The 72,089-nt window shown below is 38.6% G+C and overlaps 2 protein-coding genes across 3 annotated transcripts; one reads left to right on the top strand and one right to left on the bottom strand.

Annotated features, from left to right (window-relative positions):
• Positions 1 to 6,933: 6,933 nt before the first annotated feature.
• Positions 6,934 to 7,389, bottom strand: LOC113294423 (convicilin-like). Its single transcript, XM_026542820.1, has one exon. The coding sequence runs from the start codon at positions 7,387 to 7,389 to the stop codon at positions 6,934 to 6,936; it is 456 nt and encodes a 151-aa protein (XP_026398605.1).
• A 16,716-nt stretch (positions 7,390 to 24,105) lies between these two features.
• Positions 24,106 to 27,064, top strand: LOC113296785 (scarecrow-like protein 14). 2 transcript variants are annotated; one of them, XM_026545124.1, is made up of 2 exons: positions 24,106 to 24,251; positions 24,514 to 27,064. In XM_026545124.1, the coding sequence occupies exon 2, from the start codon at positions 24,544 to 24,546 to the stop codon at positions 26,587 to 26,589; it is 2,046 nt and encodes a 681-aa protein (XP_026400909.1). In that variant the 5' UTR covers positions 24,106 to 24,251; positions 24,514 to 24,543; the 3' UTR covers positions 26,590 to 27,064. The 2 variants fall into 2 exon arrangements, with proteins under 2 accessions (XP_026400909.1, XP_026400908.1); XM_026545123.1 differs by having other exon boundaries at positions 24,106 to 24,316.
• The last annotated feature ends 45,025 nt before the right edge of the window (positions 27,065 to 72,089 follow it).

Below are 72,089 nucleotides of genomic sequence, written 5' to 3'. Positions count from 1 at the left end.
AATAATGAAAGTGGAGCAGTAAAGGAAATACAAGGCTGGTCATGCATTGATAATGCCATAAGTTTTCAATGGAGAAGTATTCTCTATTTTATCAGTGGCTTTATCCTTTGCAGGATGTTAGCGCATAATTTTGGCTTTTATAATTTTAGCCCTGAACTAAAATCCACCATCAACATTAAGTCCCCTGCCTAGCGCATAATGGTTGCATTATTGTGGGGTAGGCATGACATGGTGACAGTTAAAGATAAAACTTATGAGACAAAGTTACATGTTACCAGGAGAGACGGGTCGTCTTGTCCTTGGAGCATGTCACGTTCAAGAGGCGTCCAGGCGAGCGTTCCCCTAGCATGATGTCGGTCTCGCCTGCTTCGATCGATCTTGCTATGCCTGCTTCGGTCGAGGGGCTATTGCGCCTGCTATTTGGAACGTGGGCATGATGTGCCTAATACACGGACTACTGCGCCTGCTTCGTTCGTGGGAGTACGCCAGGCGTGACGACGACCTTGGTGGGACCAGTTTCCTCCTTCAGGTATTTGAGCCAAGAGGGGAATAAAACTTGTATGCTCCTCTTCCCATAGACAACAGTGCATGTAACCCTGAACGGATGTGGACCCCACCATGTATATGCTTCGACCAAACGTTACCCTGTTGCACCTGTTTGATAGGCATGTGGGCCCGCCTACTTCTCTCAACCCTGGGACTCATCATGCGCCTGCTTGATCGAACGTGGGCTTGTTGTGCCTTCTTTGGTCGAACGTGGGACCGATGTAAGCATGCTTTGGTCGAACGTGGGACCTGACGTAAGCATGCTTGCTTCGAACATGGGCATATGTGCATGCTTCAATTAAACACGGGTCCACTGTGTACATGCTTCAAACGTCGGCCCTGTGCTTTGACTGAAAACCGTCCCTGCTGTGTGCGCCTATTTCATTCGAATACCATCCTTATGACCTTGATCAACTCCGGCTTCGTGGATTCAACCAACACCGGCCTTGTTTGCTGACGTGGCCCAATACCAGCCTTACTTGCTGACGTGGCTCAATACCAGCCTTGCTTGCTTTGCCCGAACGTGGGACCCGCCGCGTGCCTGTTTTGCTTGGGGACGGTTGTGCCTGCTTTGACCAATCTGGGGCTAGTTGTGCCTGATCAAGTGGGACCCGTCGCGTGCCTGCTATGACCAGACACCAAACATGTAGCCTCACCCAACACCATACTTTCCCCTTGACCAACATCGGCCTTGCCTTGACGAACACCGACCTTGCTGATTTGACGAACCCCGACCTTGCTGACGGACATCGCTGCCTCGACCGACACCAGACTTGCTGTCTTGTTTCGTTCGAACACCGGACTTGTCCCGTATACCAGCTTTGTTACTTCTACCAACACCGACCTTGCTGTTGTGACCAACACCGGTCTTTCCGACTAACACCGGTCTTGCTAACCAACATCGGTCTTCCCTTTGCTCGAACGTGGCACCCAGGCGTGCTTGCTTTGCCCAAACGTGAACCTTGTATGTTTGAACGTGGTGTGGGTCCTGCTGAGAGCGTTGAAGCAGCTTCTGGAGCGACCAGGTCCTATAGAGCGTTGAAGCAGCTTCTGGTGGAGGGAGCGTTGAAGCAAGCTTCTTGTGGAAGAACGGTAAAGCAGCTTCCTCTTCAGTTTGATTTACAATTGCGAATTACATGCTTCTTGATTGACCGTGTTGAAGAAGTCCCTGACTGACGGTGAAGGAACTTCATGCTGAGCCTCAGTCCCCAAGCGTGATTTACATGGTTCTATCTTGTATGGTCGGTGGTTTTACCATAATAAAGATATCGCCATCTCTCCTCCGTGACTCTACTACTTCTCCCTGGGAAAATAAAATATGCAGAAGTTCGGATTACCTCTGTCCGTAGTGGTTGTTGGTACGGTGAAGCTTGAACAACGGTTCTCAACCGCAGCTGCGATCAGAAGATACTGGGAGGAAGATGGCGCGAACTTGGCGGTCTTCATATAGTGGTAGAGCTCGTCTCGTTATTAGAAGGAGAAGCTAATGATGGAACCAATGGCTTCTTGATGCTGCCTCATGGAATGAAGAAGAGGGGGACAATCCCCTGCCCACGAGTATCCATTGAGCCTTCGACTTGATAGATGTTGCCACGCTGGGTTCATGATACAGTCTTTACGTCTGCGTTGTGCTTCACAGACATCCAAGAATATCACCGGCCTTTGACAATACTTCTGCACTCTTGAGTATATATTCGTCTTTAGACATCTTGGAACGATAGCGTGCTTGCATCTCTCTAAATTCACCATCTTTGAGATGGGCAGTGCTAAGTGTCATACTCCTTTGCCATTATCATCTTCAGATAGTGTCTTTGAGTAAGGAAGTTCCTTCATTTCCTGCAGAGCAGGTGATGTCGTAATTGCACCATGCTCATACATCCTTATCTGGTTGTAGCCGCTACATCCATCCATGGAGGAGAACATGCCGTGTTCGCTGGTAACATCTACCAACATGTCGATGTTAGGTAGAGGAAATCGTCATTGGGGAAGCATTCGTTCAAGTCTCCGGAATCCATATAACACCTGATATGGCGCCTGAATTGCCTCGGAGATTGTTTGACCGGATTGGATCGGAGATTGTATGAATACTTACACAAGGTCAAGATGATGGAGATAGGCCTAGGAGATTCCTCATCGTCGAGCTCATCAGTTGTGGAGTTGGTACCATCTTGCAGATGTCGTGGAGCATCCAGCACCTCTTCCTGTGGATCGTTGTTGTTGTAGCATTCCTTTGGGCGGAGAGACTGGGTAATAGTCTCCCCTGCTGATTGCTAACAGAGGCGTCAGTATACTTTTACCTTTCTGTTCACGGATTTCCACGAAACATGGGTTGTGGCTTCACCGGATGAAGAGGAATGCCTTGTCAGCAAAGGTGTGTCGTGGGGATTAACCCTCAATGATGCAAGTTGGTCCTCCTCCTGGATTGACGCCCACGTGGAGAGTGGGATGCAATGGACTTTGTCTGATCCTTCCCGCGGAGCTTCCCTCAGTTCGAACAGTTCTACTCCGCATATTGATGCATAAGGAGACAATGATGCAGGAATACGAACGACTTCTTTATCCAGCATAGTCTTCAGGCATTGGTGATACGTTGAAGGGACGATCTTGTATGTGTTGTTCTGGTTTCCTTCAAAGTCTGTCATTGTGGTAAGATGCCATACGATATTGCCTGAGCGAACCTTGTCCATCCTGAGGGTCTTGAGAGTAATCACATTCGAAGACGCTCCCGTGTCGATGAGGGCCTTCTGGAACTCTGAATCCTTGATGCGTGCAGTAACGTGTAGGGCCCGGTTGTGACCTTCTTCTGTTTGATTGCAGCAAAATGTCTCTGCCCTTTGATTCTTCGAGAGGTGTAAAAGTTCGCATAAACTTTCCACTAGAGAAATCGCTTCCTGATCCACCGGCCTCTGGCTCATAGTGAGACTATTGACTTGAGGAGGATCGTTGTGAGGATCAGTCCCCAGGGTAGGAATCTCCATGACAGGACCGTTCATATCTGATGTCGCTTCTTTGATCAGGTCCATGTAGGTCCGCGCCGCTGAAGTACCTTCTCCGAGTGCGTTGAATGCGTTCCTTGTTGGCTTCAGGGTATGTCACGGCTCTTGTGGAAATCGATCAGTTAATGTCTTAAAAAAAGTGAGTACCTCTTTCTGAGTTGCAGCCATATCCGTTTGAGTCTTAGCAAGGACTTCCTGCCTATCCATGCGATGGTATTGGGAGATGGTCCTCCTCTTTCTCCTCCAGCTCCTCGTTCTGATGAAGGGGTGGAAGTTGTTGCTCTGGTGACCGCCGGAGGCGTTACACTTTGAGGAGATGCCGGGATTTGCGGCTGCTCTGGCTCTGGTGATGGGAGGTGTTACACTTACTGGAACATCTCCTGCTCCGCTGGTGCTGGTAGTATAGGAAGCAATTCCACGAGATACATTGATGGTATTGACTGGCTGCACGGTGACAATGAGATATCAACACCGAGAGTGTTGTCAACGTTGGTCCCGTCAGGATTGGTCGCTGATCCAGACCTAAGATCCACCATTTTCGAAATAAGTAAAATTGAATTGGTATTGAAGAAATTGACTTCACAACCGACAGATTAATCTCCCACTGTGGTCGCCAATTGTTTATGGGTGAAAACTATTTCTGCTGGTTTTGGTAATTTGGGTGTGTGGATGAGAAATGAATCTAAACCCTAAACAAATGCACTGCACGGGAGTGCTTGTGATTCGAGAAATCAATCTGTACAACTCCGGCCTAAACCAAGAAATGGTCTTTCCATACTTGCTTCGGTCACAAAGTGAAGGAGATGGGGTTGATCTTAGGGAGGGAAGCCAAGAAGGTGTTGAGATTGTGGAGGTGTTGGCTGTGTATGACTTGTATCAGAAAGCTGAACTGGCTTGCAGAATGTAAGCTATCAGTTCTGGTGTTTGGATACGGTTGTATCAACACTTGGTTTCTGTTCTCTTTGAAAATATGGAGGAGAACCTATTTATACAAGTCATTGAGCCTAACCCACGTCTCTCATGGGAAGTAGAGAAAGTGGAGTGATGGAGTAGTGGAGTTGCGTGTGTTAGTGTTACATGATCAGTCTTGCCCACTTCTCCCATCATCACTATCCGTCCATGACTTCCTGACACGTTCTTGTGATGGCGCGTTGTGCGCTACACGCTGTAAACCGCCAGACCAATACCCTAGTATGTATCCCCCAGTTTGTGACATGATTGATGTCTTGAGTGTGTGGATCGTGGGACCCACAGAAAGCAGCATGTCATGCTAGATTAAATAACTAAGTTATTTAGGAAGTTGATACTTGTGAAGTATCGTGTGTATTCAATGCAAGTAATGCATCGAATATACTCAGCATGTATGAAGCTTCGTTGTTTGAGCATCTTAAAATAGCTTCATGTCCAGCCTAGTTCATGTGATGGTTTGGAGGCTGCGCAAGCAAGTCCTCCCTTGGCCGACCACATGGTGTGGTAGAGTGGCGGATGATAATCACCACGACACCTCATTGACCAGTGAACTCCTGACCAAGGTTGTATAACCAAGCAGGTGAAGTTGAACGAACGCTATGATCTTTGAGACACTCATCTGCGACCATTAGTGGAATTAGGGTTTGTGAAGAGGTGCGCAAGCATCACTCTTTAGCTTGGTCGAAACCAAGCTCGGGACGCAATTTTGGCCAAGCCGATTGTGCATGCGTGTAAACGGCATGCCGGTGTAGGCACCTATACCTTGCTGCCCCATGAATGCATGATCTGGACCGCTCAATCTGTCCGGTAAAGAGGAGCGGCTAGGATCGATTTGTGACAGAAATTTTGTGCCGCAAAGGCCGCGCGACAAGCCTACTTCGGGCGCGCGTTTCGAGATGACCAAGCTTGGTCGGTCTTGGCCGATCACTCCGGCGTGCAGATGGTGGTCTGGTGTACACGCATATGCTTTACTATCCCATAGAAACGTTATCTAAGCCACTCAATTTGTCCGGAAAAGTTGAGTGGTTGAGATTAGTTTGCAATTAGGAGGTGTGACCACGCCTAGTTTGGGCGTGCGAATCGAGGCAACCATCCATGATAAGCTTTGGCCGATCGGGTGTGGAGATAGATGGGTCCACAGTGATCATGTTGATGCTAACCGGACTGCTTAGTATACTCCTAAACCCTTCATCCGATCAGGAGAAGATGGACGCTCGTGATCGCAACACAAGCCCTAATTAGGGTTTTTCCGTCCGTGCGTCATGCCTTGTTTGGGCGCACAAATTAGGACGACCAACCATAGCTGGTCCTGACCAATTGGTCATGTATGTAGGCGGGCCCACGGTGTTTGTGTTCACATGCTCTGGGCCCTTTGAGTCTACATCTACACCCTTCATCAATGCCTGCGAAGATGGATGGTTGAGACTGTATTGCGACACATGTAATGTGCCGCAAACCCTAATTTAAGGTTTCGTATTAGCAAGCTATGCTACCCTTTTGGGGAGACCGACCATGCGGGGCCCGCATTGGGTCTTGGTGAATACTCCAATACCTGCCTGGGGGTTATGGATCCGATCTAAGCCATCCAATCATGCTGGTGAAGTTGGATGGTCGTGATCGTTTCTGAGACTGATACGGACAGTCCATATGCTCGATCAGGATAGTATAACACTCCGAGAGTTATAGCCTGTATGGGTATTTCGTACATGCCTCATTGTTTAATGCTTGGAGATTCGTGTTGCTCTGCTGAGAGCCACACTCAGTCGTCATGCCGCACCAATAATGAAAGTGGAGCAGTACAGAAAATACAAGGCTGGTCATGCATTGATAATGCCACAAGTTTTCAATGGAGAAGTATTCTCTATTTTATCAGTGGCTTTATCCTTTGCAGGATGTTAGCGCATAATTTTGGGTTTTACAATTTTAGCCCTCAACTAAAATCCATCATCAACAGTCGTATAAATAGAAATCCCTAAGTCTTGAAGATCAATGCACAAGACACGGTGGATACTTATCTTCTGCAGATAGCCGAATCAGTTACGATTTCTGCGGCGCGAAGAGAAGTAGTCATGCTGTGGACTGATAACATATGAATACGTCAACGGTACCCTAATTAAAGACGGTCATTCGTGTGCATCACACGTTTTTCTAACTCATGCAACATCATTTGCACGTCAATATTGTCAAAAGATGAACAAACGATAGCCCACTGAGGGATTATAATTTCTACACACGAAGGGTCGTTGATTTTGTTCGATCATAGGAGTAAGAGAAATAAGCAAGATATATAGTAAAAGAATTGTTATCTAAAAATAGTTTTTAAAACAATATCTATGCCGCTAAGATTTCTCAAATGATCACAATAATATCTACTTCAACGAGAAATAAAACAATCAATTATTCAGAAGTATTGCTAGTAAGACTAATCATATGAGTCATCAGATTCTTCATCGGATTCACGATCGTCGTCCTCCATGGAATTTTCTTCAATCTCTCCTTCAGAGTCGTCACCGGAACCCTTAATGGGGACTTCTTCCAATTGGTCTTCAGGGTCACCATACATTGCGTCTAAGTAATCGTCTTCTTTGCATTCAAATCGAAAGTCAGCCTTGGTCAATCGCTCAGCCCTCATACCTGGAAGATCTGGCTTAATTTTGCGTTCAGAAGGCTTCCAGACAGATTCGACTTCCTCAGCATCTGAGTCAGAAGCTACACCATCATGGCATGGTTGAACCTCATCCTCAGCCGCCAGTCTCACTTGTTGGGCTCGCTGTCTTTTCCGCTGATAAGCTGCAAGCTTTTCATCTTCAACTTTTCTTTTTTGCTCCTCATGTTTTTGTTTCTCTTCCGCGTCCACATAAGTCAGGAAATCGTTCATTCCCTCACGAATGGCTTTCAGATGAGTAAGAGAATACCACGTATCAGATTTCTGGCATTTCTAAAAGGTTGATCAATCTCCGGACGAGCGTCTGCTGAACTCTTCATCTGTGGTTTGATGTTTCTCGAACATTTCCCAGAAGAGTCAGAAATATAATCATCACCTGGAGCTGCCATTATCTGCTGCCAAAAATGCAGAGTCAACCAGTTGGCAACAATATGCGTTAAAATGTAACTCTCAACTCTTAACTGTTTACAATTTCACTAGCTGTAGTGATTATCACGCAAAATCTCTAGAGTTTGTTCGTTTCCTCAGACCTGCAGAGGCGAATAAAAATTTATTATTTGAAATCATAACATGATTTTCATAAAGCTATGAGCAATTCACGAAACTCCTATCATGTGAACGATTCACATAATTTCCACCATGTGAACAACTCTCACCGGGTGAAAATTTGTTGGTTTTTGTGCATACACTGACAAATCACAAAATCCATACAAACAACATTTTATCAAAAATTGTTTATCTCTAACAGTTGTTGAAAATCAAAATTTGATTTTGCATAAATTTTGAGTCATGAATAAAAAAAACGTGAATAAGTCACGTAAATTTATAAAAAAAAATTATTTTCGTGAGTTAATAACTCGCGTAAAAAAAAAAATCGCTCGAAACGAGCGTTTGTTCGTCAAATGGGTCTTTTTCTATATTTTTGCAAAGTCTACATATTCCAAAATAAACTTTGTTTCCATGAAAATTCTCAAACAAAATTTTATCATTAGACACAGGTTTATTTCAAAAATCTCTCTAATTCTAGGGATCATTATTTATTACTTTCACTAGCGAACGAGCGTACGTTCCTAAAAGAAGTATTTATGTGAAAACTCATGCTTTGAAAATAAAATTTTGATTTTCATGAAAGTTCATAAACAAAATCTTATCACTGAACACATGCCTATTTCAAAATATATGCATAATTCTTTCATATTAAGGATTATCATTCGTTTCCTAAACCGATGGACTGACGAACGTCTGCTTGCTAAAATAAACTTCCATAAAACCTACGGATGCATGCACACATGTAATTTTGTTTTGAACAACTCATGAACGACTAACATCACAAATAATAATAATAATAATCGCACATGGTCGGTGTCGGCCGGAAGTTGATCGGCCGGTGATCGGAGCGCCGACGACGACTTTCTCCAGGCGAAAGTTTTCTCCTAATTCTCTGACGTGAAGAGATCAGGGGGAAGGTGGTCAGTCATCTTAGGGAGAAATAATTTATTTTAGGGTCTTCTTCCCTTTTATATCAATTTTATTTCCAAGAACCTAATTGTTAGGGCATTGCTCGGTCGAACTCGCATGCGTTGCTATTTCAAGCATGTTTGTCAATGTTAGTGATCAAAACTATAAGTCTTGATTTATAGTATATTATAGCTAAGGTCTCAGACTAGGATAGAAAGTGTAGTTGAGCTCAAGAACTGCATGGCAATCATCATACAAGACGAAGGACTACTCAAGGAACCGGTGGATCTTCATCGACTAAAAGGTATGTGGAGATTTGAACTTATCTATCAGTCAAAACTCTATTTATTTCATATCTTCAGACAAAAGTCGTTTTGCGATATAGACTTCGATTATACACATTTGCTATTTCGAGCCGAGTTTATCTCGCCTATCCATTTCTCGAAATATGTGTTGGTAAGCTTTCGCTTTAGCCAAGTTCATCTTTACCTAGTGACGAAAGTCATGACAAGTTTCAATCACTTTGAAAATTGCTTACTTTGACGAAAAATAGTTTGTGCATAACAACTATAGAATATCAACGTCCTCTAAGAATATTTCAGTGATTGAAATGAGAGTTTAGATTATATAACCATTGGAGGATATAAGCATTGTTGTGGAAACACATATATGTATAATTCCTTATTCCTTGAACCGATGTTTGCGAACTTTGTTGATCAAGAGAACCGGAATAGTGGCGTGAGCCAAGTCCGCGAACTAGTGGAAGTTCTCGACCCGAGAAATTCTGCTGGAGTTTGTGAACTCCGTCCGGGAACTTAAGTCCGCGAACCCAGTCCGCGAACTTGAGTAGGTTATATCTAAAAACGATGTTTGTGAACTTATTATTATATAAACAAAGGAATGCAAATTGCAAACCGTGGCTATGTAGTTCATGAACCGATTCGAGTGAATCAAATCGTTTTTGCTTCGATTGTGTCTTGTGTAGTTACATAAGATTTCCTTGCAATTGAACAACTATCTAACTAGTTCATTTGAGTCACTTGAACTAGTTATGGTTAAGAAGAATATGGTTGATATGAAAGTGATCATATGGCTAACCATTTGGTTGACTATTGTTGAACCAACAAATGTACAAGTTTGGGTACGGTTACGCAAGCCTAGAAACATGCATTTCATTTGTGTGTAACAAGTTAGTTTTCGATCTATCGGTTGAAAGATATTAGCTTGAATCTAATCAGGTTTTCATCTAACGGTAAATATTGAATGCTTTGTTACCAAGCTAACATTGATTGTAAACCCTGATTTGAAAGACTATATAAGGGAGAACTCTAGTAACTGGGAAACCTAATCCCCGCACCTTCTGTGTGATACTAGTTGTGCTAATCTAGAGTCGATTCTCCTTTAACCTTTGGTTTCTTCTTCTAAACCAGGTTAACGACTTAAAGACTTCATTGGGATTGTGAAGCCAGATCGATACTACTTTCTTGTAGTTGTGTGATCTGATCTTGCTGTTTCTATCGTACGAGTACAATTGTAATAATTGGATTGAGATTGATATCTACGATAGGCAAGATATAAAAGAAATCACAAACACTTCATCTCATCATTTGTGATTCCGCAATATCTTATTTCACTGCGTGAGGTGATTGATAATACTAGGCCGTTCTTCGGGAATATAAGTCCGGTTTATCAATTGGTTCCTATTCACCTTGATTTATCAAAAGATGGAACAAAACTCGTAGGTATATTCGTGGGAAATGGATTTATCTATTACTATAGACTTTTTCTGTGTGATACAGATTTGTTTATTAAAGTCTTCGACTTTGGGTCCTAACAACTCTTAGTTGTGGGTGAGATCAACTAAAGAAATCAAGTACGTAGCATCCTAATGGGATCAGAGACGTAAGAGCATAACTGTACCTTGGATCAGTGTGAGATTGATTGGGGTTCAACTACAGTCCAGACCGAAGTTAATTTGGAGTAGGCTAGTGTCTGTAGCGCCTTAATACAATGTGTGTTCAAACGGGACTAGGTCCCGGGGTTTTTCTGCATTTGTGGTTTCCTCGTTAACAAAATTCTTATGTCTGTGTTATTTCTTTTCCGCATTATATTTTGTTATATAATTGAAATATCACAGGTTGTGCGTTGTTCAATCAATTAGAATATCCGAACTTTTGGTTGTTGATTTAAATTGATTGACACTTGGATATTGGTCTTTGGTACCATCCAAGTTGTCTCTCTAGTATTTGATAAAGACTCACAGATTTCTATTTGCTTGAGTATATATCAAATCGAGAGATTGAGATATAAACTCTGTGATATACTTTTTATCTGGATTGAGTCTGTCTGTCTAGTTGATTCTCTAGAAAGTATATTGGAGTTTGTCCATATATATTGCTAAGCAAATATTGGGTGTGGTTATTGTACCCCCACTTTTTCACTAATAAAACATGGATTTTCCTTTTTGGACCTGGGCACGCAAACGCTAAACCGACCAAAACTGAACGTCTGACTGTCCAAATCAGCGGTACTTCATCTCTCCGAGCTCACGGGATGACACTCTATCATACTGTCAGGGTCCTTACCCATGGTTTGCTCGTACATGACATCGTTGGACCAAATCAAGGATTCTTAAAGTGCCCTCGTACGACTAAGTCCGACTGCTTATCTCGTTTACTGGAAAATCACCATCTAATGCTTACTGCGGAATATGACTGTCCCTCACTAAGCAGGGGACTTAATGTTGATGGTGGATTTTCGACAATGACTAAAATAGTAAAATCATGATACTACATGTTTCTGACCCAGTAACGCATGTGACGATTCGTGTTTTACGATCCATGAACTGTTTCACGATTTCTGATAGAGCGAACATTCCTCTCAGAGCCACGATGAATATGTTTCTCGAAAGTCCTCCCAGCTGAGCGTTCGATGCTGCATATTTCATCGTGCCCTCTACGTAGAATAACATAATTGGGCGATCCTCCAGACATAATTGTTTGTTAGAAGACTTAACGCCTTCAGGACGTCGATGATACTCGTTGTTCCCTGACTACGTAGGGAGACCCCCCTCTACATAGAAGAATGATTGGGCGGTTCTCTAGACATAATTGTTAGTCGGAGGGCTTAACGCCTTCAATACGTCGACGATACTCGTTGTTCCGTGACTATGTAGAGAGACCGTGTATAGATTCAGGAGGCTCTCTGGATATAATTATTTGCTGGAGGAATAAACGCCTTCAGGACGTCGACGCTGCACGTTGTTCCCTGACTATACACCTTTCAGAACGAATATGATGCTTCAACTATCTCATATCTCGATTCTACATTAGATTAATTCTACCGTGACATTCACCGACTGAATTCCTAGAAAATAATCTATTTTATCTCATTACTCCATTTCATGAATCCCCCGGCTAGATTTTATGGATTAGTAATAGATATTCAACTCATTTTATTACTCCGTTTCATGAATTATTCCCAACTGGATTTCATGAATTAGTAATAAATATTCAACAATTGGGCGTTTGACCATCATCGAGTAAGTCCTGAGAAAATGGTGCAAGTGTATTGACAATGATGCACAAATGAGCACCCAAACGCACGAACGAACGATCGAAATATGGAGAACAAGCGACTGATAGAGAAAAACAATATTAAATAAAATAAATAAGAGGCGCGGAAACCACAACACATTTGCAGAAACCACAACACATTCACTTGATCATTATTGATCTCACACACTTCTCAACTTCCCTCCTACAGATCAACCCATCTCCCTCTTTGTGACCGAATCGACTCTGGAACGACCATTGACTTGGTTTAGGCCGGAGTCCTACAGGTTGATCTCTCGAACTCAAAAGCATTCCCGTGCAGTGCATCTATTTGAGGTTAAGCAGTTTGCTCGGTTGAAGAGTCTCGTCCGCACGGTTGTCTCTTCACTTCCCTAAAAAACCATTAAATCGTATTTTCCCATAAACACCCTCGAAATAGAATGACTATTGTGTAATCTATCGAAGGTTGTTTTGTGGAGTCAGTCATACCAATTACCTCTGATTCTGCTGTGATTTTAAAAAACATGGCTAGTTCTAATCATGTTTCTCTAATGAAACTAGCTTCAGAAGCTAAACTGCAAACCCTTCCTACCGCTAAGAAGGTGCTTGGTTCCTCCACTGATGAAGGAATTACCACATCTCATGGAAGGAAGAAATCTTCTAACGATGTTACTAATGCTACACACTCTAATCACTCAGGTGATCAGAAAGTATGCATTTTTTGTGATTCAAAAGGACATGTTCAACGGAAGAGCAAACTGAAGCTGAATGACAATTACTTTGGTCGACTTCAGCACACCTTAGATTTAATACTCAAAGGTGTAACTGACATTCGGATGTCTAAACCTATCGGTTTTAGTACTCACCCTGTGAATTCTTCCAGGAAAGTCAGTTCAAGATGCTCATCGAACGTTTGAACTAATTGTAGTGTTAATACAAATAGGTCAAGGAGATTTCAGAAAAATCCTCCTCAACCTAAAATGAAGGATGATGTTCAAGATGTGAGAAAGGTACCAGTAGGTGGAAACAACAGTGGAGATATGAAGGACAACCTTAATCTGATAATTGAAGGATACAAGGATCTTATCAACAGATTTTCAAAATCCTTCATACAAACTTCTTCTGGTAAGGATTCAAACTAGGTCTCTTATTTTGATAGTTTTATGATACTTTTTCACATCAAAAAGGGTTTCCTCCAAAAATTAGAAGAAAAAAGAGGATTAACCATGAAGGATATTCATTTGATGAGCATAAAGCTCATACTTGTGCTAATTAATCACAAGGGTTCAATGCTTACTCATGAAAATTCTGTTGATTAAGATTTGCTATTAATCAAGTATACTTATTGGTAAAATGCTCTCTGATTAGTTGAGCTATTTTCTTTCAAAAGTATTATTTTGGTTGGAGTGTTTACTTTTTATTCTTGAATAATTTTTGCAGTTTGAGCTACTTTTGTGCTCTAAATTTTTCTTCTTATGAGAATATAAAATTTATTGAACCATAAAATTTGGAAAGAAAATTTTTATGTAGCAAAATTTTGCTGTGTTCTTTTTCTTTCAAAAAGAGGTATTTTACAGTTTTTTTTGGGAACCATATTGGCTTCGTACGGGTATCCATTTTGACTTGTCACGAACCAATATTTAGAAACCCTGAAGTTATTCCTTAAGAAACCATTTAAATACCTATCCTATTGAGTCACATACGTGTACTCTAGGTTATTCTTTTGTGTCAAGAATGTCATTTCCTTCTCGCACCTGTGAATTTGCAAAAGGTTTTCTTGACAAGGTATTGGTTTCGGGTCCAAAGGGAAGAGGAAAAGAACGCTAATAGATGTTGATGATATCAAATATCAAAATCCTAAGGATTATTATGATGTCCCAAGCTAATATGCTTATACTCATCAAGATGTTGAGAATGATGAGATGGTTTCGGCCGAAGTGGTTCACGATTTTCTTAAATACTTTGAGGAAGCAAAACTGCAGTTCGGTGATACTATGAAGGGTCTCGATGTGTTAAAGACTGAGTTGAAAAAGGTTAACCCTGAACTTGTTCTCATGAAGATACATGTTAAGGATCTTCTCGATAAGGATATCTTCTATGAAGAAGCAGTGGATGTTGTCAATCACAAGCTCAAAGGTCTCAAAACTCGTGAGAGTTACGGAAAAGCTCTTTGATTTCAGTTCATGATTGGTTTTGATGGTTTAGGAGTCTTTTTGTTTTTAGTTTGTTGGTTTTTATAATGTCTAGGAAACTTCTTATGAGAATTGATTCTTGTGTTTTAAGAAGGATAACTAGGGTTTGGAATAACATATATTGTGATTACACATAGCTATTGCCAACGATTTTCATCTTGCAATGTTTTTAGATTTATTTATTTAAATTCTAAAGTTTATTTGGAAGATGATTTTGCAGTATTAATCTTTATTGGTTTTATATATTGCAAATAATGTTATGGGATATGTGTGTTTACGTCCGTGAACTATGATTGTCCCATATATGTCAATAGTTAAGTCTATTTTGTCATTATGCAGATATTGATGGAAAATAGAATGAACTTTTGATGGCAAAGATTAAGTCTCTGATATCATAATGCAAATATTGATGAAAAATAGAATGAATCTTTGAATATTCCGCAGTGTTGATCTTGCCCTGATCCACTTCTATGTGAAAGTACTGTACGGCTCCGTAAGTTTTCTTATGTTGAGCATTTCCAATTAAATTAATCATTGAGGTTCCTTTGTGGTTAATTTAATTGAGTTTTCTGGATACAAATTCATGTTTCATGTGATTTGTTAATGTCCAAAGAAATCCTTCTTTTCTTGTAAAATTAAGGTCGCTCTTGTTGTTCTTTCGGGAGTGACATTTTATGGGGGAAAGTTCTTAATTGAACTTGTGCTTAATTGCCAAATATTTATGGGGGTGCGGCTGTGGAATATTGTAGGAGTTTTCTTGTATCTTTATAAACTCCTTTATGAATACACTAAGTTTCGACTATGTGAAATCATCGAAACAAAGTTGATATGTTCTCTTTTAGTCATGAAGTATCTCTATGAGAATTTCATTATGATCCCACTAGTTTTCGTACCTTTGCCAATTTATATTGACAAAAATGGGAAGAACTATTGTGTAGTTCACTATACAAATACATACGGTTTACGGATCATTATGTAAGGGGTGGGGGTGGTTTTCATTGTGAGATGAAGTATTTACTAAGGGGGAATTATACATATCGCCGTATTATTATTGTCAAAGTTGTGATACAATTGAACTTTGATGCTGTGTAATAATACTATAACACTGTATAACAATACGAAAACATCTTGTTTTTATATATTGTTATGGCTACGGATCTTCAACAACTATGATGCTGAGTTTAACACGTTCAAAATCACTGGAGTACTTGGAAGTGACGAAGATTTCGAGTAATGTTGAAGAACCAAGGAAGTCAAGCATTTGGATGAGAAGCTACAAAGTTTATTTATTTTTAAATCCGTATGTATTGATAGTTTTGTCATTAAAATTGACAAATGGGGAGATTGTTAGAGAAATGCTCGACCGAACTCGCAAGCGTTGCTATCTCAAGCTTGTTTGTCAAGTTTAGTTGTCAAAACTATAAGTCTTGATTTCTAGTCTACTTATAGCTACGTCTCAGATTAGGATAGAATGGGTAGTTGAGCTTTAGACTTCACGACGTTCATCGATTGAAGACGAATAACTACTAAGGGGAGCTTGTGGAACTTCATCAACAAAAGGTATGTGGAGACTTGAACTCATCTACCACTCAGAAGTCTATTTATATTTTATCTCCTATTGAGACAAAAGCCGTATAGCTATATAGACTTTACATTATACACATCTGATATTTCGAGCTAAGTTTAACTCGCTTACATATTCCTCGAAATATGTGTTGGTAAGCTTTCGCTTTAGCCAAGTTCATCTTCTATTCTTGACGAAAGTCAAAAGATGATCATGTGAAAATCATCTGGTAACATTTTACATGATTTGTGTGAGACAGTGATTTGGTGTAGACTCGGAATGTTTCGTATTGATCATTCGATCACTTGAAAATTGCTTTGAAGCTAATAGTTTGTATGAGACAGCTATTCTCGTCTTCCAAGAATGTTTCAATAATTGAAACGGGAGTTTAGAACAATTAACCTTTGATTGGATATAACACAGTATGCGTACTTGTATGCTAACTGTTGCATGTGTATTCCAAATCCGGAAATTTAGTATGCATACCCGTATGCGTACTAATTCAACTGAGTTCGGTCATGAACGACACTATGCGTACCCGTTTGCATACTGACGAACAAAACCAACTCCAGGAACTTAGGTATGCGTACCCGTTTGCATACCTGAGTGGGTTAAGTTCTAAAATCGCTTATGTATGTTTACATACTCATGCACAACTACATTTATATAATAAGGAATGCAATCTTTACAAAGGGTGGCTATAATTTTCATGAATCGATTCGAGTGAATCAAAACCGATTTTGCTTCAATTGTTTCTTGTATACTTCTATGAGAATATAAACAATTGAACAACTCTATAACTAGTTTCATTTGAGTCATTTGAACTATTGTGATAAAGATGAACAAGGTTGATATGAAAGTGTTCATATGGCTAACTTCGGTTAACTATTGTTGATCCAACCAAGTGTACATGTTTAAGTAGGGTTATATATATCTAAATGAAGGCACATTTCATTTATGTATAACAAGCTAAGTCAATCTAACGGTTGAAAGATATTAGCTTGACTCTAATCGGGTTTTCATCTAACGGTGAATATTGAATGTTTTGTCACCAAGGTAGCATTGACTGCAAACCCTGATTTGAAGACTATGTAAGGGAGAACTCTAGCAACTGGGAAACCTAATCCCCACACCTCCTGTGTCATACTAGTTGCGACTAGAGTTGATTTTCCTTTAACCTAGGTTTTTCCTAAAACCATTATAGGTTAACGACTTAAAGACTTCATTGGGATTCTGAAGCCAGAACTAACTATTTTCTCTGTAGTTGCGTGTTCTGATCTTACTTTGTTCTATCACATTGAGTGCTATCTTCTCTAAGATTTGCTCGAGATTTAATCTCCGATAGGTAAGATAATAAGTAATCACAAAGATCTTCGTCTCATTCTTTGTGATTCCACAATATCTTGTTCCGCTACCATACGATTAAGATTATTGTGAGGTGATTGATATTACTAGTCTGTTCTTCGGAAATATAAGTCCGGTGTATCATTTGGTTCCTGTTCACCTTAATTTATCAAAAGACGGAACAAAAACTCGTAGGTATTTCTGTGGGAGATAGATTTATCTATTCAATATACTTTTATGTGTGAGGCAAATTTGTTTATCAAGTCTTCGACTTTGGTTTATAGAAACTCTTTGTTGTGGGTGAGATCAGCTAAGGGAATCAAGTGCATAGAGTCCTTCTGGGATTTAGAGGCGTAATGAACGCGACAGTACCTTAATCAGTGTGAGATTGGTTAGAGCTCAACTAAATTCCAGTCTGAAGTTAACTTGTAGTAGGCTAGAGTTTGTAGCGTCTTAATACATTGTGGTGTTCAAATCTGGACTAGATCCCGAGGTTTTTCTGCATTTGCGGTTTCCTCGTTAACAAAACTTCTGGTGTATGTGTTATTTCTTTTCCGCATTATATTTTCTATATAATTGAAATATCACAAGTTGTGCGTAGTTCAATCAATTGGTGAGTCCAACCTTTGGTTGTTTATTGAAATTGATTGACGCTTGGATATTGGTCTTTGGTACCATCCAAGTTATTTCTCTTATTATTTGGATATATTTTCCTTGATTGAGTCTGACTGTCTAGTTGATTCTCTTTGAATTATATTAGAGTTAGTCCATGCAGATTGCCGAAACGAAATATTGGATGTGGTTGTTAGACCCCCGCTTTTTCAATCTCATTATAGTGTCTGAGTTTTTTTTTCCAGATTTATGTAAGGAAAGTGAGAACAAAAGACAAACTTTTCTTTTGGTTGGGAGTTAAAAATCATTATTTTTGTAGTGAAACAATAGTGAGAGGTTTGTACAAAAACCAAATCCTATTAATTAATGCTGGTGGTTTGGTATTTTTTTATGATCATCTCGATCGTTCGTAGATGCTTAAATCTACGGCCTTGAAATGATGTAAAAAATTGCCCGTCCAAGCCTATCCCCCGATCCGCCCTCTAATATAAATGTATTTGTAGATAACCAGCTGATTCATCCAACCTTTAAGGATAATTAGGTGTATACAGTGTATATGAACTAATAACCAACCAGATTCATTTATATCTTTAGGTTTGAATGTGTACTTGTTTTGTTTGGTAGACATGTTCAACTTACCTTGTAGATACAATATGTATCTAGTCACTTTTCTGGAAAGAATATCAACAGAGGCTAGTATTTTGTGGACTTAGAATTCAGTCCATGGCCCAACTGTCATTATTTTCGAAACTAAGTAAGATCTACTGGGATTAAGAGTTGTTAGGATCATTTCAAATGTAGAAATTACGTGGTAACACTCACATGTCGTGATTTTCCGTTTTGCACCACAAAAGTGTTTAACCGATATATGTGCCAAATAAGTGTTTCTTCATTATAAGGTCAATATGCCAGAGATAAAAAATCTTCTTCTTTTCTCACATGGCATACTCACTAACATGGTATATTATGAAATATGATAAAAAAATTGAAAATGCAGGGATACCAAATGCACTCAACTTTTTCGTTCGTCAACCTGTATAAAAAAAACTTAATACAATTGCAAGTAGACCAACTTAATGATCCTTGACAATATGTATATAAAGTTAATATCTCAACCTCAACCTCTACTCAATCAGTATGTATATAGATACAAGGTCCGTGAAACTGATTGTTAAGCAAAGTATTTGGACGATCTCAAAAATCAATATCCAAGATCAATCTAGTCGTATCAAAATAATTCAATCAGAATTTAGCCAAGCGATTAAACTTGTTATCTATCTTTCAAGATCTGAATTCTACAAGAAAGTAGTCTCCTAATCAATTACAATTAAGCGGACGTATCTACTTAGATTGAATACGTACAAACCTATGTAAATCCAATTATAAAGATAAACAATATATTGCGGAAAAGAAAAAACACAAGACACCAGAAATTTTGTTAACTAGGAAACCACAATCGCGGAGAAACCCGGGACCTCGTTTAGATATTGAACACCACACTGTATTAAGCCGCTACAGACATTATCCTACTATCAGACTTCAGACTGGAATGTAGTTGAGACCGAACCCTCCCTCCAAACGATTTAGTTACAGGCACGCTCTTTACGTCTCTTGAACCTCACAAGGTTCTACGCACTTGATTCCCTTAGCTTACGTCCTTTACAACTTAAGAAATTCTTCAGCCAAAGTGAAGACTTTTGGTACCAATCTGCCTCTAACAGATAAGCCTATTTGATTTCCGTTCAGATCAAAGATCAAGGTGCGAAAATTTGTTTGCGATAGACAAATCTAGCAAACCTCACAAATATGGAACTTACGACTCCCAAAGAGCAGCCTAGATTCTTAACCACCTTTAAGAACAATCTTCTATAGATCAGTCTTTAGATATCTATCTTGAGGAATCACAAAGTCTGAGACGAAGAGAACTTTACAATTATTATATGTCTTGCCTGAAAGATATTATGAAAACCTCGATAACAAAAAATCAAGATCATGATTCACAAACTATCAAGGTAAAGATAGTCGGACCTGGATTCACGAATCCCAAAATCAAAGTCTTTTAGTTGTGGACCTAAAAGGTCAATAGAAGACGGTTCTAGAATCAACTAGGACACAAAATGTCAGGGATTAATTTTCCCAGTTGATAGAGATGCTATATTTATAGTTTTTAAAGATCAAGGTTAGCTTAGAAATCAAGCTAAGATAACTTGAGAATCAAGCAAACATTTTAGGTCTTCAAACTACAATAGAAGACTATACACGTATGTTCAGTTAGGAACCGTGTATAATGATTGTTCGGTGTTATTGATGTTATTCGGGGTTGTTTCAAATCGATTTAATACAAGACAATATGCATACCGGTTCACATACTGGGTGAACTGTTATAAGTCCAGAGCCGCAGTACATGTACCCAGTACACATACCGGCGTAGGTATAGTTCGGCAACGACTTTTTGGTACGCATACCCGGTATCCATACCATAAAAATTCTGTTGGCTCGTGAACCAGGAAGGTACGCATACCTAATATGCAAACCGAAAAAGAACTGTTGGTTTCAAAACCGAAAAGGTACACATACCCAGTATGAAATCCATAAAATATTTGCGGATTCCGGAACTCGTTTTTGTCTTAAGGGTATACATACCCGGTACACGTACCATGACAGAAATACTCACGAACAGGGTATACAGTACACATACTTACCCTGTCGAATATTTTCAGATACATCAGAATTATTTCTATGAGATAATCGATATTTGAACAACTCTCTATTAACATTATCTAGACATGTTTGATCACATTCGTAACTCAAGATTAAAGTCTTAAAGTGTTATATGAAAATGGTTAAGCTTATTATTCGATTGAATAGTTTCAGTTAACCTTTCATGAACATGTCATTGTACACGGTTCGGTTATGGGACTGTATATTCTGCTATGTTAATCTTAAGTCAAGTTTTTCATCTAACGGTGATTATTGATTGCTTGATTCCAAAACTACCTTATCTTAAATCTAAAGCAACCTTGATCTTGAAAGTCTATATAAGGAGAACTTCAAACAACATGGATTTTTGAATCCCTAACACTATTTTTGTTTGTCCTAGTTGTAAACTAGAGTCTTCTGCTCCTTTACACCTTTTTAGGTTTAGAGACTAAAAATACTTCACCTAGGGGTTCTTGAAGCCAGGTCCGACTATCTTTATCTTGATAGTTCGTTTATCCTGATCTTGTTTCGATTGTTGAGACTTTAGCTCCAACAAACAAGATAGATAGAAATCAGAAAGTTTATTCGTCTCAGACTTTGTGATTCCAAAAGTATCTACTTGTGAGGTGAATAATAATCTAGGTTGCTCTTCGGGGGTCATAAGACCGGATTTTGAGGTTTGTAGACTTTGTCTATTGCAATCGATTTCCTACCTCACCTTGATCTTTGATCAGAACGTAAATCACATATAGGCTTATCTCTGGGAGGCAGATTGGTTTAAAGTCTTCAATTGAGTTGAAGCAACTCTTAAGATGTAAAGGACGCCAGCTAAGGGAATCAATTGCGCAGATTCCTGCTGGTATTCAAGAGGCGTAAGTAGCACGAATGTAACTGAACGGTAGATTCAGTCTCAACTACATTCCATTCAAGTATTGATAGTAGGCTAGTATCTGTAGCGGCTTAATACAGTTTGGTGTTCAAATCTGGACTAGGTCCCGGGGTTTTTCTGCATTTGCGGTTTCCTCGTTAACAAAATTTCTTGTGTCTGTGTTATTTCTTTTCCGCATTATATCGTTTATCTTTATAATTGAAATATCATAGGTTGCGCGTTAAAATCAATTCAAGTAGATAAGTCCATCGTAATTGTTAGATATGACTTGATTGATTCTTGGATATTGATCTTTGGAATCGTCCAAGAACTTTCATGGTATAATCAGGTTCACGGACTAGTCTCTATTTACATACTGATTGTGAGAGAAAGAGATATAAGCTTTACATATAATTCCTGATTGATATTCATAAAGTTGAACTCTCGGAATTGTATTTGAGTTTAGTCCATACAAGTTGCCTAAGAAAAAGTTGGTGTTGTATTTTGGTACCCCCGCATTTTCAATTCTCAAGATATGCAATAAGCACCTGGATTCGGTTTCGTCTAATTCCAACCAATATTACACTGTACAACCGGAATCTCTCGTGGACAACTCAATCTCTCCTGGCAACTCAATATTTTCTAGCACTTAACTAATATATCTTTCCAGAGATATGTTTTGCTTTCTGGTAAAACAAAACATATATATTCGAAAATCTCAAAAAGATTCTCCAACATTTCGGTTTGGGATCTCATCTTGAGTATCAAGGAATATCTTTGTGAAAACACGGGGGTACCAAAATACACCACCAACTTTTTCGTAGGCAATCTGTATGGACAAACTTAAACATTGGTATAGGGTGCCAAATATTGGTATTGCTTACTTTCTTAAAAACGATTCACCAAATTTCTTTTAGAAATTTCTCTAAGATAATAACCAGAGGTAGATTAAAATATAAGTTCAAATCTAGACCGTTAAGTAGAAATAATCTTTAACCCTAGAAATAGAAACAATCTATTTAAAAAAACTGTGAATCCATTTAAAAGAATCCTATTATTGGGGCTTCAACCCAATAGGATTTTGGGGGCTTAAAATTCTATGTGTAGCCAAAAGATGGATAGGGGGACCTCAAGGAATATATTCTTACCTAAATTTCACTATTCATCAAAAAAGAAAAAAAATCCTAAATCTATATTCTTATCTTCTCCTTCTTCTCTTCTCATTGACAAATCAAGATGAAGACGATGATCACGATTTCACCACGAAGAAGATGATATATATATATATATATATATATATATATATATATATATATATATATATTATATTTTCCTCATCCATCTCTTCTCATTCATAAATCACGATGAAGATGGTGATCATAATTTCATCATGATGAGGATGATGATCATAAAGAAAACCCAAAACTATTATCTTCTCATTATCCTTCTCATTCATAGATCACGATAAAGATGATGATCATAATTTCATCATGAAAAGTAAAAAACCCAAGAAAACTCATCATTTATTTTTCCCTTAATATGGTTAAAAAATCCGATTCGATGAATTTCAGGTAAAAAAAAATAGCTTTTGAAGATGTTACGACCGGGACTTCTTAGATTCCTAGCCGAAAGTATATGTTTCCGCTAGGTTTTTCAAACCGAAATTATTTTTCTTATTTTTTTTGGTTTCCAAAACCAATTACGACTAGGTTTTCCCATCCGTAACAACACTTACGGTTCTAGTTCCGAAAACCAGAAAAAATCAGAAAAACAATTTCGACTGGGAGTTCTTTATTTTCCCGCCGTAAATAACAAATACGGCTTGGAACACCAACAATTCCCAACCGTTTTTGCGTTCTACGGTTGGGTCGACAAATTATCCCAGCCGTAAACAACATTTTCGGCTGGAAGTTCGTCATTGCTCAGCCGAAAAAGTGTCAGTTGTAGTTGGGATCTCATGTTTTTTCCAGCTGAAATTGCAAAAAAAACAACAACAGATTTTTAATGGATATTTTCCGATTTGAATCAACAAAATCCTCCAAATATAAGGTTATCCTGAGTAATTTAGATATGGTCTATCATGTTAGGTGGTTGATTTTCAAAAAAGTTGAAAAAAATCCTCAGAGTCATCTTAATTAAAAAAAATGAGAAAAAAAGTTTTTGATTTTCGTAAAATTAGTGCAATGATTATAATCCAAATCCGTACACTAATCATAATTAGTTTACTCAATCACTCAAGTATTTTAGGCATCAATAAAATAATAGGATAAGGGGTTATTGGATTTGCTATTTCATGACAAAAAAAAAAAAAAACCAAAACTATTTGGATTTCAAGCCTCAATAGGACTCATTTAAAAACGGTGAAATCCTACCAAAATGTCACGAACCACTGGGTGGAGTGACGCGTGAGATTAGATTTGATTTGGACTCATATTTTTGTCTACCCTCGACCTCGAATGTTTTTGTTTCCCCGGATGGAAAAGCAGTGCTGTTATTTTAACGACTAGTGATACGTGACCCTCTGCAAGCTTGGTCCGTTGATTTTTATCCGGGCCCGGGTCAAACAAAAAGCTAGTCTTCCTTCGTACTCGCCGAAGTGGAAATACAGTCAAATCCTGCTTTAGAAAAAATGTGGCTTCTAAGAAAGAGAAGCAGACCTGATACACCTGTATGTTACTTTCCCTCCTTTGATATTCTGAAAGAGAAGCAGCCTTCTTCTTCTTAAACGAGAGAAATCAAAGCTTCTGAATGACAATAACAGTATGCTTTTCTAGGGTCTAGAGGTACGCTTTTCTCTCTTTTATCATCTTCAATTTTCATCACCACCTACTGCAACAACTAATGCTCGGTAAACTACTATCACTGCTTTAGGAATTTTAAAGTATCTTTTAGATTAAACTTTGACCTCAGATTGCTCGGTTTTATTTGTTGAGTACTGTATATGTGTGAGTGAATTTTATATTATGTTTTTCAATTTGTTGAATCTATGAGTAAAAAGGTTGTTGTTAGGATTTGATTGTGCTCAGTGTTCTGACTGAATTTTAGGGAAGAATTTCTAATCTTCTGTCGGAGTTCATGGATCAGAATCATAATTATAATGATTGTAGTGGTATTGATACATCGTCTCCAAATGTAAGCCAAGTGGATGAGATTAATTTTCCTGATGCGGTTCTCAAGTACATCAATCAGATGCTCATGGAAGAGAGCAATGAAGAGACGAATTTTCTCTTCCAAGAAGACTCACCAGCTCTTCAAATTGCAGAAAAATCATTTTATGAAATCCTCGGCGAGGAATACCCCACTTCTTCTCCTGATAGCAACCCTGAAATTCAAATTGAGAATTTTACTCATTACAGTGGTAGTGAGAATGCAGCTGAAACTAGTTGGAGTGGTGAGTTTGGTGCATATGAATCTTTGGCTAACAATACCCAAAGTGTTCCCAGTGATTGTACTTTTCAGGCGGCTCATCAATTGTCTTACAACCTTTCAAACAGTTTCAATTCTGCTGCACAAGGACTAGTGGAGTCAGGGGTGGGTAAGGTTCGGGTTCCAGATGTGCACTCAGAGAGTGAATCCATTTGGCAGTTCAGAAAAGGTGTGGAGGAAGCAAATAAATTTCTTCCAGATGATAATAACCTTATCATTAACCTGGAGCGTAATGGTTTTTTTTACGGTGAGAGTAAAAAAGAAGGCGGTGAAGCCGGTGATGTAGTCGTTGAGTTGGACAAGGATGTGCGGCAGATTTCATCGTATGGGTTGAGAAAAAAGAAAAATGTGCACAGGGAAGATATAGAGTTAGAAGGGCAGAGTAATAAGCAATTGGCAGCAGTACAGACAGCAATGTTTGATATGGTACTGCTTTGTAACGGAGAAAATGGGGAGAAGGCGAATTCAGTTCTCCGTGAATCCTTGAAAATTGAAACTAGCAAGAACTCGCACCAAAATGGTGGAAGGTCCCGTAGTAAGAAACATGCCGGCAAAAGGGACCTGGTGGATCTACAGACCCTACTCATTCGTTGTGCACAAGCTGTTGCTGCTGGTGATGGTACGACTGCTAGTGAATTGTTGAAGCAGATTAGACAGCATTCTTCCCCTTATGGAGATGGTTCACAAAGGTTAGCTCATTGCTTTGCTTATGGTCTCGAGGCACGTTTGGCTGGATCCGGGAGCCAGATTTACTCAACTCTCCCGCACAAGACACCATCAGCTGCTGATTTGTTAAAAGCTTATCAGCTCTTTATGGTTGCACTCCCCTTCCAGAAGATTTCAAATCTCTTTGCTAACCAAACAATTGGTCATCTGGCTGAAAATGCTACTGCTCTCCACGTTATAGATTTCGGCATCCTTTATGGTCTCCAGTGGCCTTGCCTTATCCGACAACTCTCGAAGCGAAAAGGTGGCCCACCTAAACTTCGGATTACGGGGATAGAATTACCCCGACCTGGATTCCGTCCAGCTGAAAGGGTCGAAGAAACAGGTCGCCGTTTAAGAGATTATGCCAAAGAACTCAATGTTCCATTCGAGTACCATGGCATTGCTCAGAGATGGGAAACCATTCAACTGGAGGATCTCAAGATTAATAAAGATGAACTTCTTGTCGCCAACTGTATGTATCGAGCTAGGAACTTACTTGATGAGAGTGTGATATTGGACAGTCCAAGGGATGCTGTTCTGAATCTGATAAGGAAGATGAATCCCAGAATTTTCGTCCACGGGATTGTGAATGGTACCTACAATTCTCCATTCTTTGTTACACGGTTCCGGGAAGCTCTCTTTCACTTTTCTTCTATGTTTGATGCGCTCGAAACAATTGTCCCCCATGAAAATCCTGAAAGGATACTCATTGAGAGAAATTTCCTTGGAAAGGAGGCTTTCAACATCATAGCATGCGAGGGATCAGAGAGGGTTGAGAGGCCAGAAACTTTTAAGCAATGGCAGTCGAGGAACATAAAGGCTGGATTCATGCACCTGCCACTGAACACAGATATCATGAAGAAGGCGAAAGAGCAAGCAAGATTATACTACCACAAGGATTTTGTTATAGATGAAGATAGCCGATGGTTGCTGCTAGGATGGAAGGGAAGAATCATCTTTGCCATATCTTCTTGGAGGCCATTGTAAGACTTTTTAGTTTTCTAACTCACATCCTCTAGTAATTCTGTAACTACTGGTCTATTTACACTGTTCAAAACCACCATTTAAAGGTTGTTGTCCATTTGAGTGCTGCAAAGAATGTATAGTGCAATCATACCAGCTGTATACAACATATAGATGCAATAAAAGTTGCACTCTTCCAGTCAGTACTCATGAAGGTAATGTTGTATCCAAGTGCTGCAGAGAATGTTTGGTACAATTCCATAGTAGTGTAAAACGAAGAGATGCAAGGGTTGTTTCCCTCATCCAGATACTCGTGAAGGAAGTAATGCTACTGCTTCTGCAAATGATTGCAAGAGTTTGGAATTTCATGTTCATGATCAGTTGATCACCGTTTTAGTATCCCTGATAATCATTTGTAATGTTGACAAAGTGCATCATGAAAGCACTGTTGTGTGTATGTGCTTGGAAATTATTAAGTTATAAAATTAACACTTTGGAATAATGTAGCTTGTTTTTAAGAGTGACCAAATTAATTCGATAAGTATGTATTTCTATTGTATTGCTTTTATTATTTGCAGCGTCCTTTTTCTCAAGGTCCAGCTCCACCCAGCCCGTGTCTACCTCATATCTTGCAAGGCCGTGGGAAGAAGCAACAGCTCCCATATCTTCAGAGCCATTTCATTCAAGACGTAAACATTCCAGATGGAACCCTGGTTGCCCCATTAACTTCATTCACTAATATGGTGTTTGGTCAATAATGGCACGATTCCATGGACCCGCGGATGACAACTGGTATGGAACGGGGGATACCAGTTTACTACTACTGGTTTAGTTTCTGCTGCAGGTGAGCTTTTCTTTTAGGCTGTTTTTTGCATATTGATTATAAAGAATTTTGTTTGGTTCACCCTTATCCAGTCGCATGTTTTCAGAATCATGATATATCTTTGTGTATTTCTTTCTTATCTTTTCTTGGGGATTGCCTGGATGTAGGAGTAAGTTGTAAGTTAGAACATATATCCGATTCTGACTGCATCCAAATTTTCAGATCCCTGGTGATGGATGCCCTGTAGGAGCAGAGCTAGACATTGCCATATTTCTTACTGGAGGATGATGTCACCTTCTGGTGAAATGTTTGGGGAGCGGATTTGGGTACTGATCAAGGTATGCTTACAGCATTATCTTACATGGGGATACTTTCAATCTATGCTTTTATTAATGTTTTATATATGGTGACAGGTTGATACTTCACTACTTGACTCTTCGTCGGACCTGAAGGCTCCTAGAACAAGTGGCTTTCATGAAAATAAGGCACATCTTACCATCTCTCAGAGCTCCAAAGGATTGGTTCCCACTCAGAAACACCACAGAGATCATCCAACGACTGCTCTAGGTTGTACTCGTTCAGACGCAAGAGCTCTTTCTTCAAGTCAATCTCCTTAAAACCCATATCTTCCATGCGCCTTCTCTACATTGTTATTAATATCATTGCCCTCTACATTGACAGTTGAGTTTGTGCATCGGACACAACAGGTAGAGGAGGTGCAATGACCGGGTACGATGTCACCAGGAGCTACTTATGGAGAAATGAGAACTGAATTGCTAGAACTCGAACCATCAACATCAATAGGTCTATCAACATCAAGCTCTTTCTCACTCATGACTTCATCAACCATTGGCTTCACTGAATCAGCATTTTTATCGCAATTCACATCCACAGGCACAGTGTTCATGTCCATAATCTGAGTTTTTGGCTAAGCGTTACTTTATCTTAAGATGCATCGTATGTTTATATACTTCAAAGTTGGAAAACTGAGTTGGATCAATTTTATTTTTGATTTGTGCAGGAATTTCCTGACAGAGAAACAAAATGTTGCTGATCAAGAATGGAGGAAGTATTAAGCGTGTCGTTATGGATCCCGTTGCAGGGGAGAAAACGAGTAGAAACCTAACTCTTGCTTTTATATATATTTGTAGATATTTACGGATTTGTTGAGGACTAAAACTATCTCCTAGTAGCAAGTAGCTGATATTATCACTTGCAAATGATACGTGACTTGGGTTGGAGTTTATATTACTATCTTTTGGATTTGACGTTGGAATATTATAATCTGGTAATCCTGCTTTCCCATTATTTTTCAACTTCTTCGATTTCCAAAGCAATGCACCACCAATGAGACCTTCTCTGCAACCAGAGCCGTCTTATAGACCAGGCCAGGTAGAGGCTATTGCCTAGAGCCTCACATTATTAGGGCCCAAAATTTTAATTTTTCTTACAGCTTGGTTTTAGTTGTTGTTGAAGCATTAGGATGCCGTTTGTAGTGCAACCCTAACTAAATAAAACTCCCTTTTTGTGTAATTAGCTAAATGTAACCTAATTATTTTTTACAATTTTGTTATATACAACCGAAGATCATGTTGACCATTTCTTTCGCCCTAGTATAAATTTCTACTAATCGACCGGTTAAATTGACCTAATTTTAATAGACCTTCCAACATTTTTAATCACATCACCTAGATAGTCACCTTCACAATATAATCATTTAGTTTTTGTGAGTCCATGATGTTGCAACCTGCCAAACTTGTTGACGAGATGGTACAACCATAACCATAGGTCCATGTATTACATCAATTTGCCTTCGCCCGAAAGAACCGCTGCCTATGCCCTACACTTCAGTGCTCTACTTGATCCCACAGAGATTTTAATCAAGTTGGTATCATTGTGAGACGTTAACCTTGTCCAACAATTTCAGTGTCCGAAGATTTTAAGTTCTTAGTGTTAGACTTTTTTTTATGGTTTAACATCAAATCATGTTTAGTTTAATAAAACCAGATTAGCTTAATCTTAATCAAGTGCGTGTGTTAAGTTTAAATCATGTACTAAAGGCAAAACTTTATGTTTTGTGGGATGTGTACATAAGGCCAAGTACATCAAGTTAATCCATAAAGTGGGCCAGTTAAAGGAAGTGTCTCCACCTCATGATGGCTGAGTGTGTGACACATGTCTAAGTCAGTTGGAGGTGGTCTCCCTTCTAGCCTTTATTTAAAGTTTGTTTCTGCCATTAGAAAGATAAGGGTGATAGAAGTGGATGAAGAACTTCCAAGTAAAAGACCTTAGCTTAGAGTGTTATGTTATAAGTAGTTGTCTAGAAAAACAACTGTCTAAGATGATCATAACCCAGTCTAAGGTATTACCTTACTATACTTGTCTGCTGTTGTTAATGGAACTAAAGGTATCTTATGTTAACTACTGTCTAGTCATCAATAACGTAAAAGTCAGGTATATCTTAACTCTCCCATTACTTCTTTACCTTGTATTGATTGTATTACCTGATCTTGTGTAGCAGCATGTATAAGCATGAAGTAGTTGTATGTAAATATGATGAGGTTAAGCATAAAGCATGGTTTCTTCCTGTCCATATTCATGTTAATGTTTCTAGATGTAGAACATGTAATCCTAGGAATAAAGTAAGTTGTATCTATCAGCCAAAGGTGTGATTTGTAATCCTAATTATGCAAAGTATGTTAAAGCTAATAGAGTACATCTTAAGCATGATTAGTGGTTGATATGCTAACATTGGTATCAGAGCCCATAGGTTCAAAATTGTGTTCTATATCCGATTATAACATAGTCGTCGTGTTTGACATGAATTTTCAGAAATCATATGTTAAGTTATGGTATATTGATTCTAAATCTATTAGTACAATGTATAGATGTTTTGTTGTGAAAATTGTTGGCCTGAAATGAAGTTTAAAGTGTTCAAAGGCTGCAGTCTTATAAATCTTTTGTTATTTGATAAGTGTTGCAAAAGTGATACTTTGATAGGATATAAAAGTGCATCTTTCTGTATGAAAGAGACTGCATAAAGTTGCATTTTGGATCTCATTCTGTATGCCTAAACCCAAAGGTTAATCATGCAGATGTTATCTTTAACGGACAAGAAGATTTGTAGTAAGTGATATTTCTAATGAACCCAAAGGTTTAACAGATCTGTTACTTACTTTATATGAGTACATCAGTCTTGAACTTCAATCCAGAGGATTTCGATGTGTATTAACTTTACCAAAAGGTGAAGTGACGATAATATCGAGTCTTTATAAAGTTTATTCTTTCCATAAGGTCCAAGTCAATTAAAGTGAATACTGTTTTCAGTCAATCTTGAATCTTTCATAAGTTCAGTAGCTTTGGGTGGTATTAAGGCTTAAAGTGGCTCAAGTTCGAGGGAGAAATGCAAATAGTTAGTCATGGGATGTACCTGATGTTATCCGAGAAAGTTTTCTGTTAAAGTGATGGTGAAGGTTGTCCACTTGGAAGTTATCAGTTCCTTGTCGCCATGTGAAGCTTGCAACAATGGTAATGATGGTATGCTCAGCTGCAATGAAGTGACAGTAGAAAGCAATCAAGATGATCACTTCTCAATCCTCTTCCAATCCCTCCAGAAGTTTGTGATAGACGCATTTATGTCTCTATTTTCATCTCTATTGTGTATATTGTTAGTACCCATTTTTGTACTTATTTCGGTATTTTATCTCTTTGTAGGTGTTTTTGGAGAAATAAGCTTTTGCGGCGAAATTGGCTCGAAAAGTTGTTAAAGGCACCTGGGAGGACATTTGCTATTCGGACTCTCGCTTTGGATAAGGGGTAACCCATTTCTAGTCATGTGCTAAAGGGACACCGGAACTGGATAGGGGGACACCCTTCTTCTTCACGTTTAAAACGGTTTTTGGCGGGAAAAATGCATGCAGACGCTGTTGATTTTGGATTGAAGATTTGAACGAGTTTCAGGGTGATTCAACACTGGAAATCGATTGGGCTGGACTTGATAGAGCAAAACAGGTTTCATACATGCGTTTGGATCGATCGAATTGGGCTGGAATTGCCGGAAAAAGGAAACAAAGTAAAAAAGGAAACACGGTCCCTGTCGAGTTTGTTTTTGGACATTCAGAGAGATTAAAGGCAACTAAACTCTTTCCAAAGATACATATATATCTAAGGAAGAGTTTGAGATAAGTGGGAAAGCTCAGAAACGCGTAAAACAAATTTGGGAAGCGATTATTGCCGTGACTGCCAAGAAAGGAAAAAGGGAATTTTGATGCGATTTGGGAAAGATTCAATGACCCTTTTGTGTATAAATAGGATGCTTAGGTCCCCTAGAAGAAGAACGGAGAGTTTGGGGTCGAGAGGAGAGCTCAGGAGGCGAGAATCAGAGATTACAGGAGTCCCGTCTCTGCTGCTGCTACACGAAGATCCTGAAAAACACGAAGAACAGACTTCCATAGACAGTCGTTCTTCAACTGTGACAAGGAAAGACGCCTGTCAGTCTTAAAACAACAGCAACAGACACACTTATTTTCTATCGTGCTTCTCTGGACGCCTTCTGTGGGTCGCAGAATCACTGATTTTATTATTTTCACTCTTTTAATCAACTTTTTGAGCAACAAACATGTATTTTGAGCAAGTGATTAATATGAGGAGCTAAACCCCATTACTGGGATGACGGAGGAAGCCCTATTTCACACATGTGGTAATTCTAATAATTCTTTTATGACTATTTGCATTGATTTTTAATCGATTTATGATTTTTATTGAATGGGTGTGATTTCGTTTGATGGTGTATGCTTGGTCTATGTATTTTTGATACATCATGCTTTTGATTTACAGTCATTGCTTTTCAAAAATCTATTTTTGGCAAAGAACAAGAGTCCATATTTTTATTATTTGAACTATAATTGATTGGAATTATTATTTGAGTCGCATGAATGGAATTTGGTGGAATCCTGAGTCTCAGTCTCTCTCGACATTGTGACAAACCTTTTGTATATATATTTTCTATTTTTATTTGAAGTATAGAACCCAATCTTATCGAGTCCGATTTGAACGAATCTTATTACCACTTTTTCTACAACAATTAAAATCACATCAATTTTTGGCGCCACTTTCAAAACTACACCAATTTTTGGCGCCGCCGACGCGGATTTGCTTTTAGGGTTTTTAGACTTAGTTTTTTTTTTGTTTTTTTTTTAGGTTTTTTTTTTTGTTCTTTTTTACGTTTTTGGGCATTTGTCTTTTGTGTACAGGTTTTGGATCATAAAGCGAATTGAGCCAAGGAGTTTGGTGATTTCGTAAAGACTGGAACTTAAAGCATAAAGACTTGGAGCAAAAGATTAAAGCGAAAAGAACGGAAAAGAAGACAATTTCTTTTTAGATATTTTTTTTAGGGTTTGTTTATTTTTCTTTATTAAAAAAAAAAGAGAGAGAGAACTGTATTAGGGTTTGCTATTTTTGTAATTTTTTCTTTTCTTTTTGGACACTTGGACATTGGACTTTGGACATTATTATTTTTAAACCCTAAGGAAGGGTTGGTTTAAATACAAACTGTGTGCAGGTAAGGACGGTGATTACGATATCACCTCGGCCCCTCGGGTTCGTACATAACATAAGAGTTGTGGCCCGAGTCGACTTCAGCGGTTCTTCGCCCGTCTGGTACGAGAGGTAAGTTTTTCGAAACACCCGCGAATCCCCTGTCAGCGGGTTTACTGTATTCCTTAAGGTGAATATATGCTGAGGACTTGAATACGGTTTCTTTTAATTCCTAGTAAAGGGCAAGGACTGGCCATACAAGATAAGGGTTCGGATTTCATCACCGTTCTCTTCTTGCCCGCCTTAGGAACACGAAACCAAACGCGAACCTAAGCCTAAAATTTTGACTAGAACGAGACCTATAGGGTAACGAGCTTAATAGGAAAGTCGTTCGAAGAATATTGGTTACTCTTTTGAGCATACTTCGAAGTTCTTGATTGTTTCTGTGAGTTGAATGCGTGACTGCGCCGCCTTGTAACCGATGAGGCCTTGGGTATCAAAGCTCCACTGAGCTTCCCTCTCCTTGATTCAACTTACTTTGATTCGGATTGATTCCAGAGGGGTTTGCTCAGATTGTAACGAGTTCCTTTTCGAAAGAATAGAAGCTGGTCTAGTGACAATCTAAGTGGAGCCATCATGCTTTTTGTTTGCTAGAAATTTAGGTTTGTTTTGGTCGAGTCATCCTTGTTTGTGATTGTGTAGAATTCCCTTGCAATTAAGAATGTCGAACTGGTATGATAGAAGCCAATACAATGATTATCGACCTGAATTTGAATATGGACATCATCCTTTTTATGACCATGTTGGGAATAGTGGTTGGGAACGCCATCCTTTGGAAGGATATGGGTCATACCCTGGTGAGCCCAATTACTATCCACACATACATCAGTCTTACGAGCAAGAAGATTATAGTACTAGTTCTTCGTCTCTAGAGGATACAATCAAACTATTGAAAAGTAGTCCTTTTTATGATCCCTCTGTTCCTATTCCTCCTTTAGAAGAGTCCCTCAGGGAGTTAGCTGAGTCGACGCGTAAGTTAGCTGAGATGAATAGTGTAATTATAGACGAAAAAACTACAATAATGAGTGAACTTTCTATAGAGGAATACCTCAAGCTGATGGCTGAGACGAACGAAAGACTTGCTCGAAATAATCTTACTTTCCAATACAGTGATTCCAATAGTACCCTTGAAAATGAGGATAGTTATTTGCATAATCAAGATGACGAGGATAAAATTGGTAACACTACTTGTTTAGATGAGGTTCAACCATTTTCATGCTATTATGATGATTATGACGAGGATAGTGTTGATGAAGAATTTGAAATATGTAGGCATAGTGATCAGGAATTTGTTACTCCAAATGAACTTTATGATGATATTGTTATTTCTGGTTCATATCCCGATAATTTTAATAATTATTCACCTATTCAAAAGGACGAGGATTTGACTAGAGATACCCTCGTTTTAGACGATGTAGTATTTCCTGTTTACAAAGCCGATAATGATTTAGAGGAACGAGTTTATTCTGAGAATAATGTTTTAGAGTCTAGCGATTTAGAAACATTAGTCTTAGACAAAGAAAGTGAACTCGTAGAGATGAGTGAGGATGAACCATACTTAGAAGAATCAATTGACCATTTTCAGGAATCTAATGACCTTGAAATTAGGGAAGTTGTGACTAGTCTTTCTAGAGACACTGAAAACTCTAAGTTTGGGGGTGATTATCATTCTCCATGTGCTTTAACTAGTAGAAAGGTCCCTCACTTGGGACTTGACATATGTGCCTCAACCATTTTACAAGATTATCTTCACACACGTTTTCCTGAACCTAGTGATGTCCATAAGGAAGTTCAGTTGTTAGAAACCCATCCTCTGGTTGATGAGGTTAGACCAGGCTATGATACCAAGATCGACTTTGTTTTCCCACCAAATATTTTTCAACCAATTGTGGGAACGTATAAATTTCAGATGTGTCAATTATTTAGTTTTGAGACTAAACCTAATTACTTTAAGAGATTAGGGTCGATACATTTGCTTAAGATAGACCACCATTCTCATTGTGGTCAGTTGTGTGAGTCAAAACTGATTGACTTTAAGGATCCACAATTATTCAGGTTATTATTATGTGCTTTTAAGTTTTTACTTGAGTTTCTTAAGACTCTAATACCTGAACCGGATCTTAGCTTTGAGGAATTCCAACCCATGAAAATATTTTATTTGGACCCAGTTAATAGAACCCGAACCTGAACCACAACTAGATGTAGTTGTCTTAAACAGGAAACTAGACAAGGGTGCACTTTATTTGTTAATTTTCTTGGCAGGTTGCAGATTCCTTTTATTTGTGATAGCTCTATTTGGTTTTGATGACCCACAGAAATTTCGGCTATTACTTTATTCTATGAGGTGACTAATCCTTTCTTAGTCTGGCTGAAAACTTTAAACTTAGCACTTCTTGGGAGGTAACCCAACATTCATGCGACACGGTAATATCTTTCCTTATCTATTTTGCTTCAAATGGTAACAGTTTCTCTTTGTTCATGCTTTTAATTTTATCTTTAGAACATTGAGGACAATGTTAGATTTAAGTTTGGGGGTATGGGAGAAACTTTTTAGTTGCAATATGAATAAATAAACTCCAGAGCTTAGAAATTTATGCCTATTTAGGATTGCACTAACTAATCTAAGTGGATGGAAGCATTTTGATTGTAGGAGTTGAGGAACCAATCTGATTAGATGGCAACATCTAGAAGAGTCTATTCATAAAATCACAGAGCTCAGGTGTTAGAAATAACATGATAGTTTCACCATATCTCGTTGAGTCCTTTTTACTTCTATTTTTTTTTTTAAACTATGTTTCTCTAAGTGATAGGTGGGGCCCACGATTCAAGTTGTTACCAATGCTAGGGTGAAATAGAGTGATTGAGATACCATGAAAAAAAAAGTTGAAAAAGAAAAAGAGAAAAAAAAAAGAGAGATGAAAAAAAAAGGTAGTTACCAAAAAGTTGAAAAAAAAATAAAAAAATTGAGACCAGACCATTTGACCAAAAGGAACAAATTCAATAAAGTCGACCACTGGTACCCTTGTATATGCCAGTTGTGTTGACCTAGAGTTAGGTTATCGACCACTGGTTCCCTTGTATATGCCAGTGTGTTGATATTAGTCATACTAATATCTCAATCCATTAGGATAGGTTCATTTTGGCGGAGGCCTTCAGACAGATATGGGAAACGCCGTTCACTTAGTAAACATCAAAACCATCTATGTTTTTCTATATCCATCTATCCATGTGATTAGTTTTGACTCCGGATATTGATGTCCATAGTGCAACTATTTGAGTAGAGCTCTGTCAGTTTATATGAATTTTAGTATGCTTGAGTGCAAACTCGTGTACAACAATTGGAATTTCGCATCAGGGTACTTCCTCTTGTAGTCAATAAGTATGCCAACCAAGGAGATTCTTTAGTGCCTTCCAAGGTTCTGCGTAGATAGATAAGGTCTGGAGTAAAGGTTTTGTGGGTATATCTCTTGTAAGCCTTCCGGAGACAACACTCCGCCACTAGGGACACTTAGGGGTTTAAAGGCTTATTGCATACGCTAAATGCAATCGACGATGCCTGCGACAGTGAGTTAGGATTTTATTTTGTAGTTTTGATTTGCTCGGGACTAGAAAATAATAAGTTTGGGGGTATTTGATACACGCATTTATGTGTATATTTTCATCTCTATTGTGTATATTGTTAGTACCCATTTTTGTACTTATTTCGGTATTTTATCTCTTTGTAGGTGTTTTTGGAGAAATAAGCTTTTGCGGCGAAATTGGCTCGAAAAGTTGTTAAAGGCACCTGGGAGGACATTTGCTATTCAGACTCTCGCTTTGGATAAGGGGTAACCCATTTCTAGGCATGTGCTAAAGGGACACCAGAACTGGATAGGGGGACACCCTTCTTCTTCACGTTTAAAACGGTTTTTGGCGGGAAAAATGCATGCAGACGTTGTTGATTTTGGATTGAAGATTTGAACGAGTTTCAGGGTGATTCAACACTGGAAATCGATTGGGCTGGACTTGATAGAGCAAAACAGGTTTAATACATGCGTTTGGATCGATCGAATTGGGCTGGAATTGCCGGAAAAAGGAAACAGAGTAAAAAAGGAAACACGGTCCCTGTCGAGTTTGTTTTTGGACATTCAGAGAGATTAAAGGCAAGTAAACTCTTTCCAAAGATACATATATATCTAAGGAAGAGTTTGAGATAAGTGGGAAAGCTCAGAAACGCGTAAAACAAATTTGGGAAGCGATTATTGCCGTGACTGCCAAGAAAGGAAAAAGGGAATTTTGATGCGATTTGGGAAAGATTCAATGACCCTTTTGTGTATAAATAGGATGCTTAGGTCCCCTAGAAGAAGAACGAAGAGTTTGGGGTCGAGAGGAGAGCTCAGGAGGCGAGAATCAGAGATTACAGGAGGCCCGTCTCTGCTGTTGCTGCTGCTACACGAAGATCCTGAAGAACACGAAGAACAGACTTCCATAGACAGTCGTTCTTCAACTGTGACAAGGACAGACGTCTGTCAGTCTTAAAACAACAGCAACAGACGCACTTATTTTCTGTCGTTCTTCTCTGGACGCCTTCTGTGGGTCGCAGAATCACTGATTTTATTATTTTCACTCTTTTAATCAACTTTTTGAGCAACAAACATGTATTTTGAGCAAGTGATTAATATGAGGAGCTAAACCCCATTACTGGGATGACGGAGGAATCCCTATTTCACGCATGTGGTAATTCTAATAATTCTTTTATGACTATTTGCATTGATTTTTAATCGATTTATGATTTTTATTGAATTGGTGTGATTTCGTTTGATGGTATATGCTTGGTCTATGTATTTTTGATACATTATGATTTTGATTTACAGTCATTGCTTTTCAAAAATCTATTTTTGGCAAAGAACAAGAGTCCATATTTTTATTATTTGAACTATAATTGATTGGAATTATTATTTGAGTCGCATGAATGGAATTTGGTGGAATCCTGAGTCTCAGTCTCTCTCGACATTGTGACAAACCTTTTTTATATATATTTTCTATTTTTATTTTAAGTCTAGAACCCAATCTTATCGAGTCCGAGTTGAACGAATCTTATTACCACTTTTTCTACAACAATTAAAATCACATCAGTTTGTCGTCAGATGCAACATCACAACAATGGAAGTACATAAGTCATCATCAAAGGTTATTTTACTGAATGGTACCAAGCTCTTGTTCAACAGCAGAAAGATGGTACAATTATCGGCTCAGAAATCAAGAAATAAAGCTAACAAAAGTTATACTGGGATCAGTCCCAGATATAAGTTGTGATGGTTAAACATCTTCCGAATACTTAAACGAGTATCACCTTCTAAGTTTGAAGATTCACGAAGTCAGTGGGTAGTTGGACCATATCTTCTTCTTTTTTCTTTAAGTTTGATGGTAATCAAATTCTATGTTTCACACCTCTGACATCTGTAAGTGATTCTATGTTTCTCATCTCCGAGACTTCATCATCTGTGAGTATGGTTTCTCTTTAGCCTTGTGTGTTTTCTTTCCCTGTGTGTTTCTACTTGTGAATTTGGTAATGCAAGCATGTTTCGTTTACAGATAAGCTTTATAAGGTCGGTACGATGCATGTTTGGGTCTCATTAATGATGTAACTCTAATATATAGTTGTATTGTAGAGTCTAGTGGGAGTCAAGTTCCTGTTTTTTGTTGCAATATATAGTTCAGTGGTAGCGTGCATGTATTATGTTTGCTGCATAATTGTGTTTGTGCAGGTGCGGATCTCTTTTGAGATCATAAAGTTAAATCCTCAAGTAGTGTTTCAGTTTAGGCATAAAGCGAAGCTTATTTCAGACCTTAGAGGCATGAAGGATCTTGTTGAGATCATAAAGTGTCCTTGTCAATGAGCATAAAGTGCAGCTCATTGTGTAACCTTAAGTTTATAGACATCCTGGAACTATGTATGCCCGTGAAGTTTAGCTTAAGGATAATGACCCGTCTATTGTGGTGATTGTAGAAATGGCCAATAATCTTCTAAATGATGTTTGTGTCTCTATGGTCCAACAATAGCGTTCCATTTGATCTAAGCTTCAGTTATACATGATATTTTGCAAATTGATTAAGATTTTCTGTTTTCCAAAATGGACCTACAGTCGTTTTTGTTACTGATCCGGGAGGTCTTTTGCTAAATGTTTTTCAAAAGAAATAAAAATGATTTGTTTCTTAACCAAGTGGGAGAATGTTAGGCTTTATTTTTATGGTTTAGCATCAAATCATGTTTAGTTTAATTAAATCGGATTAGCCTAATCTTAATCAAGTGTGTGTGTTAAGTTTAAATCATGTACCAAAGGCAAAACTTTCTGTTTTGTGGGTTGTGCACATAAGGCCAAGTACATCAAGTTAATCCATAAAGTGGGAATATTAGTTATTATATTCATTTAAGGAATGTGTCTCCACCTCATGATGGATGAGTGTGTGACACATGTCTAAGTGAGTTGGAGGTGGACTCTCTTCAAGCTTTATTTAAAATTTATTTCTGCCATTAAAAAGATAAGGGTGATACAAGTGGATGAAGAACTTCCAAGTAAAAGAGCTTAGCTTAGAGTGTTATGTTATAAGTAATTATCTACAAAAACAACTTCCAAGTAAGATGATCATAACCCAGTCTAAAGTATTATCTTGTTATACTTGTCTGCCGTTGTTAATGGAACTAAGGTATCTTTTGTTAACTACTGTCTAGTTACCAATAAGGTAAAAGTCAGGTATATCTTAACTCTCCTATTACTTATTTACCATGTATTGATTGTATTACCTGATCTTGTGTAGCAGCATGTATAAGCATGAAGTGGTTGTATGTAAACATGATGAGGTTAAGCATAAAGCATGATTTATTCCTGTCGATATTCATGTTAATGTTTCTAGATGTAGAACATGTAATCCTATGAATAAAGTAAGTTGTAGCTATCATCCTAAAGTGTGATCTGTAATCATAATTATGTAAATCATGTTAAAGATAATAAAGTACATCTTAAGCATGATTAGTGGCTGATATGCTAACACTCAGAATTTGCCAAGCTTGTCAAATGAGTTTGACCTAGATTTTTGTTTTGATTCCTCTAAAGGTTTAGCCTTGATCTTCCATGATCACTCACGGAATAATTATTATGAGTAGGGTTTAAATAATATGTGATTTGATATAGAAGAAAAATAAATCCTAATTAATATTTTACAGTTATGGTAACAATAAAAAAATGATTATGGTGGGCTTGGTTGCACAATTCACAATTCCGAGGGGGATTAAAAATTCCGGGATTCATGCAAATCCCTCGTGAGTTTGGTAACTCAATTAAAATACCTACTATTCATAGAATTTCCTTTTTCTAAATTTGTGTACTGTTTGGCATTACCCTCATTATATATATATATATATATATATATATATATATGGAATTTTAAGATTAAAAAAGTGGGTTTAAAAATTCCTTGACAAGTTTCCCAACAAATCTTGGAAGGGAGGGGTCAGACTCCATACAAAGGATTTGCTGGAGAAGCAATTCTCGTAGTTTTCTTAGATATAAAAATTTATTTCTTTGATAGAGCTAGACTTGAAATGAGGTTCATAGCTTCAAGTTGTATATTATTGTTAGCTCAAGTACATTCTATTAAAAGAATTACTACCAAAGATAACTTCAAAGTACCAAGAATATATGTTGGTGGTGGATTTTTGATAAAGGCTAAAATCGTAAAGTCATAACCTTGCATATTCCTGATCCAGTAATCAGACAAGTATTGAGACCACGTCATATTTCATCAATACTGAACAATTTTAGTAATCACTTTTATGTAGAATTGAACGATTGGAGGCTCCTAGACAACTTGCCTGCTAGTATAGAGCGATAACGTCTTCAGGATGTAACAATGTTTTCCCTGACTATATAAAAGACATATGTGTAGAATCTTAACGATTGGACGGCTCCTAGATAGCTTGCCTGCTAGTATAGAGCGATAACGTCTTCAGGATGTAACAATGTTTTCCCCGACTATACAAAATAAATATGACACTTCAATTAGATCATATCGCCCAATTCTCGAATAATTGTAATGCTCCTAGACAACGTGCTAGTATAGAGCCATCAATTAATTAATACTAGTCGCTAGATTCATCAATTGAATTCCTAGAAAGCATTCTACGTTCTTTATAATATTTCGATTACTCCAATTCATGGCTTTTCCCGGCATAATTCCATGAGTTAGTAATAAATATTCAACGTACGGGCATCTGAGCCACCACCGAGTAAGCCCCGAGAAAATGGCGCAAGTGTACTTAGCAATAATGCACGAACGAGCACCGGAATGCATGAACGAGCATTCAAAAACACGAACGAACGAGGAAACCTGTGCAAAAAAAATTAAGGAAGAAAAATAATAACAATAAAATATTAAAAAGGGCGCCTAGGGGTCCGGGCCCACTGGCCGGCCGGTCATGCCGCCATGGCCGGTCCCACGCCTCTTACTTTGTTTTATTTTATTTCATTATTTTTCCCTGATCTCATGAAAACTCCTTCATTTGAGCAAAACTCCCCAGTTTCATAATATTTCCTTCACATGATGAAAATAATATAAAACAGGGAAGGGTGTCAAGGGACCGGGTCTACTAGCCGGTCGGCCATGCCCTACCCGTGGCCGGTCCCACACCTTATAATCCCTAATTTTATTATTATTATTTCCTTCATCTCATGAAACTCCTCTGTTTGAGGAAAACCCTGATTTCTCCATATTTTCTCAAATATCGCTCAAACGCACACCCGAAAATACGAAAATTCTCAGGACTGAGACACGAACACTATGGTGACACGGGCATGTTACCTTGACTGACCAGGGTCGGCCCTTTGGCTTGCAAGAAGCCGGTCCAACACGTCTTCATGATTTGACATAATTTGTTCATATTGGGTTCAAACTATTTCCAAATCACTTGGAATTTCATCAAACGACCGTCAGTTGGTCCCTTGACCACCAGGGACGCTTCCATGACTTTTTGGTCGGTCCCTCACTTCTCCATAATTAGATTTATTACCCAATGCTCAGACGAGCACGATTTTCAGTAAATGATTAAACGAACATTTGATCATCCTTTCACCAACTGGTCTTCAAAGGACTTTGGTATTTGCTCATTCGAGCATTTGGGAATTACATGGTCAACCCGTCATCCCATGTAGTCGGTCCCTCTCTCACTCAATGGTTGATTTTCAATAAATCATCAATTGATCAACAATTGATCAAAATTAGGGTTTCGAATCCAATGCTCTGCAAAGTGTAATTGTGAGGAGGTTCAAACACTAATAATTTTATGTTGATCCCGCAATCAACATTTTAATTGATTATACTCGGTCCAGTTGCCAATATCTTAAATTAATATTTTATTTGGTCCAGCTACCAATAATTCATCGAACGAGCAATATTTGCTTAAACTAGGAATATTGATTCAATTATCAATATTTGCTCACACGAGCAATATTTTCTCAGGAATATTGGTTCAACTATCGATATTCAACAATTTATCAAATTATGAGCAACATTTCTCATACGAGCAATATTTGCTCACTTTAACTATTAACATTCATTCAACAATTATACATCTGTCTCAATATATATGTTCAATTCATGAATCCTAGAGCATTCATAAATCATGCTCGACTCAGCAATACAAGGACTCATCTTCCAATCAAGTCAACAACTGACTAATTAAATACACGTCTGCCTTGCAGACTCCACAATCACGAGACATCAATCATGTCACATGGGGGATATTAACTAGGGTTTTGGTCTGGCGGCCTACGACACGTGTGTTCATCCACGATGAGAATGTGACTAAATTGTGCAAGAGGTTAGAGGAGTTAACAAAGTAGTGGGTGTACAATCAACCAAGTCTCCGCACGATCAGTAACTGGTTTTAACACAATTTTCCACTTTCCCACTCTTTCACTCCAGCAACTGTCACACTTACTGGGACCAATGTGTCTACTATTTTTGTAATATAAATAAGTCTATGAATCCATGATTGAAAGGACAAGAACGCTCGTCTAAACAAAGAATTCTCATCACACAGGAATTCTCATCGTCTGAGAAATCACTCTCAAAATTCAATCAATCAGAACTTATTCACGCATAATACACAACACGTCCGCAATCCTCGATCATCATTGATATCAGACATTTCTCAGCTTCCCTCCTACAGATCGACCAATCCCCTCTTGTGACCGAATTGTCTCTGGAACGACCATTGTCTTGGTTTAAGCCAGAGTCCTACAGATTGATCTCTCAAACTCAAAGAACTCCCGTGCAGTGCATCTGTTTGCAAACGGTTAAAACAATTTGCTCGGTCGAGAGTCTCCTCCGTACGGTCGTCTCTCCACCTTCCTAAAAAACCAGCAAATCGTTTTCTCCCATCAACAATATTCAACGTGTACAAAGAGGCAGTTGTCTAGAAGAAGATATAAAATCTTGAAGCTCAAGCTAGATAAATTCTTATAAAAACTTAAAACTTTCCATACAAAAGGATTAGTAAAGAAAAAACAATTCTTAAGCGTGTGCAAAGTTTTCTTTGAAAATTAAAGAAGATTGAATGAGTCCAAAGCCAATAGTTTATTGGATTGACATGTTTATCTTTTAAGTCCATGAATTCAGGTGACGACTTCGTGAACCCATAAGAGAAAAATAGAATTTTGAATATTTATAGATTCGAGAACTCAAACGCAAATGAAGTTATAGGAAACATGCAAGCCTTTAGGTTCGCGAACTCAAAAGGTTAGGTTCGCGAACTCAAATGCTCAAAAAGTTGCAAGAGAATTTTTCTTTCACTAGGTTCGTGAACTCACCCTTTTAGGTTCACAAACTCAAATCGCTTAATCCTCAGGAGAAATTTTCTTCATTAGGTGCGCAAGCTCAAATGTCAAAAAAGTCTTAAAAGAAATTTCTACCATAGGTTCGTGAACTTACCTATTTAGGTTTGCGAACAGAATTGACTTATTGACTTTAGTTTTTGAGTTCTACAAGCAATGGTTTTTAAAAACTCAAACTTCTAAGTTTGTAAACTCAAGTGAGTGAAAATTGTTAGTAGTAAACTACCAAAAATAAAACTCTACAAACTCAAGAACAAATTTGGAAGTCTTGATATTTATATTAAAAAATTTGTGCTTCCTCTCAAGCTTAGTTTCGAGTTCTCGAAAAAAAAGAGCTTGGGAAGTTGAAACTCTAGACTTAACAAAAGCAAATCCGTGATATGATTTTCTTTGAATGATCATTTATTAAAGTCCTCAACTTTTGATACGGTAAATATATATATATAGAAAGGAAAGACCACTCTTTTTTTTCTTACCTCGATGAAGTTTCTTGAAATTCAAGTCTTCATATGATTTTTACTTTTTTATTCTTCTGGAGTAATTTGGAAAATCCTAAGACTCTATTACCTATTCTATTCCAAATTGAAGATGACTTTAGTAGGCTAAATTAAAAAATAGTTTGTCATCTAAACTTGACAACATACTCGACATACCAAGGAATGTGGGTTCAAACGAGAATTCACTCTGACACACCTTCTTGAACGAGATTGTAAATAAATGTTAATATTTACGATTGAGTCGATGATTTCGGATATTGTTCTATTACCTATTATCGGGCATACTTTTTTTTTATTTGCATATAAAAATAATTCGAGGTAACCATATTACAAATTATAAATTCTTCTTTACACAATAAAATTATTTTAATTAACATTTCCATAAAATCTAAAGTGATTTAGGATTTGCGAGACCCCGAATTTATTTGTATATACGAATTGCGCCACTTTTAAATTGTTGAAGAAGAATGTTATTTAAAAAACAAAAAGTTTACACATGCGAAATTATAGCATGATTTACTCTCTTGCATTTGATTATTTGCATATGAATAGTTTTTTAGCATATAGATTTTTTAGTATCTGAATATATTTACTCTTCGCAGTACTACTAATTTAATTGTCGAATTATGTCTCGCATGTGAAAAATACAATGTATCATCATACGAGCTTTTGTTTTTGTTGATAAATATCTTTATAATTTTTCTAGTGCAATATGATTCCTTTGGATGTTGTTCTGAATCTAATAAGGAAGATGAATCCCAGAATTTTCTTCCACGAGATTGTGAATGGTACCTACAATTCTCCATTCTTTGTTACACGGTTCCGGGAAGCTCTATTTCACTTTTCTTCTATGTTTGATGCGCTTGAAACAATTGTTCCCCATGAAAATCCTGAAAGGATAATCATTGGGAGAAAATTTCTTGGAAATAAGGCTTTCAACATCATAGCATGCGAGGGATCAGAGAGGGTTGAGAGGCCAGAAGCTTTTAAGCAATGGCAGTCGAGGAATATAAAGGTTGGATTCATGAAACTTCCACTGAACACATATATCATGAAGAAGGCGAAAGACCAAGCAAGATTATACCACCATAAGGATTTTGTTATAGATGAAGATAGCCGGTGGTTGCTGCTAGGATGGAAGGGAAGAATCATCTTTGCCATATCTTCTTGGAGGCCATTGTAAGACTTTTTAGTTTTCTAACTCACATCCTCTGGTAATTCTGTAACTACGGGTCTATTTACACTGCCGAAACCACCATTCTAAGAGTTGTTGTCCATTTGAGTGCTGCAAAGAATGCATAGTAAAATCATACGAGCAGTATATAAAAAATAATGCAATAAAAATTGCACTCTTCCGGTCAGTACTCATCACCGTGACCACTGTATCTCGCGATGATGTATTAGGAGTTAGTCTTTGCACGATAAATAGACGTCTTTTCTCTAGGTCATAAGTTCGCCAGGAACGTTTTTAGCATCTACAGAGCCTATGTAACCAGCAGTGTCCCCGTGGACATATGCTAAGGATCACGACATCAGATCCAACTGCGCCTCGCGAAGACATGCCGAAATCATGGATTCTCTGGATTATAAGTTTTCCGGGAACGTTTTTATGCTTTACAAAACCTAAGTGATCAACAGTGTCCGCCGGAGACATATTCCAATAATCACGCCATCACGGACAGCAGTGTCCGCCGGGGACGTATGCTAGACATCTTGAATATTAGTGCCCCGGGGACCAAGGGCTGAGCCTCTCCCGCGATAGTTGAGTTATATCCTATGGGGCTGAGCTTGCCTTTTGGCCATTAGGATCAAACTTGTCTCCATGACTTATTTTCACGCCCAATTCCCTCTCATTTTAGTTTTTCCGAACTTTAAAGAAGCTTAGAATGATGACTCTCCCTCTATCTGTAAACTTACCATTTTATCCCTGGTCTTTAAATGATCCTCCGACTTACACCTTCCATGAGCGAAGGGGTCATAAGACTTCAAGGTAGTCTTACCGTTGCTACGATACCAGCACTCATGAAGGGCATGCCAGTACTGCATCACCCCCTGAACCCGAGTCTTGTTCGTAGGATCATCCCTAGTAAATAAAACATCATAGTAGAAGGGATCCTTCCTCTTTAGGCATGCATGTGGTTAACTTTCCAACACTTATCAGCAAGTTGTTCTCATCATAAGGGAAGCTTCGGATTAAAGACTCGGTGAGGATGTTAGGACCATCAACAAAGGATATCTCGAACCTCTGCAAACGAAAATGCTTGGAGATCTCAGTAAGGGACCATCTATAGTAGCTATCCTTGTCTTGAAGCTGTATCCTTTTCAAATCATAGTGAGGTGGAGGTGGGGGAAGGTATTCAACAACAACCTCCTCAGTATCAGGTTCCTCAGCAACCTCAGGTATCTTCGTGTCCTCAGTAGTCTCAGGAGGCGGAGAAGGCGTAGCATCAGGATGATCCATACGCGGAGGTGGCTTAGCAGCAGATCTAGATCGGGAATCTTTGCGCCTAGGCTTCTTTGTAAGCCTCATAATTCTTAACATCAGCAGGAAGAGCAGTCCATCATCAGTGGCGGAGAAAAATTGCAGTTAACTCAATTGAAGCAAAAATAAGCGTACTTTGGGCATGAGTTTCACTAAACACTTCCCTTGTCTAAATTTCACCATGTACACTATCATTACAAAAAAGAATTCCTAAGTCCCTGTCTACATTCGTGATTTAGTTCAGCAGATCAAAAACCTTCAAACCAAGTTGCCCATTATTAATTTTCATCTCGTTAAACGAGAAATCTACTCTTATGCCCTACAAATTCTCTTAGCTCGCCATCACCAATTCCAGTAGTAAAACATGTATTCTCCATCTTCACCTTGTATCTATCACAGGTTCGCACAACCCAAATGCAATAACCAACCTTGATAATGACACCATGCTCCACAACACGTCAGCACAGTTAGCCAACTCGCACTTAGCCAATTTCTTCACTTCTTGGCCAAAACTCTATTCAGCCCATACTAAATAAAAGGTTCCATTCAAAATCTTTCCAAGCCAACAAACCAGCACACACACTCCGCTTGATGCATAAAAAAGTAAGCAAAAAAAAGGGGACAAATGCACCAACAGAACTTAGTTTTAATCTTAGACAAAGCCTTATTATTACTGCACACTTTGGGTTTCAAAACTCTTCTTGTCCCGGATTTCCCAATCCCTTCACAAGATCAGGCTTATATAGCCTTACAAAAACTATATACAAGTAACTGTCATTTAATTTACACAAGGAAGTTAGCCAGCCGTACCAACTTGCCTAACTCCTTTCCTAAAGACAACCAAACAGTTCCTAGCCTTAGAAATGCATAAAGCAAACATTCCTTTCATGAAACCAACTCATAACCGTCAAGGCCATGTGCCCGACGCATGTCATCCAGCCTTGTTGCACAATGATTGCATTCACCAGCCAAAGTACCGCAATCATTGCTGAGCATCATTCTCCAAGTGATGCAAGTGTGCTAACAAGTCTTGCTTGCATGCCTGCACGCCACATGGACACAATTTATATGCCAAACTCATTTGGCATCTTATGATGCTAATCTCGCATCATTGACCATGTCCAAACCTTGTTTGGTACATGCCTTTGCCTAGATGCAACTATGAATGCCCCACCGCATTTCTGGCATATATCATGTTGCCAATAATGCACAACTGTTTGCGCACTATTTCTAGGCCACTTGACCTACCGGTCATATTACCGCCACTATGTTGTTTGATGAGTCTATTTTGTAGTTGTTTTTGGATACGTGAATTTAGTGCTCAACATTTATGATATCAATAGATGGTACTGGCTATTTGAATTTGAAGAATTTTTTCACCAAGGAATCTGAACCACGTAGGTGGACAAAATCTTTAACCCTAGAACTAAAAAGAAATCTGTTTTGAGGCATACTTAATTTTTTGAGGCATACTAGATAATGCCAAAATAGGGTCACTAAATAAAAAACAACATTACCCCTTATCCACCCTTTTTGATAATGACATAACTACCCTTACATAATTAGTGTTAATGATTATGATTAGATTTGATTAATTAGGAATTTTAAGGATTGATTAAAAATTAAATTATTAGTGGTAAATTAGTAGAGGAATCAAATTTATGTGAGAGAGTTGAGATTTTTGAGAGGAAGAAGAAGAAGAAGTGAAACAAAACTTGGGTTTTGAGATTTTAGAGATTAGAAGTGGTCAAAATGTGTGATTCAAATCAGAGGTAGACTTCTATACGAGGTTTAATGTCCTTTTTATAAGTTGAATCTATCAAAAAATTGAATTTTTAAAACCCAGATCTACTGACCAGATGAACGGTTCGGCTGATAACTTGTCAATCGAACCTCTGTTTTTTGAAAATATACCTAGGTTCAGCTAATAACTTGTTAGCCAAACCTAGGTAAATTTTTAAAAAGCAGAGGTTCGGCTGAAAAGTTATCAGCCGAACTTCACTCTGTAACTAAAGAATTTAGGTTCGACTTATTCGAACAAAATATAGCAAAGTCGCATCCGCCGGACATAGTGTTTCTGTAAATCATATACTAGGTTCGGCTCAAAATTGGTATTCCAAGATCATCCGAACTGATCTTCTGAAAATTTAAAATAAAGAACAAGGATAGGTTCATGTAGATGGTGGATTTTCGACAAAGGCTAAAATCGTAAACCCATAATTATACGAACTCCTGATCCAGCAATCAGATGTGAGTATTGAGACATGGGTCACTCATCGAATCCTCTGACTGAGAATACTTTCTCTCAGAGTACATGCAGATATGTAGTCTCTCGGCTGGACAACGACATATTTCATGAATACATAACACTTCAGTAATTATTTCTATATAGAATCACGAGATTGACGGCTCCTAGACAGCTTGCTCTGCTAGTATAGAGCGATAACGTCTTCAGGATACAAACAACAAGTTTCCCTGACTATATAAAGGATATGAAGCTCCAGCAAGCTCATGTCAGGATAACTAATGCTCCTAGACAGCTTGCTCTGCTAGTATAGAGCCATAAGTTAATTATTCCAAAATTCTTGGATTCATCCACTGAATATTCAAATATTTTCGCAGTATTTCGTTACTTAAATCTATGGTTATTCCCAGCAGAATTCCATGGGTTAGTAATAAATATTCAACGCACGGGCATCTGAGCTACCTCTGAGTAAGCCCCGACTCAAAAGGTGCAAGTGTACTCAACGATGATACACTAACAATCACCGCACGAATGAGTATTTCAAAATACGACGAAACGATGAATCTATGCAAATAGGAAAGAAAATAATAAATAATTAAAATATTGACCAAGGCTCCAAGGGATTGGGCTCATCGATCGGCAGGCCGTGCCGTGGCCAATCCCACACCAGTTTTATATTTTATCATATTTTTTGTTATTTTCCTTGATCTTATGAAAATCCTTTCATTTGAACAAATATCCTTCGTTTTGAGGAAACTCCTCAGTTTCATGGTGTTTCCTTCACACCAAGGAAATAATATAAAATTGGGAAAAACAATGTGGGGCCGTGAGTATTGGCCAACCGGCCATGCCTTGATCCCGGCCGGCCCCACACCTCATGGTTCCTCATTATTTTATTATTATTTCCCTAATCTCATGAAAACTCCTTAATCTCATGGTATTTTCACAAAACCATGAAAATATAATATAAAATTAGGGAAACTCGTGGGACCGGGCCCCAGCCGGCCGGACATGCCTCAATCGGTCCCACACGCCCCTTATTTTATTATTATTATTTTAAGGTTTCCTTGATCCCATGAAATTCCTTGATTTCATGGTATTTCTTTCAAATTATGAAAATTCCTTCAAATCATGGAAAATAATACACGAAAATTACATAAAATTAGGGAAACTTGTGGGACCGGGCCCAAGCCGGTCGGCCCCACACGCCCTTATTTTATTATTTTAATATTATTTGCTTCCTTAATCCCATGGAAATTCTTTCACTTTAAGGAAACTCCTTAATTTTAACAAAATTCCTTGATTTCATGATATTTTCATAAAATCATGAAAAATATTATAAAATTAGGAAAAGGCACCATGGGACCGTGGTCATTGGCCGGCCGGCCATACCTTGGCTCCAACGGTCCCACGCCTCATATTTCTTCATTTTATAATTATTTTCCTTCATCTGATGAAGTTTCCTCAGTTTCAGCAAAACCCTGATTTTATTGTATTTTCTCAAATGGTTGCTCAAACGCACGCCAGAAAATATCAAAATTCTCAAGACTGAGACGCGGACGTGTTGATGACGTGAGCATGTTACCTTGACCTACCAAGGTTGTCTCTTTGGTTCGCAATGATCCGGTCCCACATATTTTCATGGTTTGACCTAATTTGTGCAATTGCACGTATTAGGTCCAAGACTCTTCCAAATAATTTTGGAATTTCATGAAGTGATCATCATTCTATCCCACGACCATCCAAGGTTGGTTTCATGACCCCTTGGTCGGTCTCTCACCTCTCCATAATTAATTAGGTTTTATCACCTAAGGCTCAGACGAGCATTATATGAAAAATGATTGAACCAGCATTTGATCATCTTTTCACCAACTCTTCAAGGGGTCTTGGTATTTGCTCACGCGAGCATATGGACGCTACATGGTAGACCCACGGTCTCATGTAGCCGGTCCTCCTTCATTCCATGGTTAAATTTTCAATAAACTATCACTCGGTCATCAATTGATCAAATTAGGGTTTCTAAGTCCAAGGATCATAATTCCAGATTCGAACGCTAATAATTTTACGACGATCTCATGATCACCATTTTATTATACTCGGTTCAACTACCAGTATTCCAATTAATGTTTTATTTCGGTCATGTTGCCAATAATTCATCAGACGAGCAACACCTGCTCAGATGAGCAATATTTGCTCAAACCAAGGAATATTGGTTCAACTATCAATATTCAACAACTCATCGAATGAGCAATACTTGCTCACCTCAATGTGAGAATTACATCTCTGTCTCAACGGACACGTTCAATTCATGAGTTTCAGAACATTTTGCAGAATCATGTCCAACTCAGCAAATACATGGACTCATCGTCCCATGAAGTCAACAACTGACTAAATACACGTCTGCCCTGCAGACTCTACGTTCACGAGATATCAATCGTGTCACTTGGGGGATATTAACTAGGGTTTTGTTCTGGCGGTCTACGACACGTGTGTTCATACACACGATGGAATGTGAGCAAGTCGTGCAATCAGTTGAAGGAGTTAAAAAAGTAGTGGATGGAAAATCGACCAAGTCTCCGCACGATGAGCAACTGGTTTCAAACACGATTTCCATTTCCCCACTCTTTGATTCCATCAACTGTCACACTTCATGGGATCATGGTGTCTACAATTCCAGCAATATAAATAAGTCTCTGAAATCATGATTGAATATACAAGAATCTCACGTCAAATAAACAACACTAGATTAACAACTCAACATATGAGTAATCACTCTCAACAGGGATTCAATCATTCAGAACTTATCTTATTCAGAATACATAACACACCTACAATCTTTGATTATCATTGATTCCACACATTTCTCAGCTTCCCTCCTACATATCGACCCATCCTCTCTTGTGACCGAATTTACTCTGGAACGGCCATTGTCTTGGTTTAGGCCGGAGTACTACAGATTGATCTCTCGAATTCAAAGCACTCCCTTCTTGCAGTGAATCTGTGTTAGGCTGAACATTTCGCTCGGTTCAAGAAGTCTCCTACGCACGGTCGTCTCTTCAATTCCGTAAAAACCAGAAAATCGTTTTGCCCCATCTACAGATTGGCGACCACAGTGGGAGATTAATCTCTCGGTTGCAATCTCAATTCTCACAAAGATGGTCGGTCTTAGGTATTCATCGGAAACTCCAGATCCTAACCAGAGTATTTCAAATGGCGACACTCCTCATGCTAGATCGAACGACTCTGGTAATATTCGTCACTCCTACTTTACTACTCCTTTTCCCTCTATTGATGCGTCCTACGGAGAAATCCCATCATTAGTTGAATTGGCACGGAGGCAAGAAATTCTGATTAGGAGCATCAATCGATTGAAGGAGGCAATCGATGAATTATTCAACTATATGGTAGAGTTGACAAGACTTTTGGGAGCAGAAGCGGTAGATCATCCCGGATCTACTGCCATCAATACCCCTCAAACCAACAGCTTCACTACTTACGAAAAGCCGGTGGACCAAGAAGTTGCATATCTGATCGAAAGTTTATGTGAGCTTTTACACTTCTCCAGAGATAAACGTACGAGTACATTCGTTGCACTCAACTAGATATCGTCATACATACCTCTGACTCCGTCGTGCCTAACAGCTGAGGAAACACCCATGATGTCTGACCATTCAATCAACAACATCACTTTTGGAGAAGAAGACCGCATGGAAGACGAAGGACACAATCGAGCCATGTACGTGACTGGCTTCATCAGAGACTACGAATTTAAGAAAACCCTCGTTGATACAGGTGCTTCTACAAATATTGTCACTATGAAGACTCTCAGGACGGCTAGATTCCCACATCACAAGATTGTCCGGTACCCTATCCTGATGACAGGCTTTGAAGGAAGTCAGATCCATAATATGGGTATGCATACATCAATTTGAAGGTAGGGCCTATTCAGTCAAAAGACAAGTTCCATGTGATCGAACAAGAGCCTGACTATCACATGATACTTGGGCGCCCATGGCTCCATGATAACAAGGTGGTCCCTTCCACGTACCATCAATGCATGAAGGCACTACTCAACAACAAGATCGTTCGCATCCCAGCTTCATCATCTCCTTATGGTCCTGTCTACGATACTGAGTTCCTTGAATCTCAAAAGAGCATCCCGGAGCCTCCAAGCAAGGTTTTCAGCATCCCACTTCCATGTTGGAAGGTTATTGAAAAGGTCGTTGACAAGCCATCATCCTCAGATGCTAAGGCGATTAAGTCATCTACTACACCGGTTAAATGCCGTAATGATCAGGTTTCAACTCCAGGATCAAACTTCATAACCAGCCGTGATGTGGAGGGGAGGATCGTTTATCGCCGACGGGAAGATTAGCAATTAATCGGGGAGAACGATGAAAAGTCTCCCCATCCTGAAGAATCATGTCAGAACGAACCATCACTCGAAGAAGAGGTTCAAGACGCCCCACGACAATTACAAGACAGCACTGACTCTACCACTGATGATCTCGAGACAATCAATATTGGGACTGAGGATGATCCAAGGCCGATCCTGATTAGTTCAACACTGTCATCAGAAGAGCGGGCGGGGTTGATAAAGCTATTGAAAGAATATCAAGATGTTTTCGCCTGGACGTATGAGGAAATGCCCGGTCTAGACGACAAACTGGTCACCCACCACCTGCACATTGTTCCTGGCTCCAAAGCTGTCAAACAATCGCCTAGGAAATTTAGACACGAAGTCGAGGAGCAAATCAAAGTCGAGATCCAGAAACTACTAACAACAGGATTCATCAAGCCTATTCAACATCCAACGTGGCTGGCAAATGTTGTTCCTGTCAAGAAGAAAAATGGTCAAATCAGATGTTGCGTCGATTTCAGGAACCTGAATAAATGTTGTCCAAAGGATGATTTTCCTCTACCCAACATTGATATGCTCGTCGACGCAACTAGTGGCCACGGTATGTTCTCATTCATGGATGGTTATAGCGGATACAACCAGATCAAGATGTATGAGCATGACGCCAACAAGACTGCATTTCGTACTCCCATTGGGAACTTCCACTACACTGTGATGCCCTTTGGATTAAAGAATGCAGGTGCCACTTATCAACGAGCCATGCCTGCCATATTCAACGACATGATGCACAAACAAGTGGAAGACTACGTCGATGATGTGGTGGTAAAATCGAAGACTCGAACGTCTCACCTCGAAGTCTTGAGACAAGTATTCGAAAGATGCAGAGAATACAAATTAAAGATGAATCCTTTGAAGTGCGCTTTTGGTGTTTCCTCTGGAAAGTTTTTAGTATTCCTAGTCACAACCGAAGGAATCAAAGTCGATCCGGACAAGACGAAAGCTATCACCACCATGCCTCCTCCACGCACCATGAAGGAACTACGAAATTTTATTGGCAAGGTAAATTATATTCGACGCGTTATTCCCGGATTGGCTCAACTCATTGCCTCATTCACCCCTCTACTGAAGAAAGGAGCAAGTTTCACCTGGACAGCCGTTCAACAAGAAGCCTTCCATAAGATACATCAGATACTATTGTCACCTGTTGTCATGAAGTCTCTAGTACAGGGAAGACCCCTGATTCTTTACACAACCTCCAGTGACGTTGCTATCGGAGCACTCCTTGCTCAGGAAGAAGACGAAGGCATCGAGCGACCAATCTACTACTTCATCCGCACAATGAGAGATGCTCAACTCCGATATCCAAAGGCTGAAAGGGAATGTCTAGCATTAGTACATGCTATCCATAAGTTCAGGCACTCTTTATTGTCCAACAGGGTCATACTCGTCTCCAAAGCTGATCCTATAAAGTTCCTGCTATCAAAGCCAGCCTTGATAGGGAGACCGGCGAAGTGGCTACTCCAGATGTCAGAATTTGACATAGCTTGCACGCCTCCTAAAGCGATCAAAGGCCAAGCAGTTGCAGACTTGCTCGCTGCTTTTCCAGGAGAAGATACGACAACATTACACGAGGATGTACCCAGTGAATTTCCAGATATCTTAGTTATCAAAGAAGAAACATATCTTCTATACGTTAATGGATCCACCATCCCTAGCAATGACACCGGAGGAGCGGGCATAGTGCTGGTGTCCCCATCTGGTGAAGTTTTCTCACATTCGTTCAAGTTGGATTTCCACTGCACCAACAATTCAGCAGAATATGAAGCCTTCTTATTAGGATTGTCCCTGGCCAAGCAAGCAGGAGCGACACACCTTGAAATAAGAGGAGATTCAAAGTTACTGGTCAATCAGATGAATGGAGCATACTCTCTCAAGGAAATCACACTCGCTCCATTCTGAACCGAAGCTCAGCGACTATTAACTCATTTTTATGATGCCACGATCGTCCATACTGGACGGACCAACAACAAGCATGCCGACTGCCTAGCAACTCTCGCTTCTAAGCTGCAGTTCGAAGGAGCAGAGAAAACAATCACTGTACAGAGGCGTACTGTGTCGTCTACCTGGCTCACTCAAGTCGAAGACATTTCAACATACGATTGGCGAGCACCTATCATTCATGAACTGAGCAGCTCTATTTCAGAAGGCAAAATCAGCCTCAAAGAATTGAAGAATTATTTCTTGCTTCACGAGGCGTTGTATTACCGAAACCCTGATGGATCCCTATCACGGTGCCTTAGAAACGGACAAGCGGAGAGCACCAACAAAACTTTGATCCGAATTCTTAGTCGGACAATTCATGACAATCCTCGAACGTGGCATGAACAGCTGTCTATAGATCTATGGGATTATCGAACCGCACCAAGGAGTTCAATCGGAACTTCGCCATATTCCCTCGTCTACGGAGAAGACCCCATACTTCCAGCAGAAATCAAAATTCCTTCAGCAAGGATTGCAACATCCAGTGGAGTACAAAGTGATGAGGCTGAAGTATCCAAGTCAAGAATCGCTGAACTAGACATGCTCGAGTCAAGGAGGGCTAAGGTGGAAAAATACATGGAAACCTACAAATAAAGGATCTCCAGGGAATACAACAAAATGGTAAGACCTCAAACATTTCAAGTAGGAGATCTGGTATTAAAGACAACAAAGAACATTCAACAAGATATGTCCGCTCACAAGTTCTCTCCGAAATGGGAGGGACCATATGTAGTCATCAAGGCAATATCCAGTCGGTACTGCAGGATCTTAGCTATGGATGGAGGAGTGGAAGGGAATATAATCAATGGAAAATGGTTCAAAGCCTATTACGCCTGATTTATGAAAGCAATTACCTTTTCATCATTTCAAGCATTTTCAAAAATGTAATTTCCATTCCTCCAAAGAGCGTGCAAATGCTCCTTTGTTCATTAAACATTTCATAAATGAGAAAAATTCCTTCATATCATGATCAATTATTCCACCTAACCAGAATCTTAAACCTATTCAAAAACAACAATCATAAATGCTCACTCGGAGCAAACCATCCAACAATGGGTAATCTCTGTAAGCAACACTGTCAAGCTTCTTCTGAAAACTTTTGGTTTTCTTCCTCAATTCCTACACCGCCTTCTCAACCCGGGCCGACTCCAAAGCGAGCATCTTCTCCTCCTCCAGTAAAGCAGTGGTCAGAGAAATCGTATCAGCAGCCTCCGCCGCCTTATGAATCTTGATTATCTCGAGTCAATGACGAAGCCATCCTACATTGAACCGCAATGTCTCGCAGTTCGAAATCATCTTATCCCACCTGTGCAATTCCTGATTCTTGACATCTCGCAGGCGCATCTGGTCCATCTCCTCAATGATCGGTAACATCCCTGCAACTGTAGTTAGGAGGGTTGGTAGAAAACCCTTCCACACCTCGATCTTAGCAATATGTCCATATCTTTTCCAGATCTTGGTGTAAAGAGGCGTGTGACACTTGGGGATGACGAATTCACCAACCACCTCATTGTACGGAAGTTATTGATCATAGGAGCTTCAAACGATAGTCCAGCTGTTGGATATTCACGAGCGTGAACCCCGTGTTCAATCTCTACGGATTCTGCAGAGTCTTCACCAACTTGGGTGCTGCTGTCTTCAACCTCAACAACGGTCACAGACTTTCCACTCCTTCTCCTTCCGGCATCAACGACGACACGAACATCCTCCTGCGACGAAACGGAGAAGTATTTAATTTTACCCAAATTGAGCATAGTGGAACTGCAAGGGTTGTAAGGGTGCTTACAGATGATCCAGCCTCAGCATAAGCCAAATTGTACCGGGCAGGAGCTCTAACATTCCGCTTGGGCCTCGAGTTATGAGATGAAGAATTGTTCTGGTTATCCTGCAACAAATCATTTTCTTATGATCAGATAATCTCGATCAGACATAGACGAAAAAGGTATACAACTTACTGGTATGGACGCTCCTATTTCACGTTTCGACTGAGGATCATCTCGAGAAGAATACTACTGCTCGATATAGCGACAACTAGGTATGATCGGAATTTCTCTGCACGATGAAACTGACTCAGGAATGGAGGAAATATTCACGTAGATGATAGACTCAAAGTCTCGAAGATATATATTAGACATGGTGGATGTTTACCTTCTACGAACAGTCAGTTCAGTTACGGGCTTCGCGAAAACCCTAAGATTCAAACGAGATCAATACTGAAGACGCGGAGGAAACTAACACACCGGGGACTGACAACGGCATAGTCAAAGAATGGCCACGCAGCTCTCTACACGTCCCGTGTCTCTTAACCGTATTTTGGTACTTCTCGCAAGACGGAAATCATCAAAAGAGAGTCTGATGAATTCAGGCGCATGGACATTGGTCCGTTTCATTCGATCATAAGGAATCAATATTAATAAAATATTTATTGTTCAGAAGAAATCCCTAGCTCTAAAGCAAAGTCATCCCAATCATCAAAGAAATGTCTACTACGAAGGATAAAGATCATTCAAATGTTTAAAGAAGATAAAAGTAAAGCTACTCGTCAGACTCATCCGAATTGTCAGATTCGTCATCACTGTCCTTCTCGTCATCCGAGTCATCAGATTTGTCATCGCTATCTTCCTCTTCGTCGGAATCAGCGTCAAGGATGAAGTCTGGACGAGCCTCAGGATCATCATCTGAGTCCGATTCTTCTTCTTCTTCAGCTTCGGCTTCAATTTGCTTCATGGTCCTCCGAAACTCTCTTTCGTATCAGTCAGGCTTGATCTTGCACTTTGTAAATACCCACGCAGTCTCCTCTTCAGAAACATCAACATCAGAGTCAGAGGGTATCCCATCAAGGAATTGACGTCTCTCCTCAGCCGATTGTACTTGGCGCCAGATTCGATCCCTTCTGCGCTGACGATTCTCGGTTTCATCATCTTCAGCCTTCCTCTTCATAAGTTCAGCATAAGTGACCCTACGATCATTCAAGGGTACGCTAGACTTCGCTCCCTCATCATGAGTTGTCTTAGCTTTCGATTTGGCTATAGAAGCTTTGGAATCCTCATCAGAGGAGCTGGAGGAGGAAGAGGAGTAATAATAATCGTAATTGTTGTCGCTGGAAGTTGACATTTTCTGAAACCAGGAGCATAAAATTATCAACATGCAAGTGAATCCATCTGCAAAAATGGTAATTCTTAACTCTTACCTCTTTACGATTCCACTAACGACAGTGATAGTGGTAATCCAAGAGTTAAACCCCTCAAAACTCGTTCGTTTCTTCGAAACCTGCAAAAGACGAACGAAACTTCGATTTTCATAAAATCATGAACATTTCTACTGCGTGAACATTCACCATGGAATTAAGAAAAACTAAAACAATATCTCATCATAAATAATTGTTTACTTTGAACATTATTCAAAAATCAGTTTTGAAAATATATGTTTATAAAACATGAAATAATAACTCACGTTTTATTTTTAGTGAGTAACAACTCACGCAAAAAAAAAAAAAAAACTCTTTTCCTTCATATCGTCGTTCGTCTTTAAAACGAAGGTTTATTTCAATTTTGTGAGAGCTCACCTTATAAGATAAAGTTTTGATTTACATGAAAGCTCATAAACAAAATTTTATCACTGGATACAAGTTCATGTATAATTCTTTTTTCCTTCGTACTATCGCCATCCTCTAAAACGAAGGTTTATTTCGGTTTTGTGAAAACTCACTTCTTTTATGATAAAACTTTGGTTCACATGAAATCTCATAAACTAAAATTTATCACTTGGCCTAGGTCTACATATATTAAAAATATCTCCTAAATCAGGGATTGTTGTTAGTTTTCAAAACTAACGATCAAACGAACATACGTTTTCAAAAAACAAGGGTTTTCAAAAAAAATCCTACTCACCTACACAGATATATGATTTCAACATGATAACTTCATGAAACTCATATAAACATCAGCAAAAAAAAAAAAATCCACACCTGGTCGGTGCTGGCCAGACGGTGGCGGCGACGGTCGGTGCTCCGGCGTGAAATCTTTCTCCTCTTGTTGCTGGCGTGAAGGTGGTGGAGAGGTGATGAAGTTGCTGGTCGTGGAAAATAAAAAAAAGAAAGGGATTATTCCTTTGTATATCAATTTTTATTTTCAAAACCTAATTTTACAAGGATTTCCTTATTTGGGCCCGACATGCGAATCCTAAACGGCCAAGGTTCCATCGTCCAAACCAGCAGTTCAACGCCACTTTATACTCATCAAACGTTGCTCTATCATGCCACTGAGATCTTCATTCAAGTCATGGTATGCTCGCACTATCAAAATCCGGTAACGTCTTAACTTACGACTAAGTTCAATTACTTATATTGTTTATGACCGGAAAATCACCATTCAATGCTGACTGAGGAACACGGCTTTCCTTACTAAGCAGAGGACTTAATGTAGATGGTGGATTTTCGACAAAGGCTAAAATCCTAAACCCATAATTATATGAACTCCTGATCCAACAATCAGATGTGAGTATTGAGACACGAGTCTCTCATCGAATCCTCTGACTGAGAATACTTTCTCTCAGAATACATGCAGATATGTAGTCTCTCGGCTGGACAACGTCATATCTCATGAATACTAAACACTTCAGTAATTATTTCTATATAGAATCACGAGATTGACGGCTCCTAGACAGCTTGCTCTGCTAGTATAGAGCGATAACGTCTTCAGGATACAAACAACGAGTTTCCCTGACTATATAAAGGATATGAAGCTCCAAAAAGCTCATGTCAGAATAATTAATGCTCCTAGACAGCTTGCTATGCTAGTATAGAGCCATAAAATAATTATTCCTAAATTCTTGGATTCATCCACTGAATTTCCGAAAATATTCAAATATTTTCGCAGTATTTCGTTACTTCAATCTATGGTTATTCCCAACAGAATTCCATGGGTTAGTAATAAATATTCAACGCACGGGAATCTGAGCTACCTCTGAGTAAGCCCCGGCTCAAAATGTGCAAGTGTACTCAACGATGATACACTAACAATCACCGGACGAATGAGTATTTCAAAATACAATGAAACGATGAATCTATCCAAAATAGGAAAGAAAAATAATAAATAATTAAAATATTGACCAAGGTGCCAAGGGATTGGGCTCATCGACCGGCCGGCCATGCCGTGGCCAATCCCACGCCAGTTTTATATTTTATCATATTTTTTGTTATTTTCCTTGATCTTATGAAAATCCTTTCATTTGAACAAATATCCTTCGTTTTGAGGAAACTCCTCAGTTTCATGGTGTTTCCTTCACACTAAGGAAATAATATAAAATTGGGAAAAACACTGTGGTGCCGTGATTATTGGCCAACCAGCCATGCCTTGATCCCGGCCGGCCCCACACCTCATGGTTCCTCATTATTTTATTATTATTTCCCTAATCTCATGAAAACTCCTTAATCACATGGTATTTTCAGAAAACCATGAAAATATAATATAAAATTAGGAAAACTTGGGGACCGGGCCCCAACCGGCCGACCATGCCTCAGTCGGTCCCACACGCCCCTTATTTTATTATTATTATTTTAAGATTTCCTTGATCCCATGAAATTCCTTGATTTCATGGTATTTCTTTCAAATTATGAAAATTCCTTTAAATCATGGAAAATAATCCACAAAAATTACATAAAATTAGGGAAACTTGTGGGACCGGGCCCAAGCCGGCCGGCCATGCCCTAGCCGGCCCCACACACCCTTATTTTATTATTTTAATATTATTTGCTTCCTTGATCCCATGGAAACTCTTTCACTTTAAGGAAACTCCTTAATTTTAACGAAATTCCTTGATTTCATGATATTTTCATAAAATCATGAAAAATATTATAAAATTAGAAAAAGGCACCATGGGACCGTGGTCACTGGCCGGCCGGCCATGCATTGGCTCCAGCGGTCCCACGCCTCATATTTCTTCATTTTATAATTATTTTCCTTCATCTCATGAAGTTTCCTCAGTTTCAGCAAAACCCTGATTTTATTGTATTTTCTCAAATGGTTGCTCAAACGCACGCCAGAAAATATCAAATTCTCAAGACTGAGACGCGGACGTGTTGACGACGTGAGCATGTTACCTTGACCGACCAAGGTTGGCTCTTTGGGTCGCAATGATCGGGTCCCACGTATTTTCATGGTTTGACCTAATTTGTGCAATTGCACGTATTAGGTCCAAGACTCTTCCAAATAATTTTGGAATTTCATTAAGTGATCATCATTCGATCCCACGACCATCCAGGGTTGGTTTCATGACCTCTTGGTCGGTCTCTAACCTCTTCATAATTAATTAGGTTTTATCACCTAAGGCTCAGACGAGCATTATATGCAAAATGATTGAACCAGCATTTGATCCTCTTTTCACCAACTCTTCAAGGGGTCTTGGTATTTGCTCACGTGAGCATATGGACGCTACATGGTCGACCCATGGTCTCATGTAGCCGGTCCTCCTTCATTCCATGGTTAAATTTTCAATAAACTATCACTCGGTCATCAATTGATCAAATTAGGGTTTCTGAGTCCAAGGATCATAATTCCAGATTCGAACGCTAATAATTTTACGACGATCTCATGATCACCATTTTATTATACTCGTTTCAACTACCAGTATTCCAATTAATGTTTTATTTCGGTCATGTTGCCAATAATTCATCAGACGAGCAACACCTTCTTAGATGAGCAATATTTGCTCAAACCAAGGAATACTGGTTCAACTATCAATATTCAACAACTCATCGAATGAGCAATACTTACTCACCTCAACGTGAGAATTACACCTCTGTTTCAACAGAAACGTTCAATTCATGAGTTTCAGAACATTTTGCAGAATCATGTTCAACTCAGCAAACACATGGACTCATCGTCCCATGAAGTCAGCAACTGACTAAAATACACGTCTTCCCTGCAGACTCCACGTTCACGAGACATCAACCGTGTCACTTGGGGGATATTAACTAGGGTTTTGGTCTGGCGGTCTACGACACGTGTGTTCATAGACACGATGGAATGTGAGCAAGTCGTGCAATCAGTTGAAGAAGTTAACAAAGTAGTGGATGGAAAATCGACCAAGTCTCCGCACGATGAGCAACTGGTTTCAAACACGATTTCCATTTCCCCACTCTTTGATTCCATCAACTGTCACACTTCATGGGATCATGGTGTCTACAATTCCAGCAATATAAATAAGTCTCTGAAATCATGATTGAATATACAAGAATCTCACGTCAAATAGACAACACGAGATTAACAACTCAACATCTGAGTAATCACTCTCAACAAGGATTCAATCATTCAGAACTTATGTTATTCAGAATACATAACACACCTACAATCTTTGATTATCATTGATTCCACACATTTCTCAGCTTCCCTCATACATGTCAACCCATCCTCTCTTGTGACCGAATTTACTCTGGAACGGCCATTGTCTTGGTTTAGGCCGGAGTACTACAGATTGATCTCTCGAATTCAAAGCAATCCCTTCTTGCAGTACATCTGTGTCAGGTTGAACATTTCTCTCGGCTCAAGGAGTCTCCTCCGCACGGTCGTCTCTTCAATTCGGTAAAAACCAGCAAATCGTTTTGCCCCATCTACTGTTCGGCTGATTCAAACAAAGTCTAGCAGAGTCGCATTAGCTGAAGATAGTGTTTCTCTAAATCATATACTAGGTTCGGCTCAAAATTGATATTCCAAGATCAGCCAAACTGATATTCTGAAAACCATAATTTAATCTTTGAAATCATATTCTATCGATCAAACAAAATAAAATCAATCAAAAACAAGATGGGTTTGTTACAAATACATTCTAAAATACATCTGAGAGCAATTGAGATCTGGATTTCGCACTCCAACATCGCTCACTTCGATTCGTGTTTCCTTTGCTTGATTAATTGCTTGATTGAATTGGAGCCTAAAATGTTTAAGTTTAAAGGTTATTTTGATTTTTGAGGATAAGGGCACTTTAATAATTTAAATTGTGTAAGGATATGTAGGTGATTGCACTACCTTTAGACACCCCTTATAACCCCACCCTAGATGGGATAATGAATGAGTATGCCTCAAAAAAATTCTGTATGCCTCAAAACAACCTGGCTTGATTGGGGTATACCCAATTTTAAGTGGACTCTTTTTTAAGGACAAAGGGGGAGTCCTAATGGGTAAAGTTACAAAACTACCCTTATCCTTTATAATTCTAATTACCCTAAATAAGTTTTCATTCTCTTCATTTCATCTTCTTCTTATCCTCCTCAAACAACTTACCGGCTCCTCCATCCCCCTCCACTGAAACTCGTCGATGAATTCGTCGTAATCGTCGATTCAAAAGTTCCGATTAATCTTCAAAAATGGAACCACCATGGCGGAAGGGAACTCATATGAAAGATGCTAATAGAAAACCCAATGAATACAACCCTGGATTTGCAAAATTAGTTCAACAAAAAGAGAATAAAAAAATGGTTGAAGAAGAAGAAATCGTAGCCGCTGAAAAAGGAGAAATGGTGCGATTAAGAAAGTAAGGGCCTACTTAAACTCACTCTAGTACTTCAATTTCATGTTTGCATGTCAAATTAGGTCAGAAAAATCAAAATTCTGAATTTGCAGTTATTTAGCCGGCAAGGTGTTTGTTCCACGACCTTGCCGACATTTCATAGCTAGGTTTAGTCGGCAAACTCTTAGGTTGAAGATTTTGCCGGTAGTTAATATCTGTAACTGCTACTTACAGGGTCGGCAAGGTATTTGTAGGATCAGAATCTCGCAACAATAATGTCTCAGCGAAATTATCAATGGCACAACACAATAGCGTCGCAGAACAATTTCAGGAAGAATATAACAAATGACGTCAGCTAGGATCATGAGAAAGATGTGATGGTCCTGCAAAAATTAGAGAGCTTGCGAAATTAACATTTGTAAGGTTGCGAGAATGTCGCAAGCCATATCCGAAAATAAAGGACAGATTAGCTGTCATCCACTATATATTTCCCTATAAATAGTCGTTCAAGTTGTAAAAAGAGGGAGAGATCTTTTTTGAGTAAGAAACAAGTAAATAGGAGAGAGAAAGTTCAGAGCAGAGATCATTCTTGACTTCTTTATCTTTTTTGTAAGAACATTCAAAAATTAATCAATAGAATTAAGAATATAAATCTAAAAATGAGTTGATCAACAATGAAATCATATGAGGGGTGTAGTGTAGGATTTCCTGCAACTATATAATGGCGCTAGAAACAGGGAGGAATTGAAGATTATTCTAGAAAAGGCTAAAGATTGATATTGAGATTTGTGAAAATTTAAAGTGATTGATTAAGAATTTTTCATAATTTCTTGCAATACTGTTAACACTGAAGAAATGGCTAGAAGAAGAAATACATCCGAACAACCGACTACTATTAGAAGAAGCAAAAGAATTGCTGGAAGAGAAAGAAGTGAAATGGGAGAATCTACTAGAATGAGAAATAATAGATAAAATCAAATTCAACCGCCAATTCAACAAACACTAGTTCAAGAGAGGAATACAAATTATGACAGGTGAGTATACATACTTGGCGATCAAATTCAGCAGAAGAAATAAAAGAAGAGCAACAAAACAGAAATTATAGACAGGAAGATAGAAATCAAGAAGCAGATGAAAGAATAATTCATGGAGGTGAGGAAATTGGAGCATTAGAAACATTGAGACGAAGAATACATGAAGAAAGAAGAGCCGAAGCAGAAGAACGTGCAAATTTAACAAGGCAAAATCACGAATTAAGGATGGAGAATATAAGACTACAGAATAGAAGATCGAGAAGTATTACAAAATCATATTCAAGATCGACTAGAAGATAAATGAGGCGAAATTCACCCACAATCAATGATGGAAATAATATTCAAGAAGAAATATCAAATCCTAATGAAGAAAATCGCGAAAATAGAGAAATAATTGATGATCGTTATGTTCCACAAAATGAAACTGTTGATGACGGGAAATTGGAGGAAATCAAGAGAACGGACAAAATCAGGGACAAAATAACCAAGATGGCGAAGGAAATCAAGAGGAAAGAAGAAGAATTTTACATGTAAGAGAAACTCAAAGAAATCAACAGACAATTGAAGAAGAAATTGAAAGACATTATGCTGAACAAGCACGTTTACTCTGCGAACGTGAAAGATTGAGAGCGGAAATGGAAAAACAAGAGCTTCAGGAGACAATTCGCCAGAATAATCATGACAATCGAGAAAGAAGGCGTACAAAAAACCGGAATAATGATAATCTCAATGAGGAGTATGATAGAGTAAAGAGAATGGCTGAAAGACAGCGAATTGAATTGATAAGAAATGAACAAAATTATGGAGGGGAAAATGAACGACATCATCATTTTCGAATTCAAGATAGAGATGAGGAAGAGAATCGCAGAAGAAGACGAGATGAGGATAATGAAGAAGAGATACAAAATTTCGCAAGAGAAGATAGACGTGAACGCAGAAGGATAGAAGCAAAATTAAAGAGACCAATGGATCAAGATTCAGGTGTAAATAAACAAATCTTGAAAGAATTAGAAGAAATGAGAGAAATGCTAAATAACAGAGGATAAGTAGGTAGAATACAATTGGATGAAGCAATAGAAGAAGCTGCAAAAACTCCATTTACAAAGGAAGTACAATTAGGAGGAATATTTCCGAAATGCAATTTTCCCGCATTAACCAGCATTTTTGATGGAACAACTTGTGCAATTTAGCACATTAAAGCCTATGTGAGATACATGTTACAATGGGAAAATCATGATGCGGTATTGTGCAAATATTTCGCATCCAGCTTAAAAGGAGAAGCGTTAAAATGGTTTGAAGGTTTACCAAAGAATACAATAACCTCCTTCAATCATCTGCAAACCACATTCTTGGGAGCATATATAAGTAATAATTCCTCACGACCTGGTATAGAAGATGTGTTTGGATTAAAACAAAGGATTGGCGAAAGTTTGAAACACTTGACTAAAAGATGGAGAACTATGTGTAGCGAAATGGCTGGCCGTGTAGATGAAAGATATCTCATATTATCATTTATCAATGCTATGTTTGCAACAAACCTATTGTATGTCCAAATTTTCAAAGTCAAGAATACGATTACAATGACTGAATTGCGAGAACTTCAAGAAGAATACATTGCTCTAGAGGAAAGGAAAAATGAAATGGAATCATATCTAGTTGCGAACACCAGCTCACAAACAGCGAATGCAAGTTTATTACCCAAGCTGATAAACACAGTGGAGAATACTTCGCAAGTACAACAAGAGAAGGTGACAAGTAACAATCAGCAGAAATTGGTAGCTATGGGGAGCCGAGATCAAGAAGAGTATGAGAGAGAAAGAAATTTCTATAATCGTGGAGGAAATAACAAGATTCAAAGGCTCGATCAACTGCAAGAAACTTATGGATGTCAAAGAAAAAACTATAATAAAGGACAAGGAAGTCACAAGGTAATATGGGAAGAAATCAAAATGCCACCTCTAAATGCAAGTGTGGAGAAGATATGGGAAGCTATAATCTTGATGGAAAATATACCAACACCATGGAACATGGGAACGGAACCACCTCCAAACCACAGGAGTCATGAATTTTGTTCTTATCATCATTTTCATGGACATACCACAAATGATTGCAGAAATGTAAAAAGAATCATTTTGAGGATGATAGTTCAAGGAAAACTAAACGACTTTCTGGTAGGGCATCCACAATCTCAACTATTACCACCGCCACCAGAACATCACAAAGTGAATACAATGAAAAAGAAAAAAACATTCTTCATAGAAGTTGGTGCAAAAGCAAAAAATCTATTCTGTCACTCTATCGTACATTCATATAAGAAAATTGAAGATTTTCATGATAATGTTTTGATTAGAGTGTTCGCAAGAGATAATGATGGAATAGAAATTATGAACATTGCGAAAATCTCGCCATTAGAGGAATGGCAGAAACAGATCATTTCTTTTACTGGAGAAGAAATTCCCGAAGGAGAAGAGGTGCATGACAATCCATTGGTAATAAAACTATAAATTAATCCAAAACCAAAAGAAAATGAGGATGATGAAGCTGAAGATTCATGGGAAATCAATAGAATTCTAGTCGATACTGGAAGCTCTGTGAACATCTTATTTTATCATACTTATAAAACCATGGGTGGAAGAGATGATGATCTTATACCATCAACATATAAGATATATGGTTTTAATGGTACTGCTAACAAGCCTAAAGGGGAGGTTACTATGCGAATTCCATTGAAGGGAATATCTTCTGAAATCTTATTCTGTGTCGTTGATGTAGAATCACCATACAATGCATTAATTGGTCGACCTTGGCTACATGGGATTCTAGGGGTAGCTTCAACTTTCCACCAATGAATCAAATTACCTCACCCCAATGGTGTAGGAATCATAAAGGGAGATTGGGTCGAAGGAAAGAGATGTTACGAAACTGAGATAGAATCTTGCGAAGGAAGAACAAACAAGAAGGAAAACTGGCGACACAAAATCAAAGATGTACAAATAAGTGAGAGGTTGATGGTGGATACAATCGAAAAGAAAATAGAAGAGATGTTGCGAAATTAATGCTAGCTTAGAATAAAAAGGATGAATATACCACTACCAAGGAAGCAATAGAAGAAAATAATAAAGAAGCAGAGGATGGCAAAGGTAATAAAAACAAGAAATGTATGTATGATTGAACAAAAAAGTTGAGATTGCGAAATTCAGATATAATATAATGATTTGCGAGACTCTCGCAGAGATAATGAATTTTACAGAAAGTAATCAGAGAAGAATGACAAAAGAGAAAGAGGCGAACCTTTATGGAGTACACCCTAGTTCGCGAATACAATTTCGCAAGAGGCAAATGTAAGACCTAAAGTACGTCATATAAGGGGGTACCTGTTGCATGGCTCAGGGAAAGGCTACACCGCCACCAGAACCTGAGTTATGGAGATTTGGGGTCAATAAACCCATCCGGGAGAGGCACCTTGGATTCTCAGCTTAAGCATATGACTTAGGTTGGGCGACTAAGGTAATAAGGACTCTCCCAAGGAGTGCAGAATCTGATCAAGGCGCCGAGGTACACAGTTGAGTCAAGAGTGCCGGGGGCGTTTGAAGCGTCCTTGCCATTCTTGACAAGTCTTGGCTTATACTGCACTCGACTCGAAGAAAACCCCACTTAGAGTGCAGTCTCGTAACCATAAGCCCTATAGGTAAAAGGGATAAGAGGCTGCGAAAAAAACTGGTTGTTGTTACTGGATGGGAGGAGATAATCTTGTATGGTAGAAGTACTCCTCCTTGAAGGGGCAACCAGGGGGGAGATAAGGGCGGAACCCTCCATTAGGGAGCTGATAAGTGTCTTAAGACGCAAATGTCATGAGACTTTTTATTCGCAAGGATATTAAGGCTTGTCATATTTGTGCAACAATCCTGAAGAGGCAATAATACAAAAGAAAAAGATAAGACGAGATCAATGGGTTTTCGCATGAAAGTGCAAAGACGTCCTGCGATTTCGTCGCAAGACGGCAATGTCATGGGGCTTTATTTTCGCAAGAATATTTAGGCCTGTCATATTGTCGCAACATTCCTGAAGAGGCCATAATACAAAAGAAAAAGTTAAGGCAAGATCAATGGGTTTTTGCATGAAAGTGCAAGGACGCCCTGCGATTTTGTCGCAATGACAAGAGGTGGCATAATAAGACCTTTAATTAGGAAGGCAAAATAAGACCACACAGGAATGAGATTTTGAAAAGAAACAAAATTCATTTCGCAAAAGGTTGCGAAATTATACAATAAGAATTTTTTTATGAAATCTCTCATTTGGATTCAAATAACAGAGGCAAGTATGGGAATGTATGAAATTAGAAAATGTTATTTGTCTCCGTATGAGAGATTTACTCAAAAATTCAAGAATTAATGATTATATTGATTAACTGTATTACAAAGAAGAATTGTTTTAATTTACACAGGTAAAAATGAAAGAAACACATATATACAGAAATAAGAAATAAATGTACAAGTATTACAAAGAATCAAAGAAAGAAGTAAAAACTATTTCTTGGTTAATCCTTCATTATCTTCATCAGACTTGTTTCCTTCTTCATCTGCGTCAGAATCTTCATCACCATCAGAACTTCCATCACTATCAGATTCTTCATCGTCAGCTTCGCTATCAGAGATAATCAAACTGGGAGTATTCTGTGGGATGTCTTCTAAAAGACAAGGATAATCAGAATGTGGGATATTATGATCATCACAAACCATTTGGATGGTTTGATTGCGAAAATGCATAGCGTCATTCTTAAAATTCGCAACGGTGATCTTGATTTGATTCTTTAATCTAGAATACTTGTCGTTGCGAGAAGAAAGATTCTTTGCGAGTTCATCCTTTTCAGCTTCAAGTTCTTCAATCTTTTCACGATATTTATTTTCAGAATCTGCGAACAAAAGAAAATCAATTATTAACTTGAGGAAAATTCATAAGAAGCAAAAGATTAGAAAAGAAGAGCAATTAGCAACCTTCTCTGTCAGAAATCATATCTCTAATCAAGGCTATATGTTCAACTTGGATACTAACATTTACGCCTAAATCTTTTCTAGCATCATCTAAAATTTTCGCAGCCCAGACAAATTCATCCTCACTACTTACGAGAAGACGAGAACGAGTTTGATTTTCCCTTTCGCAGAGTTCAATATTCTTGCGGTTAGCTTCATCTCGCTCAAGTTGAACTTCAAGGAGAGCCTCTTGGAATTTCGCCAAAGCCTTGGCACCTTGATCATAGATACGATCCTTATCATCTATGAGACCGCTAATTTTGGTTCTTAACTCATTGGTTTTCTCTTTAGAATCAATAAGGAGACGCTTAAATCTATTGGCTAAGCCTAAACTGGATCTATGATCAATTTCTAAGAGGCGAAATTTCGATCTAAGTTCATTTAAAGAAAGAGATGGAATTCTATCATTCGAGAAGCTATTTAAGGAATTGTTAAGACGTTCAAGAAGGGTATCATTATCCAAGGCATTAGGAAATGAGCGAAGAAGGGTAGCTTCATCAGAATGACCATAAATGTCTGCAAAAAGGATCATTTAAATAAGATAAAACAACAGGATGAATGAATAAAGAGAAAAGAGAAAAGTAACATACGTAAAGCTGATTATTAGCTTGTTGAAGACTAGAAATTTTGTTCTTATACGAGGAAGAATCAATTTCAAATTGTCTATTTTTCTCGCGAATACCTTTAACTTCAGCTTCCAATTCTTCATTCTTCTTGCGAAATTGAAGATTATTCTTTTCAAGATTTTCGCTTCTTCTCTCTAGATCTGAGGCAACAGCAAAAGAAGCTTTTCCAGCCTGTGAAAAGATATAAAAATATTAATATAGAAAGAGATTTTGAGTTATAACAATGAAGAAGTAAAAGGATAAAAGTATGCCAGACTATTGAGAAAATGCAAGAAGTCGGGAGTCACTGATCTAGAAACTCCACGAAGAGAGCTATCACCATCTATTAAAGGGCCATCACAAAGGGTAGCGAGAGCTTTGCAGGTATTTGCGAATTGGCTATCTCCCATTCCTTGTAGAGAATCAGAAAAGAGTCCAGAAAGCTTAGCCATAGAAGATTCAGGTGGAGAATCTTCAGTTGCAGCAAGATCATCGTTATCCTCATCACCCTTGTCACTTTCGAAATTTTCTTTAGAAGGAACATTTGAAGGAGAAGTAAAAAGAACTTTTACCTCTTTCTCCGAATAGTAAAAATCAATAAAGAAATATAAAATGAGTTAAATGGGAGAAACATACCTCTTTCTCCTTCTCGGGCCAAGAGAAAACCCAAGGTTGATATGCAGCGAGATTCGCAGGAAGAACGTTTGATCCAGCAATGTAGGGTCCCTTTAACATTAAAGGAAAAACACACCATTTATCATCTTTGGATTGGCGAGGAGTTGTGTTTTTACCAGAATGCCAGTCAATATCTTGCATAAGAATTTTGGCTTCATCAATGTTATCTTTCCTTTTTAATCGAATACCCCAGTGAGTATTCTCTTTCTTCATGGAGATAAGTTCGTAGTTCTCAAAGAAATTCGCCACTGTATACTTCTCAGCAACTATCTCTAAGTTTGCGAATTTTGGATCCCTAAGTTCTTTGGAGTAATGATATCCTCTACCAGCACCACGATTAGCAAACTCTAGCATCAGACGGATGCAGTCCCCACTTAGTTGGAAGATGGCTCGCGAAAATCCCGAATGAGCGAGAATTTCATAAAATAAAGGAAGATCTGGGTTATAAAGATGAATAGGGAGACCTGCGAGAATCTGACCTAGCAAAATTATGATTGATTGATCATCACAATATTGATCAGAGAAAAGCTTGACAGAAATAATTGATTTAGCATTCTCACCAGGAATGGTGGAGAGTGTGAAACCTTTATCAGCAAGATCTTTTTGGACATCTTGTAAATTATTCTCGTATCTATGACCACTTGGATCCATGTTTGAATATAGAGTATGAGAATGTATAGAAAGTAAAAGGATTGAAGGAAGAAAAAATTACAGCAGCAGAATTTGTAGAAGAATAACAGAGTTGCAGAGATGACAGAATAA

Source organism: Papaver somniferum, chromosome 7 (assembly GCF_003573695.1).
Source record: "Papaver somniferum cultivar HN1 chromosome 7, ASM357369v1, whole genome shotgun sequence".
In the NCBI taxonomy this organism is placed as follows: domain Eukaryota; kingdom Viridiplantae; phylum Streptophyta; class Magnoliopsida; order Ranunculales; family Papaveraceae; genus Papaver; species Papaver somniferum.
Note: the sequence above shows the minus strand (reverse complement) of the source record. Positions and strands in the feature narration are given on the sequence as shown.

Excerpts from the sequence above, each read along its gene's own strand:
- LOC113294423 (XM_026542820.1), bottom strand. The coding sequence starts at position 7,389 with ATGAACGATTTCCTGACTTATGTGGACGCGGAAGAGAAACAAAAACAT.
- LOC113296785 (XM_026545124.1), top strand. The coding sequence starts at position 24,544 with ATGGATCAGAATCATAATTATAATGATTGTAGTGGTATTGATACATCG.